The sequence below is a fragment of the Amia ocellicauda genome, chromosome 2 (assembly GCF_036373705.1).
Source record: "Amia ocellicauda isolate fAmiCal2 chromosome 2, fAmiCal2.hap1, whole genome shotgun sequence".
Taxonomy (NCBI): Eukaryota; Metazoa; Chordata; class Actinopteri; order Amiiformes; family Amiidae; genus Amia; species Amia ocellicauda.
This window is the reverse complement of record NC_089851.1, coordinates 1,694,628-1,753,864: the sequence shown is the minus strand read 5'-3', so window position 1 is coordinate 1,753,864 and position 59,237 is coordinate 1,694,628. Positions and strand designations below refer to the sequence as shown.

The 59,237-nt window shown below is 43.4% G+C and overlaps 2 protein-coding genes across 2 annotated transcripts; both read left to right on the top strand.

Moving 5' to 3' along the window:
* Positions 1–1,156: 1,156 nt before the first annotated feature.
* Positions 1,157–10,898, top strand: LOC136712055 (antigen WC1.1-like). The gene is made up of 11 exons (XM_066688692.1): positions 1,157–1,451; positions 1,711–2,022; positions 2,624–2,938; positions 3,057–3,371; positions 3,564–3,878; positions 5,553–5,864; positions 5,982–6,029; positions 9,661–9,783; positions 10,061–10,159; positions 10,717–10,773; positions 10,891–10,898. Exons 1-11 carry the CDS (start codon positions 1,157–1,159, stop codon positions 10,896–10,898), a joined length of 2,199 nt encoding a protein of 732 aa, XP_066544789.1.
* A 6,706-nt stretch (positions 10,899–17,604) lies between these two features.
* lrrc24 (leucine rich repeat containing 24) lies at positions 17,605–37,356 on the top strand. Its single transcript, XM_066716172.1, has 5 exons — positions 17,605–18,350; positions 32,899–33,070; positions 34,216–34,494; positions 34,719–34,887; positions 35,389–37,356. Exons 2-5 carry the CDS (start codon positions 32,918–32,920, stop codon positions 36,393–36,395), a joined length of 1,608 nt encoding a protein of 535 aa, XP_066572269.1. The 5' UTR covers positions 17,605–18,350; positions 32,899–32,917; the 3' UTR covers positions 36,396–37,356.
* The last annotated feature ends 21,881 nt before the right edge of the window (positions 37,357–59,237 follow it).

The window sequence follows — 59,237 nt, the reverse complement described above, 5'->3', positions numbered from 1 at the left end:
TCCTCCTTTAAATAGTTTTCACAACAACATGTAATACATTTAAATTCTGTCTGATAGTTATTTCTTGTCCATCTTCTGACTACACAATGGGACTGATGGAATGAATGGTTTAACATGTTTTACCCTTCATTGTGAAATCAGTAGACATTATTACAGTGAGACGAAACAGATAGATTATGACTAAGAGGTCAGTTGAGGGGTGTCTTCCTTCCAGTTTATGAGAATTATAGAGGATAAACATCAAACATGAGCAGTCTCTATAACAGGAACTCTGTGTATTTACCTGACAGGAGCTGCACACTTTTCTTTAAAAAATGGAAGGAGTCCCTGTGCTGGACGGGTGGAGGTGAAGAGTGGAATGGTATCATTGACATTTTCTGATCATGTCATGGACAGAAATGTGGCTAATGTCCTGTGCAAAGAGGTTGGCTGTGGATCCATTTCATCAGTGAAAACAAACGCTCACTTTGGAGAAAACCCAATTGGTCTGTGGGATGTCAAAACTACTTGCAATGGGAGCGAGTCTTCTTTCTGGCAATGTTTTGCAGTGGCAGCATTTTATGAAGTGCCTCACAGTAAATCTAGTTTTGCTGGTATTGTATGCTCAGGTAAGTACCAGTCATTTAAAGCACTGTGCCATTATAAGTGTTGACTTTCCAGCTGTCCAATTGACCCTCAGGCAGGGGGGCCCTACTGTGGTCCAGCAGAGCCACCATCCAGTGGGTTTATACATCTCTGGATTATCAGCTTCTCAGGAACTTGGACATATTGTTGAATAAGCCCAATTAAAGCAATAATGACTCAAGCTAGCTAGGATAAAGCTCAGGTGGATTGAAAACCTGAAAACATTCTGGCCATCCATGAGCTGAGCTGAGTTCTAGTTAAACATCACTGGCTGAAAGGGTACTTTGCATTGCCACTGAAGTTAAAGAATTAAAGTAAGAGTTAAAAGTGTATTTCCCTACAGTGGACACTGTGTGCATTGTAATAATAACATGAACTCCCTTCAGTTAAATTCATAAGCTTGTTGCTAATCCAATATGTATTTTTTTCATAGGCAGTCTGTTCTGTTTCACACATATGAGATTTTATACCTTCCTTTTACCTTTTAAAAACATTTCCATTGCCTCTCTCAGCCCACAGGGAGCCCCGGATCATGGGCGGGGAGCAGCCCTGCTCTGGGAGAGTGGAGCTGCAGTTTGGGGACCAGTGGGGGACACTGTGTGACTCAGACTGGGACCTGCAGGACGCCAGTGTGGTGTGCAGACAGCTGCAGTGTGGGGAGGCAGTGGCCATACCTGGGGGTGCTCACTATGGTGAAGGGAGGGGCCCCGTGTGGGACGAACAGCTGGAATGTCGGGGCAACGAGTCCACTGTGTTCGAGTGTCCCGTCTCCACCAAGAAAGGGCCAAACTGCACCCACAGAAACGACGCCAGTGTCATTTGTTCAGGTAGGCTGACCTTGGGGTGTTTGTCTATATTGCTTTATTTCAGAGCTGTTGAGCGTGCTGGCATTGACTCACTAATGGCTGAAGGAACAATTTGCCTTCTGCACACTGAACACTTTCATCATTCTGATGCGACTGCATCTCAGTTTTGGTGGTTTGGGGAAAAAGTAGAATCTTGTATGACATATACCACATATTTTCTTTAAGTTTAACAGAGTGTGACTTTTGTAAACTCCACCAACGTGTCAGTGTGCTGTTCCAGGACAGGGGGGTCCCAGGCTGGTGGGGGGAGAGAGCCGGTGCTCGGGGCGAGTGGAGGTGCTTCGTGGGGCGCTCTGGGGCTCAGTCTGCGATCGCCACCTGGACCAGCAAACCGCTGATGTCATCTGCAGACACCTCCAGTGTGGGGGGGCCGCCGCCACCCCCAGAGGAGCCCCCTATGGAGCCGGGAGCGGCCCGCTGTGGAAGGACAGGTTCCAGTGCAGCGGGAGCGAGGGGCGCCTGGGGGACTGTCCTCTGTCCTGGGACCAGGAGGACTGTGGTCAGGGCAGTGTGGCCAGCGTGGTCTGCTCAGGTACAGCACCCTGCCTTCAGCACACACAGCACTGAGACTAAATTAATTGTGTGTATGTTTCAGTTGTGTTATTCCCATAATGGTGATAGAGTAAAATTCAATATTGCATAACTGGCCAAAGTCACATTTGACCCAAAGTAAAGTGATGCACATACAGACCCCAGTTTCTGACTGCATTGTGTGTATCTTCATACACTTCTTAGACAATTAAAGTAGTTGGTATTATAGAAAGATAGATAGAAACTCATTGCACAATTGGCCCAAGATAAGATTGCATACATGTTGAAGAACCCAGTAAAGAATTTAAGTCTTCCTGTCTGGAGAAACAACAAATCTATGAATAGATACTAAACAAACTAGGTAACTGTGGGGTATTTATCTGTTTGGGTGTTCCTCTTATCATAATAAACAGAAGTCAAAGTGGAGAGAGGAATGTCTAGAGGCTATGCCCTGAACAACTGCCTTTGTGGCTGTCACTAGCTCGATAAATCTAATTTGCTTGGTCTGCATTCTATTATTATTATTATAAGACATTATACCGGCTCTTCAATTGTCTGTACTTGTGGTTTCATATTAAGTGAGGTGCTGGTGTATTTTCCAGACGCAGACTGGCAGGTGCGTCTACGGGGCACAGACAGTCGCTGTGAGGGGAGGCTGGAGGTTTTGTGGAACGGCTCGTGGGGACGAGTCTTAGACTCCCAGTGGGATCTCCAGGACGCCAGCGCTGTCTGCACAAACCTGCACTGCGGCCGCGCGCTGCTGGCCTCTAACTCCACTGAGTACGGCCATGGAGACGGGCCCGTGGTGCTGACTGCGGTGGAGTGTACCGGACAGGAACCTGCGCTGCAGAACTGCACCCTCACACTGAGCTCTGGACCGGGCAGCACCAGTGGGGGGGTGGGGGTGCGCTGCTCAGGTAGGCGCTCAGTGACTGGGGGGTGGGGCTGGATTTTGTGTTGCTCTCTCACACTTGTCAACACTCACACTCCAGCACTTTGGGGATGCTCCACTAACCCTTTGCTTGCTGTTGACAGAGCACTGGCGGCTGCGTCTGGCCGGCGGGGGCAGTCAGTGTGCCGGGAGAGTCGAGGTGTACCATGGCGGCGCCTGGGGCTCGGTGTGCGATGACCTCTGGGACCTGGCCGACGCCAGTGTGGTGTGCAGACAGCTGGGCTGCGGCCAGGCGCTGAGAGCCACGGGGTCGGCTGAGTTCGGGGGGGGCTCCGGGCCCGTCTGGCTGGATGACGTCAGTTGCCGTGGCAATGAGACGGCACTGTGGGACTGCCCCAGAGCATCCTGGGAGAGGCGCAACTGCAGACACAAGGAGGATGCTGGGGTGGTGTGTTCAGGTAAGCCTCACAGTGAGCAGCTGAAGTTCATTTGGTCATTTGATGTCTAGTGTGTCTCTGATGATGTTGGCTATAACAGTGATGGCACCACTAGCCCTTCGAGACGTTCATTGGGAATCCCTCCGTGCCTCTGGACTCCAGCGCGGTTCATGGATCAGAGTCTCATGCTGCGCTGTGTCTTGATCCCTGCAGAGCACAAGGAGCTGCGCCTGGTCAGTGCTGAGCACCACTGTGCTGGGAGACTGGACATCCTGTACAATGGCACCTGGGGCAGCGTGTGTTCCAATGGGATGAAGCCCTTCACCGTCGCCTTGGTGTGTCAGCAGCTGCAGTGCGGAGACAGCGGCTCTCTGCAGGACGGGGAGCAGTATGAAATGGGCTCTGGTCCTAAATGGTTAGACCAGGTGGATTGCAGAGGGCACGAGTCTGTCCTGTGGCAGTGCCCTGCTGCACCATGGGGGCACAATGACTGCCAGGACTCTGAGGTGGCGGATATTCAGTGTGCAAGTGAGAAGAGACCGTCTATCTCTCGATCAATTCTTCTATTGATCTGTCGATATAAAACTCATTATGAAATGCACGTTTCCTGTTCCACAGAGGTCACCAGAAAGCCTGCAGTCACAACTGCTCCTGAGGACACAGACAAGGAGATAGCTGATTGTAAAGGTGACATTTTAAATCAATCTGTCAAATGCATCTATGTAAAAATATATTCAGTATATATACACTCACCTAAAGGATTATTAGGAACACCATACTAATACTGTGTTTGACCCCCTTTCGCCTTCAGAACTGCCTTAATTCTACGTGGCATTGATTCAACAAGGTGCTGAAAGCATTCTTTAGAAATGTTGGCCCATATTGATAGGATAGCATCTTGCAGTTGATGGAGATTTGTGGGATGCACATCCAGGGCACGAAGCTCCCGTTCCACCACATCCCAAAGATGCTCTATTGGGTTGAGATCTGGTGACTGTGGGGGCCAGTTTAGTACAGTGAACTCATTGTCATGTTCAAGAAACCAATTTGAAATGATTCCACCTTTGTGACATGGTGCATTATCCTGCTGGAAGTAGCCATCAGAGGATGGGTACATGGTGGTCATAAAGGGATGGATATGGTCAGAAACAATGCTCAGGTAGGCCGTGGCATTTAAACGATGCCCAATTGGCACTAAGGGGCCTAAAGTGTGCCAAGAAAACATCCCCCACACCATTACACCACCACCACCAGCCTGCACAGTGGTAACAAGGCATGATGGATCCATGTTCTCATTCTGTTTACGCCAAATTCTGACTCTACCATCTGAATGTCTGACTCATCAGACCAGGCAACATTTTTCCAGTCTTCAACTGTCCAATTTTGGTGAGCTTGTGCAAATTGTAGCCTCTTTTTCCTATTTGTAGTGGAGATGAGTGGTACCCGGTGGGGTCCTCTGCTGTTGTAGCCCATCCGCCTCAAGGTTGTACGTGTTGTGGCTTCACAAATGCTTTGCTGCATACCTCGGTTGTAACGAGTGGTTATTTTAGTCAAAGTTGCTCTTCTATCAGCTTGAATCAGTCGGCCCATTCTCCTCTGACCTCTAGCATCAACAAGGCATTTTCGCCCACAGGACTGCCGCATACTGGATGTTTTTCCCTTTTCACACCATTCTTTGTAAACCCTAGAAATGGTTGTGCGTGAAAATCCCAGTAACTGAGCAGATTGTGAAATACTCAGACCGGCCCGTCTGGCACCAACAACCATGCCACGCTCAAAATTGCTTAAATCACCTTTCTTTCCCATTCAGACATTCAGTTTGGAGTTCAGGAGATTGTCTTGACCAGGACCACACCCCTAAATGCATTGAAGCAACTGCCATGTGATTGGTTGGTTAGATAATTGCATTAATGAGAAATTGAACAGGTGTTCCTAATAATCCTTTAGGTGAGTGTATATCTGCAATATATATATATATGCATTTATATATATATTTATATATATATTTTATATATATATTTTCTTATTAGAAATATTATTTATTCCTTCAAATGTCTCAGGTTGGCAACAATCTGTTGTGTAATTGTGACGACTCGAGTCCCACATATTCCCAGCATCCAGGCAGTCAGGCTTCATCACCTCTCATTTCCCAGGGCTCCCCAGGGCTGTAAATGCTCTAAACTGTCTCTCCATGGTGTCCAGGGCCGCGGCTGAGGCTGGTGGGGCCAGAGGGCCGGTGCTCGGGCAGGGTGGAGGTGTGTCTCAGGGGGGTCTGGGGGACGGTGTGCGACGACTCCTGGGATCTCCAGGACGCCCGTGTGGTGTGCAGAGAGCTGGGCTGTGGCTCCGCCATCTCCGCACCCCAGGAGGCCCATTGGGGTGAAGGTAACGGGACACTGTGGCTGGATGAGGTGAGCTGCAGGGGCACAGAGAGGGCTCTGCTGGAGTGCCACTCCTCCCTCCCAGGGAGCCATGATTGCACACACAAGGAGGACGCCGCTGTGCTCTGCGCAGGTACGCTCTGGACTCGGGGCTGGAGGCCGTTCGGCTCACCTTCAGTCCAGCAGCAGGTGGCTTATTGCTGAGGATCATCGTCATATGAGTTTGTGATGAAGTGTCTCTGTGTTGCAGGACCTGATGCCCCTGTCACTTCGGCCCCTGTGGCTGATCCAGCAGAAGGTACAGTTCAGGCTCTCAGTGCAGTCGCTCCGTATTGTGTTCATATCCGTAAGGCTGGGTCCTTGTTCAGCATTGACGTCTCCTGTTTCACATCAGTGGCGCTTGTCTCTGTAAATGGTGAAGCAGAAATGAAATTGACACTGAAAATTGAAAATGAACTTTAAAAATGTTAGTTATTCATGATTGTGTTATTGCCTGTGTTTGACTGAAGTGTGTCGTTGCAGGAGAACGGACAGGGTGGATTGTGGGTCTGATTGTGTGCTGTGTGACTCTGGGGCTGCCTCTGTGTGCGGTGTCAGCGGCTCTCTTCATTCAAACACACCGCAGACACACAGGTAGGCTGGCACTGCACACAACTCATGTCATTCACCACTAATGTGTCATTAACACACACTTTCTTACAGGACATTAGTGCTGAAGTTGTGAGTGTTTTCTCCGCAGGTGTGTCTAAGGAGTATGAAGCTGTTTATGAGGAGATTGATCAGAAGTCCCATCTGGATCGGTCGCACACAAGGAAACTCTCAGGTTTGAAATAAATTGTGTGACTGTAATCTGTGTTCAGTCAGTACAATCAACTGTAAATCCATCTTTTTGTGTTGAATTCTTTTTCTTGCATTGATTTGTTTGATTGATGTCATGATTTGAGTCTTTAAATAATATGTACTTTTCAGGAAAAGTAAATTGATCAACTATGGATCAGTTGAAAGCCCTTAAACACTGCAATGTGTTTGTAAAGATGCCTCTCTCTGATGACCCCCATTGAGCAGAGCGCCGCAGTGTCTCTGTGCAGTGACTGTGTCTCCTCTTCCAGGAGTGACAGTGGAGACGCCAGTGTCCCGCTCTGAGACCCACAGCAGCACGGCTCAGAAAGCTGCAGCAGCAGCACAGGCAGCCGCATTATTACACACCGGAGAAACACACACTGGCTGTACAGGTCCGTCTCTGACTGCATGTGAGGGCTCGACTCTTTACACGTGTATTAACCCGTGTCTCTGTGTGTTCTCATGGCTGCCGTGTCTCAGTGTGTTCTCATGGCTGCTGTGTCTCAGTGTGTTCTCATGGCTGCTGTGTCTCAGTGTGTTCTCATGGCTGTTTCTCAGTATGTTCTCATGGCTGTGTCTCAGTGTAATGAGTGTAATGGCTGTTCTATCTGTAGCTGAACCTCCAGAAGATGGATATGATGATGTAGCTGACTCTGTACAACCAGGTAAGAAAGATTTGATTTAAATATTGCCCTCTGACTTCCAGTCTCATTATGAAATATTAAGTTTAACAATTTGTGATGTGCTTTGAAACATGAATGTGTGACACAGTTCTTACTAAACCCTGAATGATAAACACACATTAATCTGGAGGTAAAGGACATGCTTGTGAATACACAGACACTACAGGAACCTCAGCTACTGCAGACAATCTCTGGACTTTGTCCAATTTAAAGGCACATACTGTGAGGAGAAAAAGTATTTGATTCCCTATCAATCAGCAAGATTTCTGGCTCCCAGGTGTCTTTTATACAGGTAACGAGCTGAGATTAGGAGCACTCTCTTAAAGGGAGTGCTCCTAATCTCAGCTCGTTACCTGTATAAAAGACACCTGTCCACAGAAGCAATCAATCAATCAGATTCCAAACTCTCCACCATGGCCAAGACCAAAGAGCTGTCCAAGGATGTCAGGGACAAGATTGTAGACCTACACAAGGCTGGAATGGGCTACAAGACCATCGCCAAGCAGCTTGGTGAGATGGTGACAACAGTTGGTGCGATTATTCGCAAATGGAAGAAACGCAAAATAACTGTCAGTCTCCCTCGGTCTGGGGCTCCATGCAAGATCTCACTTCGTGGAGTTTCAATGATCATGAGAACGGTGAGGAATCAGCCCAGAACTACACGGGAGGATCTTGTTAATGATCTCAAGGCAGCTGGGACCATAGTCACCAAGAAAACAATTGGTAACACACTACGCCGTGAAGGACTGAAATCCTGCAGCGCCCACAAGGTCCCCCTGCTCAAGAAAGCACATGTACAGGCCCGTCTGAAGTTTGCCAATGAACATCTGAATAATTCAGAGGAGAACTGGGTGAAAGTGTTGTGGTCAGATGAGACCAAAATCGAGCTCAACTCAACTCGCTGTGTTTGGAGGAGGAGGAATGACCCCAAGAACACCATCCCCACCGTCAAACATGGAGGTGGAAACATTATGCTTTGGGGGTGTTTTTCTGCTAAGGGGACAGGACAACTGCACCGCATCAAAGGGACAATGGACGGGGCCATGTACCGTCAAATCTTGGGTGAGAACCTCCTTCCCACAGCCAGGGCATTGAAAATGTGTCGTGGATGGGTATTCCAGCATGACAATGACCCAAAACACACAGCCAAGGCAACAAAGGAGTGGCTCAAGAAGAAGCACATTTAAGGATCTGCAAAGAGGAGTGGGACTAAATCCCTCCTTAGATGTGTACAAACTTGGTGGCCAACTACAAGAAACGTCTGACCTCTGTGATCACCAACAAGGGTTTTGCCACCAAGTAACAACGATGAGACCGAATACAGAGAGGAGGTAAGTGGCTTGGCTACATGATGCCAGGATAACAACCCCTCTCTCAATGTCTACAAGACTAAGGAGATGATCGTGGACTTCAGGAATCGGCAGAGGGGGATCATGACCCTATACACATCGATGGAGCTGAAGTAGAGAGAGTCTCCGACTTCAAGTTCCTCGGTGTGTTCATCCAAGATGACCTCACCTGGTCCAGGCAAGCAGACTCGGCGGTAAAAACTGCCTAAAAGCACCTATACTTTCTGAGGAGACTCAAGAAGTTTGGCATGTCTGCAAAAACTCTCACCAACTTTTACAGATGCACCATTAAGAGTATCCTCTCAGGCTGCTCCGCTGCTGACCGCAAGGCCCTGCAGAGGGTGGTGAAGTCAGTGGAGCACATCGTCGGCTGCCATCTCCCTACTATACACGATGCCTGAGGAAAGCATGGAACATCATAAAAGACTACAGCCACCCAGGCTATGGTCTGTTCACACTGCTGCCGTCTGATAGACGTTACCAGAGCATTAGGACACGTACTTCCAGACTCACAAACAGTTTTTACCCCCAGACCATAAGGCTCCTCAACCAGCATCACTGATCTATTGATCACATGAACACTTCATATGCTCTGGTCACTTTCTATGTACATTCATGTACATTAGCACATTTTAATGTATCCATGTATCCAAATATAGCACTTATATTTATAATATTTATGATTTTTACTTATACTGTCCATATTCCTATTTCTACATTAGTTACTATTGTTATGTATATTTTGTATTTTCTGTTATTATTTTTTTGCTTTATATATTTTTTAATTACAACGTAGATGTCGCATGCCAAGTCACAAGAATTTAATTGTTCAGAATGACACATGTTATTCGGTGCACTTGACAAATAAAAGACTTTGACTTTGACTTTGAACACATGTTCATTCTGAATGCCCTGCTCTGATGTCTCAGTATTTCGTGCTGCTCAGTTCTCAGAGCTCCGTGTCTCAGTGTACAGACCTGTGAGAATCACTACAGTGACAGTATTGATCAGTGCGCCTCTTCAATAGGATTGTGTTTGTCTGTCACTGTCCTCCCAGAAGCTGGATATGATGATGTCGGCGGCGGCGACTCCAGAGGGACAGAGGACAGGGAGTCGCAGCTCGACGCAGATTATGATGATATTGAAGAGCAGGACGGTGTCAGTGAGGGTGGGGGCGGCGGTACGTTACCTGTGGTTCTGCACAGCACACCTCCTATCGCACTCTAACACTGACAGATAGGGGCTGTAGATCAGGATTGGGCCCCCTAGGTCCTGTACCATACCGCTGGCCAATTTAATTCTCAGGCAGAGAGGCCTCTCAGGGAGGAGCGCTCCGGGTCCAGGTGAGCAGCGGCTCGATCCACAGAGACCAGGGCTTCTGTGTGAGGGGGCTGCTGCTCTGTGGGTGGTCTTAGGTGTCCTCAGGCATTGACACGTGTCTGTCTCTGCTGCAATAGGAGGCGGAGCTGCGGCCTCACAGGGGAAAAGCTCTCAGGGCTCAGCGTGCGGCCCGGAGGCGCCGGATCCTGAAGAGAAGCACTGTGCCAATGAAACAGGTCTGCTGGCTCTGGCTGTCTGTCGGCAGGATAGAGAGTCACTGCAATATTGAACATGATTTCATGATTATTAAGGATGTAGAGAAGTTGTTCTAATCAAGTAAGACTGAGAACCAGGTTTTCATGTGGAATAAAACAAAATTAACATTTCTGCTTGTCTTTTCATAAACTAGGGTGACAGCACAGATGTGATTAAAATGTATCTGACAAAGTGATACATAATCATATTTTCTGAAATCTTCCTCTAAATTAGAAGTTAGAAAAATCTTGCTGATCCTGGATAATAAAACTGTGATGTCAAGAAAACATTATTTCACCACTTGAGTTATTTACAGCATGATCTCTGTGTGTTTGTTCATCTCTGACATGCTCTCTGTGTGTTTGTTCATCTCTGACATGCTCTCTGTGTGTTTGTTCATATCTGACATGATCTCTGTGTGTTTGTTCATCTCTGACATGATCTCTGTGTGTTTGTTCATCTCTGACATGATCTCTGTGTGTTTGTTCATCTCTGACATGATCTCTGTGTGTTTGTTCATCTCTGACATGCTCTGCAGGTGTTTCTCTGTATGATGATATTGGAAACTACCTGGACGAGTTGGACACAGCGGCAGGTAAAGTGTCTAATGGTTTAGCATGACTGGAGCAAGACTGTTTGAGCAGCCCAGTGCCTGCTCTCTAACCACCTCCCCCTCTGATCCGCCTCTCTCTCTCTCTCTCTCTCTCTGCAGGGCCCTGAATGCTGGCCAGTCCCTCTCTGTCTCCTCTGTGCCAGAGGCTGTGTGAGATACAGGGGCAGAGGGACATCGCTGAGTCCTGCAACAGGGATCACATTCTCAGGACAGACAGACATTTTTCTGAATAATGATTGCTGTCCATTAGATTTATTTTATCTTTCCATTTGTCTTAGTAAAGAATGTAACTGTGTGAATGTATTTCCCTGGATTTGTCCTGTATTACGTTTAATTTAGCTGTTGTTATTAGTAATATATCAATTATTTTTAATTGTATCCAACTGTTATATTTGCTATGGTTTCAATATAGAGCTGTGTGCTTAACTGTCTGATATTAACTGTACCGATTAGTCAGTGCCAGTGAATTGTGCTGTGTGTGTGTGTCAGTGTCAGGAGCACCTGCTCAGAGATTGTGGTCTGTGGTTTAGGTTTGTACCCGACCGCACAGACCTCATCAGGATCATGCAAATCTTAGCAGTTAGTTCAAATTTTAAAGATCTTTAAATGTAATGTAATATTAAATTGCCTTATTGTCTTATTATCATATTTTGTCTTAATACATTTAAATAAACAAAATTACAGAGTATTACAATTTGGAGCAACAACCGTGAAAAATATTCTCGGACGAAAGGATTTTGAAATAATCTCTTATCACTTGCAAACAGGCTCTTTAAATTGCAGCAGACTCATTCAATTTGAATGAAGTCACATCAGTTTAATGAATGTACTCCTGTTTTATGTGTGCTGTATTAAATTTACTGAATTTGTTTTAGTCTTCAGCTTAATCTTAGCTTAAATGCATTATATCTTCATTACTCATATAACTGCATTGCTTCAAACATTAGATTTTTTGTTAGCTTTTTTCGCTTTAACCTATGTTCTTACTAAAGCTTTGTGAGCAGTTCACTTAAACTTTAATAAAAACGGACTGCCATTTCTGTTTTGTCCATTGAATGCTGACTGTTATTCATTTCCCATGTTGTGTGTGTTGAGTCTGCAGTTTAATAGTAGTAATATAGGCAGTTAATCTGCCAAAATATTCTAACATCGCAGGGGTTCTCCATCGTGAGTCTTCAGGATCACTACACTACACTGCTAAAGCAGTTTCCTTATTTTTTCCTTTTGGTGGTTTAAATAAAAAATCACAGCTTAATGTTGCCACCTGCTGTTCATTTTTATATAGCCATTATTACATAATGTAGCTCACAAGTGCCTGCCCAGAATACTAAGATCAGAAGAGGCAGAGCAGAGAATGACTTGAGACAGAAATATCATGCTTCGACCAGGGAGGGAAGCAGTGTATCCACTGACGTCTGTACCCTGTAACAATGGGTGAATGCATCTGTAACACATACACACACGCAGATTAACAGAGCAGTGTTGAACTGTCAACATGGAACTGCAGGAGAAATACAAATATACACAAGCAGGAACGGGACAGTCGGGTGCTGGACAAACATGATGTGAGGGATTTCTTACAGTCTTTAAAGAAAAAACATGTAAGGGTCCCAGGGGAATGTGTCAATATATGGAGATGAACCACAGGTTTCATAGGCAGCTGAACACTTATGAAAAAGGCCCTGGAGAATTAAGATTTGGAGAACACGGCTGGGCGTAGTCTGTCCATCTCAATTTCCACACAGGACCATGAACCTTAGTGGGGAGCTGCAGCAGAGTAATCATACAAAATGGCTACTAGCAATAATAAACCTAATAATAGACTGTGATTCTGCCACACACACAGAGTTGTGGTCCTTCTTGGTGTAGGGTGGGGGGGGGTTCATATAATAAAAGGGGGAAACACTTGCATTGTTGCTTTTTACACTGTTGTTATCTTTGCTGATTTCCCTCTTGGTCACAAACAAAATAGGGGCTGGGGGATAAAAATGGTGATAACTTTGTATAATCTTTGTATAATTCGGAAAAGCATCTTCCTCTGTGCCTCATCCACAGTGGCGGGGCAAGCAGACAACGAGATCAGGGCAGCTGTTCAGGAGGGAAAACATAATACAAATACCCAGCATTAGTCAGCCTGTCGAGCAGCAGAACAGATTAACAATGTGTGGAGGAGCAGCATTGTAATCCAGACTGTGCCACGGCAAACACAGGGCTCAGCCCACAGGAAAAAAACAGCAGAGAGAGAATAACAAACACGCAAACAACCCCACAGAGCATGCAGGTCACTGCAGAGATTAACAGTAGGCCTGGTAGGACAGGGGGGACGTGGCGTTGTCAGACTTGTTGTTGAGTTCAGATACCACATTAGCCTAGCAACTGAAAGAGGAGAAATAGCAAAGAAAAAACAAAACCAGGGTACAAACATAAACAGATCAGCCCCCCTGCCTTTCTGACCGTGTCACTGACATCCCTCCATCCCACATTTGTCCAGAGGGATCGAGGTTCGAGACAGAGTTCGCTGTAGAGTAATTTCCTTCATATTTGTCTTCTCTCCAGTTTGTTCTGTGACACTTTTCATCTCAGTGAGCAAGATTTCTGTCTTTTCTATTTTTCAATTATTTCTTTTTTGTTTGAGACCTACAGTGCAATTCCTATCTCCCCTTTGTGAACAATGTAATCAGTGTTTTCCTGTAATTAACTGCCGTTCCCTAAATAACTGCTGACCTCTGGGTTTGAAACCACGTCAACACAAATTAGAGTAATTACCATCACAGGCCTGACGGGAGGAACAGCAGCCCGTATGTTCACTGCCGCACACTTATCACTGTACCTCTGTGACTATACATGGGCCATATCTGTTCAAGCACATACTATAAATCACATATGAGAAACCAGCCAATCACAGAGCAGCATTTCCAAATGTTCCTATACCTCTCATCTTGTGTATTAATGCCGTCCCATGTGGAGAATTATCAGGGTTTTAAAATTCTTCAGTTACCAGCAATGTTTCAGGACAATGCGAGTGGATCCAATTTCAGAGGATGTACATTTGTTTGAAAAGTTTTGTTGCATTTAACCAGCATGGAAACAACACAGATCTGCTACTGTAGGATGTTGGACCAAAACATTTTTAGATGGAGAGAAAGGGGGTTGATTGTTAAATTTAACAAAAGTAAACATTTTTTTTTCCACTGTAAAGATATTTGTGTCTCTAATCCTTATGTGTGAGATTTATGAATAGCTAGGTCATGTGAAAAGTATATCTTATTGTATAAGTCTTATGTACAGTTTTTGCAGCCAGAACCACTCAGCTCTGCGGTAATCTCACCCAACTGCAGATGACATCTCTTATTCAATAAGAGACAATCTTTTAACCTATACATTTGAACTGTTTCCAAAACCGTCCTGCCTAAGGCCCACCTCACCCACCCAAATCAACCCACCCATGAATCCCAATTACAAAAAATGTACCCTAGCATGTTTTGATTTATAAATATTATAAAGTGCTAACACTCAATTAAACGGCAGTAGGGTACAGATTTGTACTTTGCGATTCACAGACAGGTCAGAGTTTTCATTTGGTCTGGCCCTTAGGCTGAAATCCTTTCTGTACGCAGTCTACTAAGTGTACTCAGCGCTGATGAAATGCCTTTAAAATCTTGGCTTGAATAATTACAAGCTGTTACTTTTGTTTCTATTTCAAAATAAACAAAATCAAAGCTTACCAAGTTAATTTGTGTAGAGATATATATGAGAAAATGTTGCCTGATATTAGAATAGCATTTTTTTATTAATATTAATGTCATCCGTAGAAACAAACCCTGCAAGCAGACTTCTTGTTTTAAGAGACTTTTTCTGAATGAAGTGGAAAAGGACTAAATGATTAATCTCTGTGGCAGATTTTTCTTCTTCAGTAAAGTTGGAACTGACTAACCCTGTGCTCGTTTGTTTCTCTTTCTTGGAAAACATTGAGTTTATGGGGTAGAGATGGCAAGAGAGAGGTGCCCTGCCCAGCACGGAGTGACTGAAGCCTGTGTCTGTCTGCCCATCCTCTCGGCCCAGGAATTCGTGCTGGGGCCCCAGGGCAAAGCATGTTACATCCGCTCCCAAAAGCTGGGCCACAGAAAGAGACAGGGGGACAGAGCAAGGCACTCTCACACAATCCTGGGCAAGATGAGAGGAGCACGCTGAGAAACACAATGTTTTGGTTTGTTTGTTTGTTTGCCAGTTGTTGTTTTTAAACTCTGATTCTCGAGACTCATTGTGGCAGATGAACCATCATCCGCTTACTGATTCGCTAGAATTAAATCCCAGACACTCACGCACAAACACATTGCACCCCTACTGTACACTCTTACCCCTTTGTCAGGCACATATGTCCCTATCCCACACATCTTACATCACTGTGCCCCCGCCACTGAGTTTGTGTAAATTAGTTATTTGTTAACCTGAAGAAAACAATAACTGTGCTTTAAGATATTGTTTTTGATGCTTAATTGGTTAATGTACTTTAAAAAAACATTTTTTGCTTTGTATTTTGTTTTTCTAGGGGTGTAAGAAGGTATTGTTTTTTTTTGTTTATTGAGCCGGTTACCTGTTTATTTTACTGAATCCAATCAATTGCATGTTATATTTTTAGGTTTCATTGCTCTGTTAGCTGATCATCAGGTATGAGACTCCAGTAGGGGTCGATCAGTCCAACTTGGGGGTGGGGGATGGAATTGTGATGCAATTATTTTTCTTCTTTTGGTTCTTATGGACCTGGCATCCAAACAAAAGTATTTTATTTTCTATATGAGAATAGCACCACTACATAAGCATATACATTAACATCCCTTTCCCACTTGCGGCACCAATTCCCTCCTTTGCTTCTCGTTCACAATGTAACTGTGCTTCACTCCGGTCCTGCTGTGTCTTCCTATCACACAGTCCAACCCCTGCTAGAAAGACACCCGGGTAGCTATGCAAAGGCATTCAATGACGACAGCAGCTCAGATCTTCAGAAGGCCACATTTTCTTAATTTCTCTACTTGCCATCTCTTGTCTTTGGCTCTCGTTGTGTGCGAGCTGCTGCACAGAAGCCTCCGTCTGTTGTGCCCAATTCGTTGTTCCCTGCACTCGGATTCTGTATTTCCCCAGGCCTCCCCCTGGCTCCTCACCCTCCAAGAGCAAACCCTCAGTTTTTGGTTTCTCTGGATTGAAAACAAGGTCTAATTATATCTCCATTCATCTGTTCATCTGAGGACATTAGTAGTGTCTCTGCCCCTGGAGCTTGCCACCTGGGTCCTGAGATACAGAGACTGCATGTCACTTTAGGCAGTCCGAGAACATATTATTATATCTTGTTACACTAGAGCCCTGTACACACACACACACACACACATATATATATATATATATATATATATATATGAAATGAGTATACTTCACTTACAGGATCAGATCACGGACGGTTTTACTCAGAGGTCCCTTTAAACCATAACCTGCCTGAGACCCAGGAAAGAGGGTTAAGCTGGCTACGTTAAGTGATTAATTATTCCAATTAACCAATTAAGATCTCAGGATGGAATGGGAGCCAGATATGCTCTGTCCCTCGAGGAGCGGATTTGCGGCACACTGCACTTGACATTCAGGGCCGGATTTGGGCCTGTGCCTTGCTAGTCCAGCTGTCTGTCACAGTAAGACACTGGTTTCCAAGGAGCTGGGGGTGTAAGGAGAGGACATATAGAAGACAATACTTATCGTAGAACCAAATGAGCCATTGCAGATCACAGTACGAGAGAGAAAAACTCTCAGTGCTGACAAGAAGCAGGTGGTTCTCTGAAACGCGGTCAGATAACAGGGTACAAATCACCTCTGTTTGAGAGTCATGGCTGAAGAAAGGCAACGATTCTGCTATTTCCTTGATTGGGACAATAAATATGCAGCGAATTTTGATTTTTGAAATATGTTGAAAAATAACAGTGACCCAGCATAATTTAAGCATGTGAAGCGGCGAACAGCACAAAAGACCCTCTGCACATGGTCAGGAAACAGTAGTAGGGAGGATTGATGCCTCAGTGACACTAAGAGCAGCTTCCCACATAAAAACCACTGAAGACAGACCTGGAATTACAGGCCTGCCATCACCAGACATAATCACAGGGCTGGGGGGCAGTCCAGCGACAAGGCATTGTTTAGCCTCAGAGCAGCTGATGATAACGGGGCGGGGGGGGGGATTAACAGGAACCTTAGGATAGCATGTTACTGATCTGCTCTGATCCCTTGGAAACAGTTTAATCTCCACCCTCATCATTAAGTGATTTCAGATTAATCTGCTCTGTTAATTCGAGGCCCAGATCAAGCTCATGGAGGCTCAGTGCGGGAGATCACCAGGCCACCGCTGTCTCCTGTCCCCTCCGCTGCACCGCCGTTCACCTGCTGGGGACGAGGAGACAACAACGTCACTATTATAAGAAGAAAATAAAGACAGATATGAGCATTTACACAAGGCAGCTGTTTTATGAAAATGGTTTTAAATAATCATATATCAGAACCTTAAAAAATATATATATTTTACCAATATATATTTTACCAGCTGTAATGAAGAAATGGATAGTCTGACCCTATAAAAAAGGGGGTGTTGTCCACTGGCCAGATACTGCTGAGATCTTTAGCTTTATTGTACCAATATGAAAAACACCTGCCATGTCAAAACGAATCAACCTCGCATAAAGGAGAATACAGAAGTGACACAACACCAAGCACAACATACAGAATGCACTAATACCCCAACCCCCCCACCCCACGCTGCCACCACGGTTCCAGTCATTCTATAATGCTGCTGATGCCTCCTCTTCTCTTGCCCGCAGGGCCTTCAAAAGTGTATTGACATGGGACTCGTACTGCTGTCCTAGTAGTGACACACAAAACACCCCAGATCAGCGACAGGGCTAGATGCAGGATCTTTTACAGGATCTGTGTTCCTCCTGTGCTGTATTGCAGTGCCGTTGTGCTGCATTAAGACAGTGTCCTGGTTAAATAATACACAGACTTAAAACGTTATAATAAACATATAGACCAAGCCTACATACATACAAGCCTACATAGATACACATAAGATGATAAACACTACGATATAGATGCGTGTCAGTGGCGTGTTTGATTGGATAAGACTTATGATGATGTAACTCTCCTAGTACCAATCACGAAATACCATGATCAAAATAAAGGGAGGAAAAAAATCGAGATAGAATAAAGTGAAGAACAAAGCAAGGAGAGAGAGAGAGAGAGAGAGAGAGAGAGGGGCAGGATAACAGACGATATAGTGAAGATTGGGTGAGACGGATCAGAGTGGTGGAGAATAAAAGAGCGTTGGATGAAGAACAGAAGGAGAAGAAGAAAGCCGTGACTAAAAGCACAGCCGCTCGGTCGGCCCCTCGGAGCCGCACCGCACTATGCACCGGCGGCGCCGCAGCGGGACAGGGACGCGGACAGCGCCGCTCGGACTGCACTGAGACCCCGCACACCGGCTCCCGCAGTCGCTGGGAGAGAGACGCACCTGCGCGGCCGGCTGGCAGGTACAGTACGGTGATGCGAGGCCCCAGTGCTGCCGCCGCTTTGCTCCGAGGGCTGTGATCCGCAGACGGAGCTGCGCTTGAGCATCCCCCGCACAAGCGCCCACACGCAGCCGGCGGCGCTCCTTCATCCGGTAGTCGGTCATTTTGTTCTGCGGGAAACAATAAAAACTATTCATAATCATTAGCGCGATGCCATGGCAACATGGAAACGCGCCGAACCGCGCCGTCCTGTCGGCTTCTGTGATGTCCTGATAGATCAGCGTCATCACGCTTTGTGTGGCGTCCTGTAAGCAGCATCTTTCTGAGGCGACTCCTTCAGATCTCTTTATGCTCATTACTGCATTTTGGGTTTAACTGTAATGTATCATATTTAGAACATATATCGAGAACATATTTTATGTCATGTTCATATTTTTTGCGCGGCACCATTACATGCTATATGTTTGGCATTGTGTTATGTGTTTGGTTGTGTCTTTTCTGTATGTCAGTATGTCAACAGTGCTTGGACAACTGGTGCACCGCTTATGCCTTCTGTGGATATTATTTAGTTTATTTGTTCAGGCTATTGTCATTGAAGTAGTGATGATATACTTTTTGGGGGGGTAATTGTTGCACATTTTGTCTTGTCTTTGGTTGGTAACAATAAGTAACAGTTCACTCGAATCTGACCTTGTGTTGCTCCTACATTATTTATAAACCGTTATTTAATAAAATGCACATTTAGATCATGGTGATCTGCTTCGTCCCAGTGCTGACATTTGACATTGAAGTAGTGAAAGCTATACCTATTTATTGAACCTGTGTCCACAGGTACAACAACAGGGAACAAATATATACTTTTAATCCATGGCAGAAATGTATGATCCCAATATTTGTAATATGCTACAATTGCCCCCCCTTTGTAAATTTAAAATATATTGGATATATTTGTAATATCATTTACTCTGCAATCCATATATTTATTTCATAAGTTTATTATATAATATAATAATATAAATATTACAGTATGGTTCATTTCTACAACATAATTTTAACTTAAAAAATAAATATACAGATTGCAGGTTAAAATATATTTAAATATATATCCCACAAAATTTAGATTTACAAAAAAGGGGACAGTTTTGGCATATAAAAAACATAAAGATCACACATTTCTAGAGAGAGAGAGAGTTAGAGTTATTTATTTGAAGTGGTTCAGTTAGCTTATGTGATATTGTGAAGTTCCCTTGCTGCTGTAATTATGAGATGTGAAATGTACACTTCCATCCCCCAGAGAAATGGAGACTGTTCTGACGACTGCTAATGCACACAGACACTAACCCTTAACTAATCTTTTTTAAATACATTATTAATTAAACATCTACTTGGCCAGCTGTGTATCTGATTGACTGCTTGGCTCTCTGTAATATCATGCTGCAAGGGACAGAAATGTTGAGATTAATCTTCCTGATAAAAGACTTTGCTCATCAGTAGTATACTAAATTATGACTATATGGCACAAACGTTGAATGCGATAATTAAAGACACAGGTCACAATCTACTATAAATATATATTGTACGCTTCCCAAGCATATGCTTCCAATTAGAGAAGCGCAGAGATGCAAATAATGACATTTTGACAAAACAGAGTGCAAAACACATCAATAAGGACTCAGATTTGAATTGAAAGAATTGCACATGAATTATTCATATCCCCAAAGGCCCAGGGAATGGATTCATGCTACATTAAATATAAACATTTTAAAAGAAGCTTATTAAGTGACCTGAAGGCGGCTGCAGAGATTATTTTGCAATTGTCTTTTTTGGACCCTTTTGAAAAGCATCGTATCTAGGCATTGACCTAGACCAAATGGAAACGTTGATCTCCCTGTGAATTGCATAGTACAAACCAGTTCCCACCAGTTCCCAATCACAGTGTCATTTTTAAATGGTAGGACAGCAAAATTACCCTCAGTAGGGTACAGGGTTGTTCTTGACAGGGCATGATTTAAACTATGCCATATGCATTTCGACTGAACACTGCACAGTTTGACTGAACACTTTTTTGGTGCAAAGTTGAAGTGCCCTGGAGTACTTTAAGTGTCCTGGGAATCTCGCAGGGCACTGGTCAGCATCAACACCTAGTTTACAGATGACAGATGAACAACACAGTTGGGAACTCCAGTTCCTCTCCCCTTGCGCTGTCAGGCTGCTCAGGAGGTCAGCGATTCGGAAGATTTACAAGACACTTGTCTGAAGATTGGCTGCAGTGAAAAAAACTAAAAGCACACAGGAGAAGGCACAGTTCTCTGTGGGAAGTGATTCATGTAGTTGGCTATTGAAGGATAATGTTGTGCGTCTCCCATCTCCCATCTCCTCCGCATAGCCGAGATACACCTCTCTGTGGGAATTGTTTTAGTTTGCTTCACCTGAGGTGCAAGATTCTGTTACGAATGAAACACACAAGAAGTCAAGTCATTTTTTCATTTCCTACTTTAACCCCCCAGAAGCTTAATGGAGCTGTGAGCAGAGGACAGGAGGATTGTATGGCTCCCCAGCCTGCTGGCCTTTTCTGTTTGTTTAGATGAACACTCCTCTGAAGTTAATGTGCCTCTTTTTCCACAGGAGCCAGACTGTCAGGACTTGTATATGAGTAGACCCTTGAATGGTTTATATTCTGAGGTGGAAGGGCACAGTTTAGATGCACAGTTCAGAATAATTATTGTAAACAGGGCTCCTGGACTTGTGGGCAAGTCATACTACAGGTGCCAGGCATAAGGTTTTAAGGCTCCAGTTTCTTTAACAGTTAATAGTAAACCATTTTAATGGCATTAATAATGTGATTTGTTTGCAGTCTAAGCCGTGCTGTGTTTATGTGTTTTTGTGGACCTTGTGCAGTTCACTTCTGCAGTCTACTTTATTCTTGAGATGGTTGCAATGGGATGTAAAACTACAACAACAAAGTAACAGAACTTGAATTGTTTTTCATCCTCTGCTGACAAAATGTACTGAGCTGTAAATACAGCCTTGTGCTGCTCTAATGTGTGAGAAAGAGATTTCATCTTAAATAAGCAAGGGATGTTTCTCGAGACAAAGGCTCTTGGCAGCTTTGCTCTGCATTAAAAAATTTGTTTCACAAGACATACTTAGGAAATAAAAAAAAAAGAAAATCTTTACCCAGGCTCTTAGAAGGAGCTCTCATTGTGCCGGCCTTTATTTCAGTCTCGGCAGACAGGCCAATGGCTTTGGAATCTCCTAGTGGGTAAGAGGGCTCTCTTCTCCCCTTTGACTATGAATGATCTCTATTGTTGAGACAACATTGCCACTGCCAAAGGCTTTGAGGGCACTACACTACGGCAGTGTGATCGCTGCCCAGCTTCATGCCACGACAGTGTGCTGTGGTCTGGTCAATGCCAAGTGTCTGGTTTCCACTTGTAGCTGGAAAAGACCATCAGTTCACACAATTTTTATTTTTTATGTTTTAAGCGAGACTCAGAAATGACATGGCTCTGCGCCAGAAAGCAATTAGACCTGGTGTTTCAGTGGCACTTGTAGCGGCAGTGCAGGAATGACCATTATTATTAAACTATATTTTTTTGGTTAGGATTCTCTATTCTGTGCAGGTGTTTCTAGCAGATGGTTACAAAGTGCACTTTGTAGAGGTGTGTCTGTGACAGTGGCTCAAGTCAGAGCTCTTAATCTGTATGCTACTCAGGCAGAAATGGTGGAGGCTTGCATCTGATTTATATCTGTGGACTGACAGGAGTGGAGATGGGTCCCTGGCCAAGCCACTGCAGTTATATTTCACTTTACCCTTTTCTGTTTGCTTTTTGCTCATGAGCAGTGCTTGAAGGGAAATAGGGCATGAGTTGTAAATAAGCACAGCACAACACCACACCACACCACACTGCACTGCATCTCACCGCTCTGCATGAAATATTGGAACCAATATGGAAAACCACCATCAGGAATTTTCAGTGTCAGAGAGAACGAGAGAGAGAGAGAAGGGACAGAGGAGAGAGAATGCAAGAGAGAAAGGAGCATAGAAAGAGGGAGAGAAAGAAAGAATGGAAGAGAGAGCAAAGACAGAATGCAAGAAAGAGAGGGGTAAAAAATATCAGCAAGAAAAGAATGAGAATGCAAGACAGAAGCAAAGAAAGATAAACAATGAAAGAGTGAGAATGCAAGAAAGAGAAGCAAAAATAGAGAGCGAAAGACAGAGAAGCAAAGAAAGACAGGGAAATAAAAAGAGAATGTGTGTGTGTGAGAGAGAGAGAGAGAGAGAGAGAGAGAGAGAGAGCAAGAGAGAGAGTATGTATCGCAACAGCACACAAGGGGCCGGAAGGCAGAGAGACATGAAAAGATAAACAAGTGTTTCAGGCAAAACCTGGACAAAAGACTGGGTTATAGAACAGACTCTGAGCAAAGGGGCTTCGGTAATGTAACATGACTCTAGGGCGAGTCTCCTTATTTATTTATTCATTCACTTATTCATTTATTTACATTCTCTGGTACAGTTGTATTTGCAGTCTCTGTACACAAAATTGGGTTTGGCAGCCGTGCCTGTGTACGTGTGTCTGTGGGGGAGGTTGTTCCCTCAGGTCTTGTCACATGAAGTACTGACAGGAGAAGAGCCAGGATTGAGTTTCTGTGTCCTGCTCAGCGAACACAATGACCTCAGCAATGCACACATACACAATACAATACGTTCCTTAACGGTAGACCATAGGATGGGGAACCCGGGACCCTTTACCTTACAATTGCCACTGACTGGGCTGGAGGAATTAATTGTGTGCTTCCACAGGCCTCAGCTGTTTTAGGGTCCATTTCAGTGTCACCATTCTGTTTAATTATAATAAAAACCCAACAGGGAAATTATGAACACCTTTCCTAATCCAAGACAGTATCATCCATCATGTTCAAATAATTGTGCTCAGGAAAAATACATGCTCCAGTTCTTCCTTGTCAAGTGGGGGGATGAAGCTGGATCTAAGAGGGAAACCCAACCATAATTAATAATTAATCCATGGCACCAATGCCATTTTCAGAGTGAATCTAAAACCGAGGCCTGCGCTGCCATCCGCTCATGAGAGGTGTTCAGTTATGTCAGTTCTGGTGTGCTGTGTTTGGACAGCAGTGTTGCTTTTGACACCAAAAAATACATCTAAAATAATTTACACCTTCACGATTGCATTTTCTGCCCAGCTGATGTGGTTGAAGCGGACAATTTTCTAGTTGGACACCGTGTTGAAATCAGTGTCTATGAAATGCCTCTGTGTACTGACTCTCTCCGTGTGTCATGCCCTCATTATGACTACAGTAAAATGTTAATTACATGGATGGGACAGATCTGTCTTTGGGGAAAGCACAAGGGAGACACAAAGCTCTTTACCAATTCAATTGATCAATTTAATAAGTGGTTCAGCAAGGACTGTATGTCAACTTAACGTATTTTCCCTGTTATGAAATCATCTAAATATGTCATTTTAGTTCAGATAGTCAAATAGAATCGGATAGATCTTTTCTGGCAGTGCATGGTGCAGTCATTTCTGTACTGCAACTTTGTCACGGTTGCTGAAACACCTGCACACATATGTGTAGACAAACACAAACGTTTCCTATGCAAACAATCAAGGGGGAAAAAAAACTCTTGACAGTTGGATGTCTATCTGTTCTCTCTCGCATATCTGTTTATTGAATCATTGTACACTGTGCAGATCAGGGTGTTCCTGGCTGCTTTCAGCTCACATCTGGGAGGTCCTCCCATGGACACATGTGCTGTGACAGCCGCCTCCCCCAAGTCACTCCCTTTCAAAAGACAACTCTGTTGCAGACATTAGAAACATGTAAAGTGAAGTACAGCTTGCGGCTTGCCTTCGTTAACACTGTGTATGGACATGGAGCGAATATTAGATGGAGGTTAGGATGTGTTCAGTCACTTTCCCATGACTACTAACCCTTGTTTGTTCCTAATAACACGCAGTGCAGTCCATAATTATAATAGTAATAATAATTATTATTTATTTCTCAGCAGAATGTTATAGCCTGGGTGCTCCAAGCAGGGAGCTTGCTGGGAGAGCGATGGCGAATGATGGACGATGGGATTGACAGAAGATAAATTAAATGGAAACATTGTGAGTGAGCGGCCTATGTGACAGGTCCCGAAAGCGTTCTTATCGGGGTATGATCAGCGAGCTGATTTCCTTGTCAGGCGGTGTGCATCCGCTGGCAGGATGATGAGTAGGGAAGTAGAGCGCTGGCTGGCTGACACATTTTATTAATTATCTCTTCGAAGTCTGATGACACAGTGAATAAGGAGCACTTGTCACATTTGCATCTCTCTGTTCCTGATGTTCAGATGTTCAGCTGTGGTTTAGGAGAACACAACCCAGTGGCCAAACCTCAGATCTGATTAGTTCATTAAAAAAATAAAAAAATCTATTTTCCTCTCCCTCTCTCTCTCTCTCTGCCTTTTGGTTTTGATCTTTATTTTCCTGTAGGTCTACAAATAATAATGTCTGCAGAGCTGCCTGCTTTTTTGCGTGTTTCCATGGTGACAAGGGAGGCTGCGGCAGTGGAGGAGGGAGAGGAGAGAGAGCACAGACGTGGGGGATCTGAGACGCGGTTTTGCTTTGACAAAATTTTACCCCTCAGTCTGAAAAGAAAATAATCCCGCCAACGCAGTCATTAGGCAGAAGCGGTAAAAATCTATTTCCAAAGCATGTTGACGGTCTACCGGTAGCGTACCGCTAAGATCCACCATCACATGGCAGCACGCAGTCACGGGCATGTCACTCACTACAGGAATAGTGTGGGGACTTAATATACTGTCTCTGTGTGCAAGGACACCACGCGGACATCCTCCTGTGGCTGAACGATAGCAGTCAGCAATCCCCTTATAGCCAGACTGATCTTCTTGTTATGCTTTTTATGCGGATCAAATCCCGGGTGACTGGTTCGCCTGACTCAGGCGGGTGTTGGAGCAGAGGACTGGATCTGGAGAGGAGGTGGGAGCTGAAGCCTGAAGACTCACTATAGGGTTACGGCTTGGCATTATTTCAGGAGCACTCTGACTGGCCTCCTCTCGCCCTTTCAGATCCAGGGAAGCAGAATCATTTCATATTCATGGGGCAGGAAAGCAATACAAAGAGAGCTGCTGTTTTGGTTTTATTTATTTATGTATTTACTTCATACTGCTCCCTCTGAGGCACTCGCCTTTACATGTGAGCTCCGAGCAGCAGCTTCGAGGCGGTTCTGATGGGGATCTTGTGTCTTTGTGTCTTTCCCCTGTTGCATTAAAGATACATAATTTGGTAAAAGCAGAAACAGAAAGGAGACAGCTGATCGGGTCTGGCGTTAATTGCAGCAACACTGCAGCGTGGCCCATCGTGGCGGGCTGGCAGTTCATTCATCTTGCAGCAGTAGCGTGACCATGATAAATAAGATGACTCCCAGAGCTCTGGACCGGACAGCAAGCCACTGCTAAACGATCGACTGTCATTGCCTTTTGTGACTTAAACCACCTCAGAGCATTTAAGCATTAAAGAAGAGTCCCGGTTGAGTTAATTCATTTCCAGAATGATCTTGGTGAAGTGTGCGATGGTGCCTCTTGCAGACCAGCAGTGACAGTGAGGCAGTTAAATAATAGGTGGTTCTGTCCTGCAATGAAGAGCATGGTGCCTGAGAGAGTCACACTACAGCGTTGAAGGGCCAGATCTCACTTCTGGGCTTCATTCCAGTTGAGCTCTGAATTAGTTAATTGAACGAATTATTCACTTAACTACAGTTAAAATAACACTATTTCCCAGGTGGTTATTTAAGGACTCTTGTCCAGCCAGGTGGACTGAGGACCCCCTCCTCGGCTCATTCTTGAAACACAGAAGCTGTTTTGGGGGGGTCTGGGGTAGAGATTCTACCAGTAGTCAGCTCATGCAGTGACCTCATTCTCGGCAAGCTACAAGCTCCAGTGAGGAGGTCTTGAGTGGATGAGCCGCTGGGAGCCCCGGATCGCTGGCTGTTGAGTGTATTAATTAGTAATAAGTGAGTGTTTGATTTGCTGGAGCTCTCCAGAGGAGAACCAGGGAAACCAGATGGATTTACCCCGAGGGCAGATTGAAAAGGTATGTTCAAATGAAAGGGTAATGCATTACGAGTAGTGCATAAATGTTCCTGCCTATGAATGATGCACGAACACAAACATCTCTGTGTCTTTTTCTTTTTTGTAAATATTGCAGGTCTTGTGTAATTCAGTCAGTTAATTTAAAATATTGTATCAATGGGTACAAACTAAAATTAAAGAAAATTAATGTAATCCTGATACAAAATCTCTTAACTCTCTATCTGAAGAATCATAGACAGTAGCTTGCACATATTTTTTCCACAAACCTTAAATCTGATTTAGGTCGATGTAATGTACCATCTGGCCTTGGAAATGTGCCTGCTTGAAAAGCACCCGTTCTCCTAATTCATTCTAGCTTGGTGATGCTGAGTCGCCCTCTGGTTGTTCCGGAGAGCTCCTCCCACTCTGGGCGTAGCATTCGTGTTGTACCTGTACCATTCATTCACTTAATGTATTGGTTATTGCATTTTCACTTCCAGAAGGAAACGCATGTTCAGTCTCCCAGCCTTCTTCACACTTGCGTCATGCTCTAACCTGATGTTAATCACATGTATAAAAGGGATTGGGTTAAGGTAGGGATTAGCGTTAAGGTTCATGTGATCAACATCAGAAATCAGTTGACCTGCATGAGGTCTTCATGCGTTAATCCTGTAGTACGCATACATTCAATGGTTGACCGCTCCCCCGGCAGCGCACAACTCTCTCAATAGAGCAGGGGGAGCTCAGATGCTTCTCATTCAACAGCAACAATAGGCCGCTCTGCCACAGAAGCATTTCTGTTCCCGAAATCTCCACTCATCCGCTTCAGGACATGACCTTGGGGTGAGGGGGGTGTGTGTGTGTGTGTTAGTCTGTATGTGTATGTATGTCTGCGGGGAAATACGTGCTTGTGCTTTGATATAAATAGAATATGTTCATAAGGGTTATACGTTGCACCATTGTTATAGCAGCTGCTGAGCCGCTGTGTCAGAGGTGGGCTTCGATCTCCGTATTTTGCTACCACTGCGCCAAGAGAGTAGCTTTGTGGTTCCCCAGCATGTCATGGCACTGTGCTATGCCATTCATTTATTTATGTGCTTAGTTTGAGGCAGTCATTTTAGATGTCTCTGAGAGGTGTGTATGGTGGGCGGTTGCAGGATTGCTCTGTGACATCTGGTATTGTGCATCTAGGATACTTGATTATTAAAATCTGTGACGATTTTCTTTATAGACTATCTTGTCCAGGTCAAAATCCAATGTTGTAAATGTACCGGGGAAGAGTTACATATTTTGCAGAAATGAATATCAGGAAGTTAAATAAATAAAATAAAATAAATTACACAAAGCTTACAAGCCATAGATGAAGACAAACTTCACAGATTAACAGCACTTCATAGTTGGCACACTAATGACTCAATTATAAATATCCCTCATTCACAGTTTTCTTTGCAAGGTTTATAATGAAAAACATCAAGATGCCTTTCTATGTACTGCATTAAGCACTGGTTAGAAAGAGACATTGATGTCAGTGTGATTTTGACAGATGGCAGGTAAATGCTAAACAGGGGAGCAGATGCCTCTTTATTGCATCAGGTTCTTCGCTCCTGTGTTGTGCGGTAAAGGGAGCAAACACTGTCTCTTTAGTGCAACAATGTTCAGTTCTCCCCAGACTTTTATAACAAAGGACACGGAAGTTAGGAAATGTCACTGAGGACACGAATCACGCTATGTTGGCCCCCGTAACATCTTTATACAGGTGGGATCTGTTTACAATGAACATCAAGGGCAGCTGCAGTCTGCAGGTTAAATACTGATATCTATAATTACAATATAGTTATATTAAATTGTACTTCTTCTGTATAATCATGGTAATGTTCTTATAATTGAAACAGTAATTCTCTGATCAAGGTCAGGTCGAAATCTGCTATCTGTGATCCAGGTTAGAGGCTATTCCTGTCTCGATGGACAGGATTGCCACCCAGCATATCTTGAGACATAGTTCCTGCCTTTTCTCAAAGTTGCTTCACATCATACAGAAAACCAGAAGGCTGCGGCGTATCCTTGTATGTGTTTGCATTGTGTAGTCAGTGACAGGAGAGCCTGATCCACAATGGTCAGAAAGTAATTGGTTTCAGAAGACTTCCCAGGTGCATTCTCCAGCTCCTGCTCACCTCTCTTTTGTTTCATACCTTTTCTGAATTTAGGTTTGGCATCTCTTACAGCTGCTATTCTTGTTGCTGTGTTGTTGGCTGAGGTGAATCCAGTGTTCCTGTATTTCTGCAGAGAGTCAGTGAGTTGTTTGTTGGGTGATAGCCAAGCTACAATTCCCTGGATTGATGTCTTCCTTACAGTATTTATGGCGAACGTGATTTTGGATCACACGTAGTTGACCAAGGACTTTTCACAGTACACAGCACACACTGATGGGTGCGAGTGAAGTATTACATCTGACAGCGTGATGTGGAAGAAGGTGTGGGGGGAGGGCGGGGTAGTTGCCCTGATTCGTGGTACCCTAGAGATGGCTCTCAATAGACACCCCACCTTTTCCTCCCACTGCCCCTCTTAATGTGGCTCAACAGTGATCTTAAGATCAGTGTAATTTGCTTTGATCAGGCGATCAGAACTGAGAAATGTTGCTTATAGAAAGAGCCCCACCCTGTTTGAAGTTGTTCCTGTTTACAAGACATTGTAGCTCGCAGTATAACAGACTGCACTCTACAGCTGCCCCTCACTGGGGCTGGTTAACAAAGAATGGAATTCTTGGCAAAATATATAGTAAGTAACTATATTTGTGTTGCTAAAATTTACTTTTACTATTACCCCAACCATACCTGCCTCACGGCCAGCATTGAAGGCTATGATAGATAATCCAATTTTGCTTTGTGTGTGTTTATTTGCTGTTGTGGTTTTCTCTCCTAAAGCAGTGGTTTAAGGCCTTGTGACCCAAAATCAGAGTAGTTTTGGTTCCAAACAAAGATCTAAATTATCTAATTAAACGAATAATTGTCCTAATCAGAGCTTATTAACCTTTTTAAACAGATGGAGTTTTCACATACAATATAACATTGTATAATGCACCTGAATGCTCCATTATTTTGTAAATGAAACCATTTTTAAAGTGAAATTAAGCAAATTATTAGTTCAAATTAGATTTCAGTTAATTCTTTGAAAAGTTGGTTGAAGCATAAAGCCTGTGGGTCTCCAGGACCAGGTTTGGGAACCACTGCCCTAAAGCAAAGGTCACTTCGCTCAGGTAACATGTTTTGTCGTCTTCTGTTTCTCGGTATCACAGAGAATAAATAAAATTACTATAGGATTTTTAAACAAGTGGGGAAATGCGCAAGATGTAATTCCAGTTTAGTGACTCTGCTCTGCCTGCAGAGACAAGATTGGGAAGCAGAGCAGAATCGAAATGATCCTGGGGGAGCTGACAGCCGCAGTGTAATGTTGCCCATAATGCCGTCTCGGAGCTGACAGCCACACATGCTGTACAGGGGAGGAGAACATCTGACAGATGAGCCGGACTTTCATTAAAAGTGCTACAGCTGCTGCTCACTGCCGCAGAACCTCGGTAGGGCTTTCCACATGAGATCTTTAAAATATATATATAAATCTATAAAAGAACACAATTACTTTTTTCAGTCCAGCAGCCAGACACTGGCAGGTTTATTAAAAAGAAAAAGTAATTTCAGATCAGGTCTGCTGCACTGCAGTAACATCCAGGAGCGGTGAAGGTCCCCTCTTGCCAACCCTCCATCGGCAAGGAAAGAGATGATGTAGGAAGGAATTCACCTGGTCTTACCTGCGGCAGCCTAGGCTTTTGTAGTCACATGTCCAATTGATAAAATCTACAGTCAGGGCATAGCACACCTTAATGCAGTGCATTGGTACAGGGCAAGAAAACATATTTAATTATTTTGTGGACAGGCTTTGCAGTTTGTGAGGAATATATGTACATAGGAAAAATATTCACACATATATATAGTGAGGGGAAAAAAGTATTTGATCCCCTGCTGATTTTGTACATTTACCCACTGACAAAGAAATTATTAGTCTATAATTTTAATGGTAGGTGTATTTTAACAGTGAGAGACAGAATAACAACAACAAAATCCAGAAAAACGCATTTAAAAAAAGTTATACATTGATTTGCATGTTAATGAGGGAAATAAGTATTCGACTCCTTCAACTTAGTACTTGGTGGCAAAACCCTTGTTGGCAATCACAGAGGTCAGACGTTTCTTGTAGTTGGCCACCAGGTTTGCACACATCTCAGGAGGGATTTTGTCCCACTCCTCTTTGCAGATCCTCTCCAAGTCATTAAGGTTTCGAGGCTGACGTTTGGCAACTCGAACCTTCAGCTCCCTCCACAGATTTTCTATGGGATTAAGGTCTGGATACTGGCTAGGCCACTCCAGGACCTTAATGTGCTTCTTCTTGAGCCACTCCTTTGTTGCCTTGGCTGTGTTTTGGGTCATTGTCATGCTGGAATACCCATCCACGACCCATTTTCAATGCCCTGGCTGAGGGAAGGAGGTTCTCACCCAAGATTTGACGGTAAATGGCCCCGTCCATCGTCCCTTTGATGCTGTGCAGTTGTCCTGTCCCCTTAGCAGAAAAACACCCCCAAAGCATAATGTTTCCACCTCCATGTTTGACGGTGGGGATGGTGTTCTTGGGGTCATTCCTCCTCCTCCAAACACGGCGAGTTGAGTTGATGCCAAAGAGCTTGATTTTGGTCTCATCTGACCACAACACTTTGACCCAGTTCTCCTCTGAATCATTCAGATGTTGGCAAACTTCAGACAGGCCTGTACATGTGCTTTCTTGAGCAGGGGGACCTTGCGGGCGCTGCAGGATTTCAGTCCTTCACGGCGTAGTGTTACCAATTGTTTTCTTGGTGACTATGGTCCCAGCTGCCTTGAGATCATTAACAAGATCCTCCCATGTAGTTCTGGGTTGATTCCTCACCGTTCTCATGTTCATTGAGGTGAGATCTTGCATGGAGCCCCAGACTGAGGGAGACTGACAGTTATTTTGTGTTTCTTCCATTTGCAAATAATCGCATCAACTGTTGTCACCTTCTCACCAAGCTGCTTAGCGATGGTCTTGTAGCCCATTCCAGCCTTGTGTAGGTCTACAATCTTGTCCCTGACATCCTTGGACAGCTCTTTGGTCTTGGCCATGGTGGAGAGTTTGGAATCTGATTGATTGATTTCTTCTGTGGACAGGTGTCTTTTATACAGGTAACGAGCTGAGCCAGAAATCTTGCTGATTGATAGGGGATCAAATACTTATTTCCCTCATTAACATGCAAATCAATTTATAACTTTTTTGAAATGCGTTTTTCTGCATTTGTTTGTTGTTATTCTGTCTCTCACTGTTAAAATACACCTCCCATTAAAATAGACTGATCATTTCTTTGTCAGTGGGCAAACGTACAAAATCAGCAGGGGATCAAATACTTTTTTCCCTCACTGTATATACATATATATATTTCTGTTTGTGTGTTTGAAATGTTCTCACCCACCCAGAGGTTATGAGAGAACATATCGCTCCAGTAATCTCACATTTGGAGCAGTGGGTTCACTGTGTACAGCGAGCTTATACCCTTTCAGAAGCAGATAGAACCTGGATCTCTGCTTGGTCTCTGCTTGGATATAAACCTGTTGATCACCGTTTCCGGCATATGGGGATTTGGTAAGAGCCAGATAAAAGACAGACTGCTGAAGAGGCTCATCGGTATAGAGCGATCTAGACCTTTGTGCGCATACAGAGCAGGCCAGTGTGCAGGAGGCTTGGTGATCACTGGAGGGTATTGACAGGGTTGTGAAAGGACACTGAATCGGGAGGTGCAGAGAGGGCCTAGTCTAATGCTGCTCCTCACAAACCTCTGATCGCCTATTGTGCAGGGATCACACCATGCAGAAAGCGGGCACATTTTAGGTTTTTAAGCTTTTTTCTTCTGAGCTTAGTCGCTGAGGTTTAATGAGTAGTATAGTATAGTATGGTAAAACAGTATTGCAAATCCTTGGCAGAGCAGAGTAAATGCTGTTTCACTTAGAAAAGTAATGGGAGTAAAACTTACATTGCTCAGTGTACTTTTTCTTGCGGTGAACTTAATGGAGTGTGAATTTTGCTCTGATGTATAATATTCCCCGACAAACCACAAACACTGGCTAACCAGTTGTTGAAACCACAAGCAGTTGTTGAGACCACAAGCACTCTGGCTTACCAGTTTGTGTTGTAACCAAAATCACAAAAGGATGTGTCCTAAACAAAGTGATGTGAACAGCTATACTGGATGTATACTGGGGGTGTATTACATGTTGGTCAAGTTTTGAAATCTTGCAGTGAAACTTGACTGTAATTAACCGTTGTACACGACCCTCGGTCTGGCAGAGAAGCAGTGAGAAACCTTGCCCGCTGTCTCATGGTCTCAGGGTGACTCCTCTCTGTCATCTCTCTCAGGCCGTTCCCTGACACCCCAATGGACCTTCCTCTGCTGCCCCTCCTGATCCTGCCCCTCCTGGCTGTCAGGACCCCGGGGTGCCCTATGGGATGCCGGTGTTATAGCCTGACGGTGGAGTGTGGCTCTATTGGGCTGCGAGACATCCCTTCTGACGTCCCTCCTACTACACAGGTTAGTGCATCTCCCTCAGGGCCTCTGTGGATTAGATACGACCGTTTGCTCAGGTGGGGTGGGCTGGAGTCTGCTTAATTGCAGTGATAATTATTTTGTGAAAGAAAATATACACTTTGAGCTGCAGGCACAGCTTCCAGGGCAGCACACAGTGGAGGTGAACACGGGTGGAAGAATGGTAACTGTTGTTTTATTGTATATTTGTCTTATATGTCAAAATTAAATAAAACTCCAAAAGCTGGTCAAAAGTTGCACCCAGTCTCTCCTCAAACAAAAGAAAAAACACAAATGAAAATAATTCAAACACAAATCTATGGTACTGGTTGCTTCCTTAGGCAAAACAAATAAAAAAACATTGCATTGGCTACAGGTGCTGTCTAATGCTCTCTGCTGATTATTCACACCTGTAGCCTACAGCCCAATTATATTCTAATTAGGGTAGGCTGATTCCAGGGCATACCTCTTTTTGTTGTGGGAGGACATTCTTTTTCTAGCACCACAGAAGAAAATCATAAAAATGTGTGTGGACTCTCCTTTAATTGTCAAACCATAATTATTTTCCCAACCTTTTTCCAACATTAGCTCTTAACCCACTGTTTGTGTACCTCCGGGGCCAATAAGAACCCAAGGCTGGGCTGGACAAATATTCCATCCCTCTCACCTCTGTGTGTCTGTGTGCCCTTGTCTCCATGTCTGTCACATCCTATTGGATGCCACCCCCCCACCTGCAGGCTTCCTACAAGACCACAGGAACAATCAGATTCTAACCAGTTACACCAAAAGTGTGGACGATCTACCAGTGATGTCATCATGAACACAACGAGCCCTGTGACATTTGAACTGTTTGTAACACTGGAGAATGGAGACACAGTGATTTCGCTCAGTAAATGCTCTGAATGGCTGCGTGCAACTGCCTTACACAGTGAGAGTGGGGAAACTGTGGCCCTGTTGCAGCCAGCGTGCAGCAGAAAGCACTGGTTGAAAGCAGCATACCACAAGGGTGGTTGGGATCCGGTTTTTAAAAAGAATACACACAAAAAGAAATTACCCAGCAGATCTATTTAGGAGAACTGTAGCTATGCAAAGCTAAAGCCTATCTAAGGTGTCTAATCCCAGGGTCCCTCCCACCTCCCCTTTGCTTGCAGACCATCTTCCTGCAAGACAATGGCATTGGGCAGATCCGGCAGCAGGACCTGTCTGGCCTGGGCCAGCTGCTCTACCTGTACCTGCAGAACAACAGCATCTCGGCGCTGGAGCCCGGCGCCTTCCACAGCCAGAGCCACCTGCTGGAGCTGGCGCTTAATGGCAACCGAATCCACCTGGTCACTGCCGACGTGTTCCAGGGCCTGGAGCACCTGCGCATCCTGTACCTCGCAGGCAACCAGATCACTAGGCTGCAGGACTTCACCTTCCGGGGCCTACAGGTAGGAGGTGGCTATGGGGGGCGGTGACGTGTGACGTGTCTTATTATTACAAAAATAAAAAATGCATATTCATTTACCTGCATTTATAAATAAAAGTCTGTACCTGTATAGTGACTTTTGTTTCACTCTGTATATATCCTGGCCTGCCGCTCTGTGTCTTTCTGTTAAAGTAACCCATCTCTGTGGCTCATAGCACCTCTCTCTTCTCTCTCTCTCTGATACAGAGGCTACAGGAGCTGCATCTGCAGGAGAACAGTGTGGAGGTCCTGGGGGAGCAGGCTCTGGCTGGCCTGTCTTCTCTGGCCCTGCTGGACCTCAGCCGCAACAACCTGCGCACTCTGAGCCAGGCCTCTCTGCAGCCCCTCGTCAGCCTGCAGGTGCTGCGTGTCACAGGTGGGTCCCACTACAGCCGCTGAAGGTATAGGATGTGCAGGTCAGACCCCCCACTCTGCTCAGGTTCGAACCACGGTCTCGGAGACCCCTCAGATCCCCTAATCTGCACAGCTTCAGCAGCGGGCTGACGAACCCACAAGAGCCATAGCGTGAGGGATAGCGTGACCCAGCTCATACACGATGAGCACAGTAAGCATAGAAGAGAGAGGTGTCATGAGCAACAGAGATGGGTTAATTTAACAAAATGGCCATGCAGGTGCATTAGGGTAAACTCCAGGTAAGCATTGTGTGCAAAGCTAAGGCCTGTACGAGATTCCAAATCATCCATTCTTAAATAAAATAAAACAAAAGTAACATTTTCAACCTCCTGTCTCTCTCTTTTCTCCACCCTTCCTCTCTCTGCCATCTCTTCTTGGCTGTATATCTCTCTCTTTCTCCCTCTGACTCCTCTCTTCTCTTCTCTTTCCCTCCCTATCCTCTCCTGTCCTCTCCTCTTCTCAGATAACCCATGGCGCTGCGACTGCGCCCTACACTGGCTACGCAGTTGGATCAACGAGGAGGGCCAGCGGCTGCTGAGCTCTGCCGAGCGGCGTCTCGTCTGTGCAGAGCCCCCCCGTCTTTCCTACCTGAGCCTGGTGGAGGTGCCAGGAAACAGCCTGGTGTGCATCCCGCCCGTGGTGCAGCTGGAGCCCAGCCACCTGACCGTGAGGCTGGGGGAGAACCTGCGCGTGTCCTGCCAGGCCTCGGGGTACCCCCAGCCGCAGGTCACTTGGCGGAAGGTATCTCAGGCTAAATCGGAGCCCTCCCCCAAAGGGCTGGTGGAGGAGGAGGCCGGGGGGGTGACGGCGAGGCCGGGGAAGAATGAGCGTTTCGACCCGGACACGGGCAGCGGGATGCTGTTCCTCAGCAATGTGACGGTGGCGCATGCGGGCCGCTACGAGTGCGAGGCCTGGAACCCCGGCGGCGTGGCGCGGGTCACCTTCCACCTAGCGGTCAACCTGTCGTCCGGCACGCAGCGCTCGCACTCCTACCCAGCCCTGGACATCAGCCAGGAGCCGCTGTATGACCTCGAGAGCATGGACTTCAATGCGCTCAGCATGGCCACGCAGACCACCATCGCTGTGGGCATCTCTCTGCTCGCCCTCACAGCCCTGCTGCTCATTGCCATGATCTACAGCCGCCACCAGCACCGCAAGAAGGGCCACAAGGAGGAGAGCATCCTCTACGTCAACGACTACTCCGACGGGCCCACCACCTTCGCCCAGCTGGAGGAGTACCGGGACGAGCGCGGACACGAAATGTACGTCCTCAACCGCAGCAAGCCGGTCTTCCCAGCCGGATACTCCCAGCAGGGGGCGCTGTCCCCCAACGAGCCCCTGCAGGACCAGGCCACCCAGACCGTGGAGGCCGGGGGTGGGGACGCAGGGGAAGGACTTGACGCCGAGGCCCTGTTCCTCAACCAGAGCCTGCTGTTCGACACACAGATCGCCTACGAGATACACTGCTGAGGGGTGCACAGGGCCTCTTGGGTTGGTCTGCTGCTTCACAACCTCTATGTGGCCGGGGGTCCCTTTGCTTGGACACCGAGGAGACAGGGCTCAGTTCATGATTGGCTCGTTTTCTGAGGACCATTTGACAACTGTGTTTTGAAAATTCCTGTGAGTACCAAGAAGGATTGCGCCACTGCCGAGGAAAGAGGACAATTAAAAAACAAAGGGATCTGTCCAGTTTGGAAACAACATATATATATTTTTTTTTTTACAAATGAAGATTCATTAAAGTTCTTAAGGTGCAGATGGAGTCTCATGAAGCAGAAATGAGTCCCTCCCTCAGGAGTGGAAGGTGTGTCAACTGAACTGGATAAGAGCCGTGGAGGTTTCAGAGTTTCCTGGAAATGCTAATGCAACTATTGTTGCAGTAAACTGAACTCGCCACCAACTTCTCTCCTTAAAACGTAAGAACTTATCCTTGAATCTTCCCAAAAGGATTGTACAGATCCAATCCTTTTTATGGAAAACCTCAACCTTTTGAAGTATGAAAGGGATTTTGTCTTGCATATTACTCAGAGTCCCAAGACATGAAAGCAATTCTCACTGCGCAGTCTTGGGAGTTGTTTTGGATTGCAAAAGAAACCATTAATGCTGTGTAAAAATACCACAGACAGTGGAAGAAGTTATTTAGAATATTGTCATTTCCCAGGATCCTTGGGTTATTTTTGATTAATGGAAAAATATCAGTGTCATTGTTTTGAAAATCACTTTTGATTTGTGTAATTCTAATATGACTTGTGTTGCTGTTATTTTGCATCATTGATTCTACACACAGATAGATACCTTTATCTCTCTTGGTTTCTGTTTTTTGTTTGCTGGAAAGCTGCATCCTGTACCAAGAACTGTGTCAAACCTTTCTGTCAGACCTTTTAATGCATCGTTAGGCCAGTTCATTTCAAATTAAAAACTTATCGCAGTGTTTTGTATTCCCCAGGTTTATTAATCACATTTGGACAGCATAGAAAGCAACTTCTATTATAAGCATTTCTCCTTTTTTATTTGAAGAAGGTAAGCGAAGGAATATAGCTTATTTTTGGTACTCACCTAGTTAAAATAAAACCCAATAAAACCAGAGTATCATCAAGGGAAGGATTCATATCTTACAACTCTGATATGTAACTGCTCTAAATTAATATAGTTGAGAACTAGACTTGAATTAATTGTGCCAGTTCTTTCTGAAATGTACATAAACAAGCAAAACAAAACATAACAAAATATATGAACATGGATAATATCATGTTTTCACCCAGAACATTATTACTTCAAATCCAGTAACAGTTTGATACAAACATTGAGTTGCAAAGCTTTTTGCAACATAGATAACATTGTGTTTGTTTTGTTTTAATGCTCTTTAATATGGGGGAATTAATCCCGGATTTAACCCACATAAATCTTGAATACATTTGCTAGTGCATGATCTCTTTCAGTTAGCCTTAAGTTTAGATTACAGTCACTAAAATGACTACACATAACAGTACTTCACAGAAGAAAATCTGCTGTGTGATATTTTTCTCTTTATGGAGCATTAATGCAATTTATGAAACTTTCAAGAAACATGAAGAAAATTAAAAATACAGATACACGCAAAAGCACAACTGTATACATTGTCAATTTAGTAATATCCTTCGATTTCCTTAAATCTATCACCACTGCTTACCAATAAATAGCAAATTATCAGGTGACAAAACATTTGTAAGCATCCAACAAACCATTTATATAATCATCTAACGCCTGGATGATATTCAAAATCTTAAAATCTCAACCTCCAAATGTGTCACAGGCTACAAGCTTCGCTACACACTTATCAATGTTAAAATGACCATAAATTCAGTCCAGTATCATTAAAAAAGATAAATCTGCCAATGGAATAATTTTATAATCAAAACAGAAGTCCTGTTTTGTAAAATCAGCTTTTTAAACTGAAGCAAAATCATTCCTCTTATCAATCTCTCCCGACTACAGTTCTGCAAGAAAATAAAAAGACAAGAACTTGATTCACTGGCACAATCCTTTCAAATAAAATCAGACATCTGAGAAAGATAACCCAGGTCCCAGGAGCTCTGGGTGCAGGTTTGTAATCTGCAGCCCGCAGGTAGGTTCATGGTCAAGCCCTTAGACATGCCTTTCAGTCACTCCAGAGATATTTGCATTTATTTATAAAGCATGCAGAACTGGTCGTGAATGCAGCCTTTTTGCATAGGTAATGACTGAGGCATAAGTAACCAAATGTAACCTGCTGAACTGAATTTAACTGTCAGTAAGGAGGTCTACAACTTGTGTGTCGAGGTGTTTAACATCTCTATTACATTGTAGCTCTGTACACACTGACTTGGACTGCATGTCTAAACTGACCGTGCAAAGATCTCTGCTTAAATTCTTTTGAGAGGGGGTATATCGAATTCATATTCATTCATTAATTCACTGATTTATTGATAACTGGAAAGCTAGGAATTTTGTGTGGGTTTAGGTTCCTTGGTTGTACAAAATTGCTTTTACGTAAACCTCACGACTGCAGACTGTGCAAAGAATGCTGACACATTTGTTAAGCATTATTCTCGGAGGGGACGAGCTTATTGCAATGATAAATCCCTCTCTGGATTCAGCTGAGTGTATAACACGCCCACGCCGGGGGTTTGTGGCTGTGCTGAGGGGGCTGTGGTGTGCCTCAGAGGCCTGGTTTGAATCTGAGTGGGAGCTCTGATGGCACCTGCAAACCCTGCACTGCTGGGAAGTGCCATGCCATATTTCCCCTTTTTAGGACCTTGGTGCGGATACAGCCTGTTTTGCTTATTCCTCATATTAATAAACAAATAGAAGACGTAATTTACCTAGTTTCTGTCATGCAAAAGGCCTAACACAGCAGAGACTCAGACAAAGGCAACAGAAGAGAGGGTTCCAGTGTCATCCCTGTGTTCACTCGATACAGGATGTCCACTTTGTAGGCAAAATGGTGTTTGTCAGGAGGTGTGAACAGGATGAGCTAGATACACCGTACTGTTGTCAGGTGCATTTCAGAGGTGATATTTCTGTACACAGTGTTACAACATGCCAGCGATTTCAATCACCAACAGTGTACGTAGCTGAGGACAAGGACTGCACATGTCCTTTTTTAAGGGCGAATGTCTCTGATGATAAAACACAACGATTGTAAGCGACAAGAAGCCAAGCAATCGAAACTAGTTGCCCATGTTGGTGTTATTCTTGCCCTTTGCCTCCATATGTAGCTAACAAACAAAAGCAGAATAGCTGTTGAATTGATTTAGTATTAGTGCTCAATGCTGCACTCCTTGATAACTTTTTTCTTATATACTTAGCTTCATAGCCTTGACAGAAAAAACATTCAGGGTTGGGGACAAAAATCAAACCCTGATCTCCAACATGCTGCCACTTTGCCACATGGTCCAGAGGTAATTAGTCAGGGCCCTCAGCTCATCGGCCTAGATACTACAATACACATCAGTGGTGGCAGGTGGTTGCCAAGTCAGAGGATGCAAAAACTTGCTTAATATGATAAATATGAGAATCTAAATCAGCACAAAGTTAGCTTGTCAGTCTACATACGAATATCGGGGGTGGGGAACCACAATTAATAAATGCTGTATTGTGATTATCCATGTCTTATTCTTATTCTGATTCTTTTATCTACCTATTTGTGTGATGCTTTTATGAAATGACTCACGTGCGTGATGAATGAGAAACGTACACTGCAGGTGTCTTTATGTCAGTGTGTGAAACTCAAGTCACGCGAGACTAGCAGAAGTGTTTCCTTGTTAATCACTTCAACTACACTAGAGACAGCAAAGACTTAAAAAGATGAAATAAGCATCAAGGTTTGCAGTTGTCTTTCTTCTCCTTCCAGTCCAGTTTCCAGTACACCCCAGGGAAATTATTATCCAGCTTCACTCGCAGCTGCAACACAGGAAGAGGAAGACGGAGCCATCAGGTCCCTGCATCGGCACTTCACTGCCTCCTCCACAGCCAAGGAGAACAGGTTCCAGTTATATATTATTTAATACCAGACATTTATACAGATTAAAGTCATATCACTTTAATCACTTAGAAATTAATGCAGTATTTCATATGGCTGGAAAAACTACTACTTATTATTTGTTATTGTGTAACAATAAAGCTTCACAAGACAAACAAAAAACTGTAATACATTTGAGCAAAGGACCTGCGATATTTGTACAGTTTACTTTGCTCAGGAGATGAGTTGTGTCTCAGATACCTTGTACAGAGCCTGTTCTCTGGCCTGGGGGGTCTGGCACTTATTGGGGTCAGTGGAGCTGCACTGGAATGTCAGGACTGCACGTTCCTCATGTGCACCTGAAAGGGATCAAACACAAACTCTGTTAAATACATATCATGCCCTCCAACACCGTGTTTATTATGTATCATACTGAGATACATATTTTATACTGAATTATATTTAGGCCTTTTTAGAGTGAGAACTCAAAGAACAAGTACAAAACACAGCATGTGATTCAACGCTGGAGGCACTTTAGGAAAAGATCAACTAAGAGCATTCATCAGAGCTACAGGCAGAAGGACACATTTAGATATGATAAGGTCCCTTTTAGGCACAGTGGTTACTGGGGAAAATGACAAATTCTGTTCTTTCCCTTTAATTAGCAGTGTTGTTTAAAGTGGGAACTAATGCATTTTATACTGTATTCAAGGGGAGAGTAAAATATGTAGTACACAGAAGTGATAAAATCCCTTTAGTTCCTCTGGGAAGTTGGGTCCACATGCATGTCGAGGGTGCACCTTACAAAAACGCTTGCCATTTGATCCTGGTTGGTTTTTATACATATATGTATCATTTGCATTATAGATAACATATTCCAGATTAGGAGTTTACCAAATGTAATGTTAACAATACAGATAAAACAATTTGATAAGGTAACAACCAGGTGGTTTTGCACAGTTAACCACTGTGCATTTAGGGAAAAACATGGCCACAGGAAAATATAAGTGCTGAGGAGATAGCAAGACTAATGGTTGAACAAATTCCATCAGATTATTCATCATGTATTGACAGTGAAACAGAGGGTGTCGATTAGAGGAGTTGCCTCTAACTGGAGGGAGGTTGTTAGTGGACTTCCACAGGGATCAGTACTAGGGCCTGTGGTTTTTCTAATCTATATTAATGATCTGGACTCTGGGATAGTTAGCAAACTTGTCAAATGTGCAGATGATACTAAAATAGGCGGCTCAGCAGATACAGTCTCAGCAGCACAGGCTATTCAAAGGGACTCAGGTAATAGCATGAGAAAGACCTAGGAGTCTATGTGGACTCCTCACTTTCTCCATCCAAGCAATGTGGGGAAGCAATAAAAAAGGCAAACAGAATGCTAGGGTATATTGTCAAAAGTGTAGAATTGAGAACAAGGGCAGTGATGTTCAGACTGTACAATGCGCTAGTTAGAGCTCATCTGGATACTGTGGACAGTTCTGGGCTCCACACTTCAAGAAAGATATCGCTGCTCTAGAGGCAGTTCAGAGGAGAGCAACCAGACTTATTCCAGGTCTGAAGGGAAAGTCCTACTGAGAGACTGAGGAACTGAACCTTTTCACCCTGGAACAGAGGAGACTACGTGGGGACTTGATCCAAGTCTTCAAAATCATGAAAGGCATCGACCACATCAAACCAGAGGAGCTTTTCCAGATCAGCAGGGACACACGCACCCGGGGACACAAATGGAAATTGGGCTTCAAGGCATTCAAAATGGAAAACAGGAGACACTTCTTTACACAGAGAGTAGTCACAATCTGGAATAAACTACACAGCGATGTGGTTGAAGCTGAAAGTTTGGGAACATTTAAAAATAGACTGGATAGGATCCTTGGATCACTTAGATATTAATGAACACCAAACGAGCACGATGGGTCGAATGGCCTCCTCTCGTTTGTAAACTTTCTTATGTTCTTATGTTCTTATTCAGTTGTGGGCCGACACCTGGCAGATGAAATTCAATGTGGACAAGTGCAAGGTAATACATGCAGGTAACAAAAATGTCCACTATAATTACACTATGGGAGGAATAGAACTGGAAAAACACATTATTATTATTATTATTATTATTATTATTATTATTATTAGCATTATTAGCATTATTATTGTTGTTGTTAAATTGTAAACCCAGAGTTTGTATTCTGTATGTACAGCACACAGCATGAAAAGTCCTCTACACTAAATACTATTATTATACATAAATACATATATACATAAGTACATACATACATACCAATTGTGCAAAAACACCACAAGGCTTTCTCACCTGTGAAGACAACCACAGACACAGGGCTGCTCTGACCTGTATCCTGCACTGTGGTGACACTGACGCTGTACTTGCTCCCTGGTCTCAGGTTCGAGATGATGATGGAATTCATGTTCATGGTGCTGGAGCTAAGGTCTCCCCAGTAAGGGCTGCTGTAGGACACTCTGAAGTTGTATGTGAGGCCGTCCATCTCTGCTGGCCTCCCCCAACTCAGAGAGACCGAGTTAACAGACACAGATACCACAGAGACATTGTTTGGTGGGGAAGGAGCTGAGGGAAAGGTGAAAGATTATCATTATATATTTATTTTTATCGATTGTTCACTTTCAGACAGCTGAGGAAGCAGATATCCCCAATACTGGCTCCCGAGAAAGCACAAACTTCTCAGATGGGTGTCACCTCCTCTCACCTGTGAATACAGTAATTGAAATGGTGTTGCTGGTTGCCCCGTTTGACTGCATTGTGGTGACGCTGAAGAGGTATTCCGAGCCTGGGTGCAGGTCAGTGACGTCAATGGAGTTAACGGTCGGAAAGGCAGAGCCTTTGTGACCCCAGAAAACATTGCTGTAGGTCACAGTGAACATGTGTGGGATGCCAGCCAGTCCAGGACTGTCCCAGTACAGAGAGACAGAGGTTGCAGTCACTGAAATCACACTGATGGTTCTTAGATTTGGGGCAGCTGCAAAGAGAGAGAGAGCAAAATATTTTCCCAATTAACAAAATTTAATTGTGGCAATATTGTAATACAGTGAGAGTAATATGACATAATGGCAACAGAAATAGACTCCTGGTGATGTGAAGTGGGTGAGGTGAGGTCGGAGGGTGTTGGGGCGGGTGCTGGCAAATATTAACACAGTATTCTCACGTGGGTCACATTTGAATTAAATTTAGAGAACATGTTGCAGGCTATTTTAAAATTATAGGTGGCCATAATTTTTTGTATAATAAAAACCTGCAGTGGCATTTCACCCTGTACCTGTGTGTGTTTTTGTGGTAAGAAAACACAAGTGAGAGGCTGGAAAGGCAATCAGCTACAGGTTCATTCAGTACCTGGAAGCAGAACCATCACAATATATCTACACATTGCATATATGTAGCATATGCGCACAGACTGCTCGGATTCAGATGGTGGTCTCAGACACCCCTCCCCGCGCCTGTCTGACCTGCACAGCCTCACCAGCAGAGCCACACACCCGCTACACCGGTCGACCGGTGCGGTGTGGGGATTTGCACACTTTACCAAGCTCAGCAAGGGATGATGTCACTGTACTGATCTCACACACTCAGAGCCCTGCTGCACACACAACTGCAGAGTAACAGAAATGCCCTGCTATGCATCGATGTCCCAAGATGCACCCAGCAGTCAGCGAACACTAACCACACTGTGCTCAGTGGGAATGCACCGATGCACGTGTTTTTCACATAATTTTAGTCAAACTACAACCTCACACAACGCTGTCAGAACAACACGTGTTAGCTGAGTTACACCTGACATATGCTATTCAACTATATACCAGCAGCAGCAGCTGATTTTCAGTACACTGATCTCCCCAAAATATTTTCAATACTTTTATATATATATGTCCATGATAAAAAAGGATTCCTTTACTAACTCATGATGACAGACTAGCGCTTGAAATTCTCTAGGCAGTTCTCCAACAATGTCATTAGGATGTAGATTATATTATATGGAAGACGAACAACATTAATTAATCACTTGTTTTTTTATATCTTGTTTTTCTCCACTCGCTGTAAACAGAATTGAGGTAAGTAGCATTCTGAATTCCCTCACCTGTGAGGAATGATCCATAAGAAGAACCCATGCTTTCATACCCATTGAAGAGCACTGTTGTGATTGTGATTGAATAGGAAGTCCCTGTTCGGAGGTTAGTGAGGACTGTAGCATTGGACTTAGCAACAACGATGCCCATGTCATAGATAGAGCTGTAGACCACTCTGTAGGTGTGTGGGGTATCAGCTATTCCTTGCGCGACTCCCCATTGTAGAGATGCAGAGTTCGTGTCTACAGAGAGCACTCTGACTGCTCCAGGATGGGGCACTGCTCGAGAGAAGAGGAAAACAGTTATTGGTACCCCACCCCACTGCAGCTATATCCATTTTTAGTTTGTTTGGTAACTGTTTTAATCGTGGCTGCCAGAATCGAGGCCAAAGAAGGCAGAACGAATCTGTGCACATCAGGGTGTGCTTGGCTCCATAGATCTAGCATGAACCAAGACTTCACTGCAACTCCCTGGGACTGCTCCAGCCTGGTGTCACTGACCCAGGACTCCAGGTACTGTAGTACTGTACCTGTACCATGAGGCTTGGTTGAGTCCAGGACAAAGAGAGGCCGGACAGGTGAGTTAATTCACCTTATTCTTACCCTAAGCCACTTGATCACATCACAGAGTTTTTTAAAGATAGACAGCAAACCAAATGTTCACTTTGGGTCTGGTTAATGAACACTTTGGGCCTGGTTAAAAACCAAACATTGACTCACTTTTTGAGTACAACCCTGAATTAAATGGTGGCTGATTTGTGTATGTATGTATATTTATTTATTTATTGGCACATGCTTCTTTCTTCATTCTATTTCTTCTACTTTTATGAAAATAATAATTTTAAATGACACGTGCCATTCATTGTTTTTGTCTTTACTGAATTCCAATCTCACCTGTGTAATATGAATATATTACAGCTGGCATGTCATTCTGACACTTCACTGGGATGACAGAGACTGAGTACTGAGAGCCGTTGTGCAGAGAGGTCACAGTCATATAATTAGCTGTAGTGCTCAGCGTTTGCTTCGTGGGTCCAGACACTTCAATCCTGTAGTGGTCAACTTTCCCAGCTGATTCAGACCAGAGGATGGCTAACGATGTTGAATCATAACCACTATAGAATTGCTTGACTGGTTCTACAATGACAGGGGACAGACAAAACCAACAGTTCAATTAGAATTCACTTTTATGCAGATAAAGTACAAACTGCTGAAACAATGTTGCTTGGTTTGGGAGCTTCACACCAAACCAAAGTGATTTTGTGCCAGTACCTTCTCTCTCTGTGCAAGAAAGATATCGCTGCTCTAAAGGCAGTTCAGAGGAGAGCAACCAGACTTATTCCAGGTCTGAAGGGAATGTCCTACTGAGAGACTGAGGAACTGAACCTTTTCACCCTGGAACAGAGGAGACTACGTGGGGACTTGATCCAAGTCTTCAAAATCATGAAGGACATCGACCACATCAAAGCAGAGGAGTTTTTCCAGATCAGGAGGGACACACGCACCCGGGGACACAAATGGAAATTGGGCTACAAGGCATTCAAGACAGAAAACAGGAGACACTTCTTCACACAGAGAGGCGTCACAATCTGAACAAACTCCCCAGCGATGTGGCTGAAGAGACAATTTGGGATCATTCAAAAACAGACTGGATAGGATCCTTGATCACTTAGTTATTAATGGACACCAAACGAGCATGATGGGGCGAATGGCCTCCTCTCGATTGTAAACTTTCTTATGTTCTTATGTTCTTATGTTCTTATATGTAAATTATGGATTTGCCAATGGGGTTAGATAATTACTTTCGTAAGTCAATTGAAAATAAGTAAAAGTTGTATATTAACTATGAAGACATTTTATATTTTGCATATAAGTACATTCACTGAGTGTTAGCAAAGTATCAGTAAGGTGAGTATACTCAATTTTGTTGATGCCAAAGCATCCTAACCTGCAGTGTCTTTGTTAATGGACGTATTACATGAATCTGAATGTCAGTTTCTCCAAGAAACTACAAGAGCACAGGATTTGTCGTCCCCCGCGCTAGCTTGGGTAATTAGCTTCAGTGTTGCCTGAGGTAACAATCATTTTGGAATCTGACATAGTTGTCCTTCAAGGTCATACATTTCAGTTGGTTGAAACAGAAGAACAATAATATGGAAATAATCTCCTTTAAAGTAAGCCAAGTGAAAATCAAGGTCAGGCCGCATGCCTTTAATAAAACAGCTGCTCATCAAAACTCATCAACTCATGTACAAGTTCTGTAAGGATGTGTGGAAACTCTGCTCTGTCACTCCATAGATTGACTGCTTTTTAGTAGCACTAACCCAAAGGATCATCTTGGTTGAATCATTGTTCATCATACTCTGAAGAGATAAACTGATCGCTAGATTTAAATACAATATTTATTCAATTGCATGAATCACCCAATAACATTCATTGAAATATAAATGGATACATACTTCTGCCTAGACTCTACTTCCAATAAACTATGTCTATAAACACATGTGACCCGTCAGCGGCAGTCCCATCCTGTTTCTTTCAGCTCTGATTACCAAGGTCACCAATACTGGAAACAACATCCAGTGTTTGGTATTTCAGTAGATGTCCATCCATTCATCACAGTTAAAATAAATAAACAAACAAGCAAAAAAAAAAAAAGTAAATAAATAAATAAATACAATATAAAAATGGCCGTAATTTAAGAATTTAAATTATGTTTCACACTTACCTGCATAGCAGACAAAGTTGTGTAACTCAGTACAGGAGGCATTCCTCCACAATGAAGACTCTACCACAGCACAGTCCTCACTCTCATCGGGCCCCACGGGCTTTAAACCGCCCCAGTTTTGGTAACTCAGTGGGTCCCCGTTCGACCACCTCCACTCTGAACTATTGATCTTGTTCAGCCCGATCCAAAACGACCCGAAAGGATATATGTCGGCCTCATTCACAGCTGTCACAGTGACCAGGTCTGTGTAGCAGGTCTGGCAATACTTCTGCGCCTCACTCCACGTCTTCGGTGAGGTGTCATTCAGGTAATAAGAGGTCTGACACATGGTAACTGCAACCACAGCTGGAAGAGGAACATTATTCGTCACAACAGTTACACAGCATTGAGGGTTCATGCTGAGTTCAGCTAAGTACTGTGTACAACAATTTGTTCGACCATCTGGATGGTACACTCTTGGGAGGGAATGTGATGCAGCCAGTTATGGTGACTAACAGGTACATAATTGATCATCAGCTGAAAGGGATTGTGTGAATTGATAAATCAGAGTTGTGGTTGGGCATGAGAGACCTTGTCTCAGAGGACCTGCTGCAGGAGGATGAGGATATTTCACGTGTGTCACATTTTCAGGGTGTGTGTGTTAGATCCAGTACAATACAAGTATTTTTATTTCAAGAACTGACATTCACTAGATTTACAATTGACCACTGAAACTGAGGCAATCAACCCACTTTCTTCAGTGTTAGTGTGCCAGGTCATTTACATTAGGGCTTGCCTTTCTTTGCATTCTTCAGGGAAAAATCTGCCAACATGTTCTGCTATTAAAGCAATGCATTTTTTCTGTTGGTATACTCATGAATATTACAACATTTCCCAAAAGTGGCCTAACAATGTGTATTTGATACTTAATTTTAGTCACTAATGACCTCATTCTGCTTTCAAATTGATTCTCTCTCTCTCTCTCTCTCTCTCTCTATATATATATATATATATATATATATATATATACACTCACCTAAAGGATTATTAGGAACACCATACTAATACTGTGTTTGACCCCCTTTCACCTTCAGAACTGCCTTAATTCTACGTGGCATTGATTCAACAAGGTGCTGAAAGCATTCTTTAGAAATGTTGGCCCATATTGATAGGATAGCATCTTGCAGTTGATGGAGATTTGTGGGATGCACATTCAGGGCACGAAGCTCCCGTTCCACCACATCCCAAAGATGCTCTATTGGGTTGAGATCTGGTGACTGTGGGGGCCAGTTTAGTACAGTGAACTCATTGTCATGTTCAAGAAACCAATTTGAAATTATTCGACCTTTGTGACATGGTGCATTATCCTGCTGGAAGTAGCCATCAGAGGATGGGTACATGGTGGTCATAAAGGGATGGACATGGTCAGAAACAATGCTCAGGTAGGCCGTGGCATTTAAACGATGCCCAATTGGCACTAAGGGGCCTAAAGTGTGCCAAGAAAACATCTGCCACACCATTACACCACCACCACCAGCCTGCATAGTGGTAACAAGGCATGATGAATCCATGTTCTCATTCTGTTTACGCCAAATTCTGACTCTACCATCTGAATGTCTCAACAGAAATCGAGACTCATCAGACCAGGCAACATTTTTCCAGTCTTCAACTGTCCAATTTTGGTGAGCTTGTGCAAATTGTAGCCTCTTTTTCCTATTTGTAGTGGAGATGAGTGGTACCCGGTGGGGTCTTCTGCTGTTGTAGCCCATCCGCCTCAAGGTTGTACGTGTTGTGGCTTCACAAATGCTTTGCTTCATACCTCGGTTGTAACGAGTGGTTATTTCAGTCAAAGTTACTCTTCTATCAGCTTGAATCAGTCGGCCCATTCTCCTCTGACCTCTAGCATCAACAAGGCATTTTCGCCCACAGGACAGCCGCATACTGGATGTTTTTCCCTTTTCACACCATTCTTTGTAAACCCTAGAAATGGTTGTGCTTGAAAATCCCAGTAACTGAGCAGATTGTGAAATACTCAGACCGGCCCGTCTGGCACCAACAACCATGCCACGCTCAAAATTGCTCAAATCACCTTTCTTTCCCATTCAGACATTCAGTTTGGAGTTCAGGAGATTGTCTTGACCAGGACCACACCCCTAAATGCATTGAAGCAACTGCCATGTGATTGGTTGGTTAGATAATTGCATTAATGAGAAACTGAACAGGTGTTCCTAATAATCCTTTAGGTGAGTGTGTATATATATATATATATATATATATATATACAGTGAGGGAAACAAGTATTTGATCCCCTGCAGTGAGAGACAGAATAACAACAAATAAATCCAGAAAAACGCATTTCAAAAAATTTATAAATTGATTTGCATGTTAATGAGGGAAATAAGTATTTGATCCCCTATCAATCAGCAAGATTTCTGGCTCTCAGGTGTCTTTTATACAGGTAACGAGCTGAGATTAGGAGCACTCTCTTAAAGGGACTGCTCCTAATCTCAGCTCGTTACCTGTATAAAAGACACCTGTCCACAGAAGCAATCAGTCAATCAGATTCCAAACTCTCCACCATGGCCAAGACCAAAGAGCTGTCCAAGGATGTCAGGGACAAGATTGTAGACCTAGATAAGGCTGGAATGGGCTACAAGACCATCGCTAAGCAGCTTTGAGAAGGTGACAACAGTTGGTGTAATTATTCGCAATTGGAAGAAACACAAAATAACTGTCAGTCTCCCTCGGTCTGGGGCTCCATGCAAGATCTCACCTCGTGTAGTTTCAATGATCATGAGAACAGTGAGGAATCAGCCCAGAACTACACGGGAGGATCTTGTTAATGATCTCGAGGCAGCTGGGACCATAGTCACCAAAAAAACAATTGGTAACACACTATGCCGTGAAGGACTGAAATCCTGCAGCGCCCGCAAGGTCCCCCTGCTCAAGGAAGCACATGTACAGGCCCGTCTGAAGTTTGCCAATGAACATCTGAATGATTCAGAGGAGAACTGGGTGAAAGTGTTGTGGTCAGATGAGACCAAAATCGAGCTCTTTGGCATCAACTCAACTCGCCGTGTTTAGAGGAGGAGGAATGACCCCAAGAACACCATCCCCACCGTCAAACATGGAGGTGGAAACATTATGCTTTGGGGGTGTTTTTCTGATAAGGGGACAGGAAAACTGCACCGCATTAAAGGGACGATGGACGGGGCCATGGACCGTCAAATCTTGGGTGAGAACCTCCTTCCCTCAGCCAGGGCATTGAAAATGAGTTGTGGGTGGGTATTCCAGCATGACAATGACCCAAAACACACAGCCAAGGCAACAAAGGAGTGGCTCAAGAAGAAGCACATTAAGGTCCTGGAGTGGCCTAGCCAGTCTCCAGACCTTAATCCCATAGAAAATCTGTGGAGGGAGCTGAAGGTTCGAGTTGCCAAACGTCAGCCTCGAAACCTTAATGACTTGGAGAGGATCTGCAAAGAGGAGTGGGACAAAATCCCTCCTGAAATGTGTGCAAACCTGGTGACCAACTACAAGAAACGTCTGACCTCTGTGATTGCCAACAAGGGTTTTGCCACCAAGTACTAAGTCGAAGGGGTCAAATACTTATTTCCCTCATTAACATGCAAATCAATGTATAACTTTTTTGAAATGCGTTTTTCTGGATTTTTTTTTGTTGTTATTCTGTCTCTCACTGTTAAAATACACCTATCATTAAAATTATAGACTGATTATTTCTTTGTCAGTGGGCAAACGTACAAAATCAGCAGGGGATCAAATACTTTTTTCCCTCACTGTGTATATATATATATATATATATATATACACACACACATATAGTGTGTTTGGTTTCAAATGGATTTTTCCATAAATCATGTGTATTACATTTTAAAAATATAACTTGCTATATGTACAATCTGTATTTAACTGCAATATTTACCTATGGAGAATTAAAATCAATTTAATGTATATTCGTCAAAACTATTACATTTGATCTACTTAGTATTTGTAGTCCTCATAATATCCCCAGTAATAACTTCAAGGTCCAAACCTTTCTGGGTTAGGTGAACCTGAAAATAAATCCAACCACGCAGCTATCCTGTAATAGTTCCCTGACACTGAAACCATTTACTTACCTAGAAAAACCACAGCAGTCCTCTCCATGGCTCGTGTCCCTTGTGCTTTGTGGACGGCCGGAGCAGCTCCCCACACAGTCGTCTGAGTGAGTCACTGCTGAGCCCTCTGAGCGAGTGCAGGAGACTGTGAAGCCTCAATTTGTTTGTCTGGGGAAAGAGAGTGAGGACTCATTCGCTTTTCATCTTCATTCTCACTGCTCAGGTGCTCAGATTTAAAAACTCACCGGGTTATAACTCAACCCCGTGCTAAAACCTCAGATTGACTCTGTGCCTGTGCAGGTGACCCCCGGACAGCTGCCTTGCATCTCTCACAGCAGCCAGCAGTTATACAGTACGGGTCCTTGAGTCGAGGTCAAAAACATCTTCTCAGGATTGCAGAGTGTGAGCAATGAAAATGAGAGTGGCTGGCATGTCACTTAGCCAGGTGAACCACACCTGGGGGAGGGTATAGCGCAGTATTTCTCTGGCTCCATCAGCTAGGGAGTTTATCTGGTTTTGTTTTTTTAAACATGACAACCAATCGGTAGGTAACAACATCCAGTGACCTTCACAGGCACAATTTTAATTTGACCTCAGACCAGCACCTCCCTGCTTTGCATCTGCCTGGGCAGATGAAGGAAGCCCAGGCAATTTGTTCTTCTGTGTGAACCGGTTACGTGTTTATTTACATGGTAAAAATGTCAGGAAATCTTCAGATGTTTTGGAATCCCTGCCTCAGTCTGTGATGATACCAGTGTTAAGGGCAAGGGGTGAGGGTCGTGGGTCACAGAATAAGCAGGTGCCACATGTGTGGTAACTACAGTGATGGTTCAGGAGGTCCAAGGAGAGAAGCACACTGGCCCAATTACCAGTGGCAAGAAATGTGTTTGCTGGGGGGGCAGCTGAATTTCCTGAGAGGGGTGTGGGGGGGGTGGGGAATGCTGGATGGTTGCTGTTATTTTAGTTTGCAGACAGAGGGAGCGGTGATCTCATCGAGTCTGTCTGGGATTACATGAAGAGAGAGAAGCAACTGAGGCTACCTAAATCCACAGAAGAACTGTGGTTAGTTCTCCAAGATGTTTGGGCTGACCTACCTGCAGAGTTCCTTCAAAAACTGTGTGCAAGTGTACCTAGAATCGATGCTGTTTTGAAGGGAAAGGGTGGTCATACCAAATATTGATTTGATATAGATTTTTCTTCTGTTCAATTTGCATTTTGTTAATTTATAACTATTAACATGTCTACTTTTGAAAGAAAGCATTCTTACTTTACATTTTTGCATAGTACTGTATATATACACAACCTTTCAAAAGTTTGGGGTCACTTGTCCTTGTTTTCCTTGTTGAGTGATAGCCTTCTTTCTTCAAGATCCCTTTTACCCTGTACAAATCTCCCACTTAACCACCACCACACACCCCCAGACCATCACATTGCCTCCACCATGCTTGACAAATGGCGTCAAGCTCTCCTCCAGCATCTTTTCATTTGGTCTGCATCTCATGAATGTTCTTCTTTGTGATCCGAACACCTCAAACTTAGATTCGTCTGTCCATAATACTTTTTTCCAATCTTCCTCTGTCCAGTGTCTGCGTTCTTTTGCCCATCTTAATCTTTTATTTTTATTTCTTTTTATTTATCCCCTTTTCACTGTTGATGTTGAAACTGGTGTTTTGCGGGGACTATTTAATTAAGCTGCCAGTTCAGGACCTGTGAGGCGTCTGTTTCTCTAATGTATTTGTCCTCTTGCTCAGTTGTGCACCGGGGCCTCCCACTCTCTCTTTTCGGGTTAGAACCAGTTTGCGCTGTTCTGTGAAGGGAGTAGTACACAGCGTTGTACGAGATTTTCAGTTTCTTGGCAATTTCTTGCATGGAAAAGCCTTTATTTCTCAGAACAAGAATAGACTGACGAGTTTCACAAGAAAGTTCTTTGTTTCTGGCCATTTTGAGCCTGTAATCGAACCCACAATTGCTGATGCTACAGATACTCAACTAGTCTAAAGAAGGCCAGTTTTATTGCTTCTTTAATCAGCACAACAGTTTTCAGCTGAGATAACATAATTGCAAAAGGGTTTTCTAATGATCAATTTACGGTGGCCCTGAAGTGCAACTGCTGAAAAAATAAAACAGCTGCTGAAAAAATAAAGCAGCTGCTGCAGCATTTTCAGAAGCAATTACGGGAAGGGAGGAACATTGTGAATATATTTGACTGACGCCATTGGACAGCAAGCAAGTCACGTGAGCAGCTTCTCAGAAGAGCCAACAGAATCTGAGAAACGGGCGCCAACTGCGCAGAGCGAGAAGTATCATATTAATATTGCTGTGTCTTCTGCTCTCTGTCCACTTTGGTGACGTATTCATATTGCTGTGTCTTCTGCTCTCTGTCCACTGTGGTGTCATATTAATATTGCTGTGTCTTCTGCTCTCTGTCCACTGTGGTGTCATATTAATATTGCTGTGTCTTCTGCTCTCTGTCCACTGTGGTGTCATATTAATATTGCTGTGTCTTCTGCTCTCTGTCCACTTTGGTGACGTATTCATATTGCTGTGTCTTCTGCTCTCTGTCCACTGTGGTGACATATTAATATTGCTGTGTCTTCTGCTCTCTGTCCACTGTGGTGTCATATTAATATTGCTGTGTCTTCTGTTCTCTGTCCACTGTGGTGTCATATTAATATTGCTGTGTCTTCTGCTCTCTGTCCACTGTGGTGTCATATTAATATTGCTGTGTCTTCTGTTCTCTGTCCACTGTGGTGTCATATTAATATTGCTGTGTCTTCTGCTCTCTGTCCACTGTGGTGTCATATTAATATTGCTGTGTCTTCTGCTCTCTGTCCACTGTGGTGACATATTAAGAGTTATAGGGCTGTCCTAAAATGTATTCAAATTAATGAAAGCTTAGGTAGGAGACAGAATGGGCTTAAAAGTAGCTAGATTTACTAAATTAACAACTGTACTTCATTATTACAAGGCAGTGGACAGCGCTTTATTATTCTTAAGTGCTAATAGAAAACGAAGAGACAGCTTTAACAAATTTGAATATCTCCAAAAAACAAAGAAACAATAATAAACAACACATTAATATAAGATAGTATTTTTATTTTAGGGGCGGCGCGGTGGCGCTGGGTTCAGGTCTCGGCTCGGTGTCTGTCTGCGCGGTTTCCCCAGGTCTCCCGCTTCTTCCCACCGTCCGCCAGGTTGATCGGCAAAGCTAAACTGCCCAGCAATGGGCTGCGTCCGTCCTGGTGTGTTCCTGTGTTCCTGCCGATCCGCCATGGCCTTCCCGCCACCCTGACCAGGATAAGCGGCTTCGAAAATGGATGGATTTATATTTCATTAAGGACTTTTGTATTGTCTCTCTAACTTATCTTAATTCTACATGCATTTTATACTGATTGTACTTTTCTGCTTTAAAACCATGTCTGTAGGGTTCTGTACAAAACCTGTTGGGAACCTTAACCTTTGTTGTATTGTCTACTTCAAATAAACCATTTACAAATGTGCCTGCACAATATATATTATAAAGAAAACAATATATATACACATTAACCCATTTACACAGAAAAGTATATTTAATTGCTAAAACATCAACATCTTTTATTATTATTATTATTATTATTATTATTATTATTATTATTATTATTATTATTATTATTATTATTAATGAGTGTTATTCTATCTTTTGGAATTGCTCTCAAATTAGCCTGCCCCACTTATGTGTGACCAAACATTGTAATTTACATTGGATCAGGACTACTTTAAACGTAAAATCTTTCAAGTACAGTGAACAGAAAATAAGGCTTCTACAGTAAATGAATAACTGTAACAGAAAAAACACCAACCGAGCACATAGTCACTCTATACATGCATGATTCTTCAGCGGTTCTGTCGACCCTTTGGGTTGTTCATGAGTTAAAGGGTTCGTTTAAGACCTGTGAGCTCCGTGGTCACAAGCGATCATTTAAGAGCCTTTTCATCATGATCTCGATTGATTTAACACACATTCAACTGCTTTAAGGATCCTGGTTTGCAGGGAACCTTGGTAAAGGGTCTAATAAGAACCAGGTTCCTCCACAGTATCAACCCTGGAATCCAAAAAGGTTCTTATTACAACCTTCACTTCTTACAGTTTACATATAGGCTGAGTACTGTAAATGTATATGGAAATATACATGTTTAGTTAAATTAGTGATTCCATAAGCTTTCATTAATACTAATACATGTTAGGACAGCCCTATAACTCTTAATATGTCACCACAGTGGACAGTGAGCAGAAGACACAGCAATATTAATATGTCAGCACAGTGGACAGAGAGCAGAAGACACAGCAATATTAATATGTCACCACAGTGGACAGAGAGCAGAAGACACAGCAATATGAATATGTCACCACAGTGGACAGAGAGCAGAAGACACAGCAATATTAATATGTCACCACAGTGGACAGAGAGCAGAAGACACAGCAATATTAATATGTCACCACAGTGGACAGAGAGCAGAAGACACAGCAATATTAATATGTCAGCACAGTGGACAGAGAGCAGAAGATCACAGCAATATTAATATGTAACTACAGTGGACAGAGAGCAGAAGACACAGCAATATTAATATGACACCACAGTGGACAGAGAGCAGAAGACACAGCAATATTAATATGTCACCACAGTGGACAGAGAGCAGAAGACACAGCAATATTAATATGTCACCACAGTGGACAGAGAGCAGAAGACACAGCAATATGAATATGACACCACAGTGGACAGAGAGCAGAAGACACAGCAATATTAATATGATACTTCGCGCTCTGCGCAGTTGGCGCAGTTTCTCAGATTCTGTCGGCTCTTCTGAGAAGCTGCTGGGCCCACGTGACTTGCTTGCTGTCCAATGGCGTCAGTCAAATATATTTACAATGTACCTCCCTCTCCGTAATCGCTTCTGAAAATGCTGCAGCAGCTTCTTTATTTTTTCAGCACCTCCAAATCTCACAGCCCCTGCTTTATTTTTTCAGCAGCTGTTTTATTTTTTCAGCAGTTGCACTTCAGGGCCACCGTATCAATTAGCCTTTTAAAATGATAAACTTGGATTAGCAAACACAATGTGCCATTGGAACACAGGACTGATGGTTCATTTTATTTAAATATAATACATTTTTTCATGGTCCAAAGCCCCAAAATGGCAGGTGGTACAACTGTCCAAACATATATGGAGACAACAAATTTGTAGTAAAAAGGTTATTTTAAATTATTAATCAAATAGTTTAGCATAATTGTGTGTTAAATTGCTTTTAAATTGTTAAAAGTCGTGAAACAGTGCTATGTTAAATGTATTCTATTTAAAAAAAAACTTTTGTCCGAAAAATGCATTTCTCCAAATGTCAAATGGCGCAACCCATAAGAAAGAAAACTATGACCAGGATATGGCATCACAAAACAAGACCCCAAGTGACCCCTATGCTGCAGTAACAAGATTTGCAATTCTATCACAAATATTTGATAATTTGACATTTTTGAGCCATGTTGAGGGTGGGTCAAGTTACCATGTCAGGTGGTATGACCCCTGGAAAACTACAAAACAAAAATGGTTTTGTAGCAATTGGTATTTTATTTTAAAAATGTATGTATACACTTTACTTCAAGGCCAAAAGTTAATATAGGTGTCCAAGTTAATGCTTGTTAGATTTGAATTGGGATTGTCAGGTGAAGCAACCAATAAGTCAAATGGTGCAACCAGAATTACAGTTACACCAATGGAGAAAAGTCATGTTTGAATATATTAAATACATTTGAATGATCATAATAATCTTTCTATATGATATTAAGTTAATTAAGTGCATCTATTTTAATTCATTAGTGTTTCAAAAGAAACACCTGAACTAAATAAATTAACCCAGCATTTTATTGTGAGCCTCCAGTCCACAGTTTGATAGTTAATGTATGTAATACACTGAATTTATAGTCAGGCTTATGAATACCAAACATATTTTTCAAATATGTTTTCACTATTTTATATGTGTTCAGAAAATAATGCCTTTTGTATTTCATGAAAACCGTGATTTTGATTTATATTTTTGCATTTCGTGGTACAAATAAAAAAAAATAGATACAAACTTAGTCTAAAAAGATTTAAACAAGCAGAAATGGGGGTGAGTTAAAAGCCAAAAGAAACCAGAATAAAATTAATGAACTTCTTTCTTGTTATTTTGTGATAATCAATTGTTATTGAGCATGTCAGGTGGCACAACCAGTCATGGTCAGGTGGTGCAACCAGCACATTTATATTTTAAAACATCAATTTTCATTGCAACTGCAAAGTTAAGTCATAAATATGGCTTTAACACCTTATACAATATATACAAATAATTTTTACAGTTTAAAATAAGTTTTTCTTTCTCCCTATGGCAAATTGCAGGGGCGTCGCTAGACCCCATTTACTTGGACAAGTGCCCCAGTATAAATCTGCTGTGCTGCAGTAAAATCTCAAGTTTGAGTTTTAACAATTTACTTTATATGTCAGTGCATTCATTTAGATTGATAATCCCAGAAAAAATAAATGGATCTAAATGCAACGCAGTAACCCAATCAACGCTTGTAAAAGCAACGCAGTTTAGCCGAAAACACAAGCTGATGTGTGTGCGCACGGAAATGGATTTCCGCACACAGAAGTCCAGGTGTTGGCACGCAAGTCAGAATTGAGGTAGGTTTTGTTATTTGCATATACAGTGTATGCCTTTTATGCCGTAAAACATGTTGAGAATGTTCATGTACAGTATGTTGCAGATACTTAAATAAATATTTCCATAAAGATTAATATCTCTACATGTTTACCTTTCCCAGTACTTGTTGCAGTGTAGGAATAGAGTGTTAAGCAAGGGAAGTTTGTATACTGCATTGTGTTGAACACTTCTTACACACAGCAGGCTTTCAAGAAAAATTAAAAAAGCTATATGAGTAATGGGGGGCCTGTGCCCCAATAGAGCTTTATGTCTAGCAATGCCCCTGGGAAATTGGATGCTTAAAAACGTAAATACAGTGCGTCCAGAAAGTATTCACAGCGCTTCACTTTTTCCACATATTCCATTAAATTCATTATTCTCCTCAAAATTGTACAAACAATACCCCATGATGACAAAGTGAAAGAAGTTTGATTGAAATCTTTGCAAATTTATTAAAAATAAAAAAGCACATGTACATGTACGAAACGAGCTCGCGTCAGGCCATTCTCAGTGAGAAGATGGAAGAGCAGTGTGGGGGTGCACTGTAATGACAGGGGGGAGTAGTGTAACAATCTTGAGCCTTACCAAAAGGGGCCTGGGCCCTTTGATGTGGTAAGATCACTGCATTGTGGCATGGGAGAACAGGGTTTGAGTCCCTATCATGGCCAGAACCCCTGGGTCATTACAATATATATATATATATATATATATATATATATATAGGTAGATAGATATACACTCACCTAAAGGATTATTAGGAACACCTGTTCAATTTCTCATTAATGCAATTATCTAACCAACCAATCACATGGCAGTTGCTTCAATGCATTTAGGGGTGTGGTCCTGGTCAAGACAATCTCCTGAACTCCAAACTGAATGTCTGAATGGGAAAGAAAGGTGATTTAAGCAATTTTGAGCGTGGCATGGTTGTTGGTGCCAGACGGGCCGGTCTGAGTATTTCACAATCTGCTCAGTTACTGGGATTTTCACGCACAACCATTTCTAGGGTTTACAAAGAATGGTGTGAAAAGGGAAAAACATCCAGTATGCGGCAGTCCTGTGGGCGAAAATGCCTTGTTGATGCTAGAGGTCAGAGGAGAATGGGCTGACTGATTCAAGCTGATAGAAGAGCAACTTTGACTGAAATAACCACTCGTTACAACCGAGGTATGCAGCAAAGCATTTGTGAAGCCACAACACGTACA

Excerpts from the sequence above, each read along its gene's own strand:
- LOC136712055 (XM_066688692.1), top strand. The coding sequence starts at position 1,157 with ATGGGCGGGGAGCAGCCCTGCTCTGGGAGAGTGGAGCTGCAGTTTGGG. Across the intron at positions 1,452-1,710 it reads CGCCAGTGTCATTTGTTCAG|GACAGGGGGGTCCCAGGCTG; the intron begins GTAGGCTGACCT and ends GTGCTGTTCCAG. Across the intron at positions 2,023-2,623 it reads GGCCAGCGTGGTCTGCTCAG|ACGCAGACTGGCAGGTGCGT; the intron begins GTACAGCACCCT and ends TGTATTTTCCAG.
- lrrc24 (XM_066716172.1), top strand. The coding sequence starts at position 32,918 with ATGGACCTTCCTCTGCTGCCCCTCCTGATCCTGCCCCTCCTGGCTGTC. Across the intron at positions 34,495-34,718 it reads TCACCTTCCGGGGCCTACAG|AGGCTACAGGAGCTGCATCT; the intron begins GTAGGAGGTGGC and ends TCTCTGATACAG. Across the intron at positions 34,888-35,388 it reads GCAGGTGCTGCGTGTCACAG|ATAACCCATGGCGCTGCGAC; the intron begins GTGGGTCCCACT and ends TCCTCTTCTCAG.